This window comes from Notamacropus eugenii, chromosome 1, assembly GCF_028372415.1.
Source record: "Notamacropus eugenii isolate mMacEug1 chromosome 1, mMacEug1.pri_v2, whole genome shotgun sequence".
NCBI lineage: Eukaryota > Metazoa > Chordata > Mammalia > Diprotodontia > Macropodidae > Notamacropus > Notamacropus eugenii.
In genome coordinates this window covers 340,028,464-340,087,683 of record NC_092872.1, presented here as the reverse complement: position 1 = coordinate 340,087,683, position 59,220 = coordinate 340,028,464, and the positions used below count along the sequence as shown (strand labels likewise).

Here is a 59,220-nt window from a genome sequence, read left to right as displayed (position 1 = left end):
AAAGAGGCAAGCAAAAGACTTATTAGTGGAGGGATAAAGAGGGGAGGCGAGAGAAAAACATGAGGTCTACTCTCATCACATTCCACTAAAGGAAAGAATAAAATGCACACTCATTTTGATAGGAAAACCTATCTCACAATACAGGAGAGTGGGGGACAAGGGCACAAGCAGGGTGGGGGGGAGGATAGAGGGGAGGGCATGGGGAGGAGAATGCAATCCGAGGTCGACACTCATGGGGAGGGTAAGGATCATAAGAGAATAGAAGTAATGGGGGACAGGATAGGATGGAGGGAAATATAGCTAGTCCTATACAACACAACTAGTATGGAAATCATTTGCAAAACTACACAGATTTGGCCTATATTGAATTGCTTGTCTTCCAAGGGAAGGGGTGGAGAGGGAGGGAGCTAAAGAAGTTGGAACTCAAAGTGTTAGGATCAACTGTAATGTTCTTACCACTAGGAAATAAGAAATACAGGTTAAGGGGTAAAGAAAGCTATCTGGCCCTACAGGACAAAAGAGAAGACGGAGACAAGGGCAGAGAGGGAGGATAGAAGAGAGAGCAGATTGGTCACAGGGGCAATGAGAATGCTTGGGTTTGGGGGGGGAGGGGACAAAAGGGGAGAAAATTTGTAACCCAAAATTTTGTGAAAATAAATGTTAAAAGTTAAATAAAAAAAAAAAAAAGAAACAAAGTGGAAAAGTATGCCTTAATCCGCCCTCCAGAGTTTATCAGTTCTGTCTCTGGCTCCTGCAGGGTAGCCAAGCCTTTCACGATTCATGCTGATACAATAATGATACAATGTTGCAGTTACTGCGTACCACGTCCTGCTGGTTCAGGGCAGTCAGCATAAAAGAACTAGTCAAGGCTTGACTGCCGGCTGCGCACGTGCCTCGGAATACACTTTCCCTAAAGATTTCTCCCTTCGCAGAGCCCCTCATTGAAACCACTCCCAGCTTCACCTCAACCCCTTACTCCCGGCCAGAGGTAACAAGCTCCGCCTCTACTTCCACTTCTCGACTAATCCCGTCCCTCCCTCGGTCAACTGTCATCCAGCGTCAGCTTTATGCGCGTGCGTAGACGGAGGTCAGTGAATGTGAGCGAGGAGCCGGAGAAACCGGTGGGGCGGAGAAAGCGGGGAGGCTGCGTCCCGTGCGCGTGCGCTGCGTGCGCGGGTGCGACTGCATGGGGTGCGCGCACGCCGCCGCCCGACGGTACCTGGGTCCGGTCGCTCGGTGCCTCCTCTCCCGCTCGCCGCCTTCACGCTCCTCCGTGCGTCTGCTCCTGAGGACCCGGGGCTGGGCTGCTCGTCGAGTCGCGGCCGCCGCCTGCGGGCTGGTTTCCTTCGCCTGGGGAGGACGCGGGGAGTGTCAGAGGCCGCGTGAAAGGGGGTCTTTCTCTCTCGCATCCCGCCAGCCGCATGGGAGCCACCTGGAAGGTCTGAGGGGCTGGGAGACAAGTTGCCGTGGTAGGTTTGTAGACGTGGGGCCTGTCAAAGTCGGGTGCGGATTTCCTGGCCGGGGTGGGGGGTGGGGGCGGCGGAGAAGTGGTGGTGGGGGCGGCGTGTCCCGAGTCCGGCGGGGCCGTGGGGCGCCCGGCGCGCGGCGGGGTCTGGGGACGGAGCTCCCTGCTTGCAAGATGGAGATTAAGCCGCCTGGGAGGACCGGGGAGGTGCTGCAGCCTCGCCCGGGGGCCTGGGGTGAGGGGCGCCGTGCCTCCTCGGAGCCCGCAGCCGCGGCTGCCCGGAGAAGCCGCTCAGGTTGGGGAACAGTCGACTGGCTCGACATTTATCTGCTTTTTTTTTCTTTTTAAAGCTCAAATCCGTCATTGTTTTCTTCCTTCCCTTTAAAAATCACAAGATTTTGGCAAACCTTAACAGCTTTGGAAACTATTGGCCATTCGGGTAGGGTCTTGATTACAGTTTGCAAGCTGTTTAAAGAAGTCGATAAATACACTTAATAAGTAGGCTTCTAGACCAGCAGACAGGCAGTGGAAACAGTGCCTTTTTAAAAGTGTATTTCCATTCAGCTTTGGCGACTGCCTTGCCCTAGTTCCTTAATGTTAATATATGCTCTTGCTGGGGGCTTTTTAGGCCTAAGAGCTCATTTTTTAAAGTTGGGTGTCAAGAAGGAAAGATCCCTTCCTTCAGAGGCTGAGAGCTTATGGGCACCAAGAGGCAAATGTCCAGAAGACAAAGAAGACCGTAATTTATTTTCTGCCCCTCTAGCATAACTTTCCAGTGGTTTACTCCAGGGTTCAGAAGTGGTTTTTGTTTAGTGCTGGGCTGGAGCCTTTGGCAGAGATGAGGCAGACCTGAAAGACTTGTACATTTTTATTGGCCTTTGTTGGTGGTTAGTTTGGTGATGGAAAAGTTCGTTTTAAAAGTTGTGAGATCCGAAATTTCTGGGGTGTAGGATCCGAATCTCTGAAAGGAAGAAAGTTGGCTTCTCTAAGTGGTTCTAGAAGGTTTCGTGAGTGTTCTATGAAATTCATGAAGAGTTTGCAATTTTTATATTGTCAATAATGACATTTAATCTGCTGGACTGCTTAGGAAAGTGAAAGAAAACATTTGTTTTATAGAGGATATCTCACAATGAGAATTTCAGAAACACAATCGTTGTGTTTTCTTAAAAGACTAATGTAGTTGGAGTTAACATGTATAGAAGAGAATATTCAAGATGAATACTTTTATTGCACCATTAAAAAAAAAAATCTGTTCTTTCTCTCAAACTAGCCTGCACCGTTCATTTCATAACTTCTTCGCCCTTTAGTCACTTCTCCCCTCCTCCCACCCATTTTCAGTTTTTATTGACCTTGGCTTTAGTTTCTAGCTTTATGGCTGTCAGACTGCATCCTTCTAAAATCAAAGTTATTGTATACATTAAAGGAAATCTATACTAGAGTGTATTGCCCCAAGCTAGTATCCTCCTCTTTTCCCTCTTCCTCCTCTTTTCGGTAACTTTTTTTTTTTTGTGGTCTCTACATTAGAATGGAAGTTCCTTTAGGGTAAGGCCTGGCTGGCTCTCTTGCTTATATTTGTAACCTCAGTGCTTAGACCAATATCTAGAGTCTAGATCATGAGAGCAAAACCTCAATGAACCAATGGAACACCACACAGGAAAGTAGGCACTAATATTGACTGAAATTGAAGTGTACTGTCCTCAAACTTAAGTGATGTATGTAATATATTTTTGTATCTATGTGACAGGTGTAATGACTTACATGATGAGTGCCCACGACTCCTATGTGACCTTGGATATTAGTCACTTAACTATTCTGTGCCTCAGGTAGAGTACTAACATTAATAAAGAGGAGTTGCTGATCTTCATTCTCATACACTTCTGGTAGAGGAAGTTCCCTACACCCATGAAATCATAGGCCAGACATAGACCCAGACACTGGGCCTGGAGTCAGGAAGGCCTGAGTTCAAATTTGTTCTCAGATACTTACTAATGTGACCCTGAGTAAATCACTTTTCTCACAGTTTTCATTTCCATAACTATAAATTGGGGATAATAGTAGCACCTACCTCCCAAGGTGATTGTGAGGATTAAATGAGATGATTGTAAAATGTCACAGTACCATGCCAGTGCATTGTAGGAGCTTAATAAATGCTGGTTCCTTTCCTCTTCCCCACCTCCTCTCTTAAGAGGCATAAACATTTGATATATGCTAGCTGTGTAGATAATAGTCTGATGATTGTTTCTCACCTAAGAGAAGTTGAAGTCAGTCAATTAGCTTTTATTAAGCACTTACTATATGCTGGCTACTGACCTAAGCTCTGAGACTACAAATGGAAAGTCTTTGTCCTCCTAGAGCTTACATTCTTGTTATTTTCTGTTTCTTACTGTCACCATAGTATCTTTTCTCCTCCCTCTCTCCCTGAAAACCCTCCCATGTGACAAATAGTATTTTTTTTGGAGAGAAAAGGAAATGAACACAGCTGATGGATACCTTGAAAAAGTCTGAGAACATGCAATGTCTGACACCTGTGGACCTCCCACCTCTGTGAAGGGGTGGTTGGGGGTGTCTTCTTATACCTCTTCATTTGAGTCCCACTTGATCTTTTAAATTTTGTTACTCACTTTTTTTTTTTTGGTGTCATTGTTCTTTCCCTTTACATTATTATAGTTACTGTGTATGTTGTCCTTTTGACTTGGCACTGTATCAGTTTTTTTCATGTTTCATGTTTCTTTGTATTCATCACACACATACACACACACACACACACACACACACACACACACACCCCATTTCATCACACACACACACTCACACACACACCATTTCATCACAATAATATTCATTTCCCACAATTTGTTTAGACCCAAAGCTTATATTCTCACAGGATGAAGACAATATATACAAAGAAGCTGAAAGGGAGGGGAAACAGTGACACAAAGGTACCCTGACAGGAGCCGACTTAGGGGTATAGCAGAGAAAGTTCTAGTCAGTAGTACAACCTGCATTACAGGTTGGAGAAGAATGAAAAATGGCTGGCCTGGATGCCCTCCCTAAATGGAGGTGTCAGGGGAGAAGCTGGGGGGTGGAGGGAGCTTCAGAAAGAAGAGCTGCAGAATGAAGTTGGAGGCATGAGGTTGAAGTTACATGCATAGTACTTTTTAAATGGTAATTGTCAGAGCAAACTGGGCGGTTCCAGGGATCATTTTATCAGTCAGTCAATATTTATTGAGTATCCAAAGCACTGTAATAATTGCCTGGGTCATACACAGTTAGCTCATAAGCTATTTTTTCAGCCTCAGTTTTCTCATCTGCAAAATGAGCTGAATAGATCTCAAAAGTCATTCCAGGAAAACACCCTTACAACACTTAGAAAAGTAGTTGTTTTTCCCCACTGTTATCCCAGGTAGAGGACATAGTTTTCTTTCTTATACAAATTAATATTAAAAAATAATGTTTATTTCTGGACAGAGAGCAGGCCTTGCAGTTAGGAAAAACTTGGTTCAAGTCATGCCTTAGAAAGTAGGTGTGTGATTGAGCGTTTCTTAACTTTGTACCTTGTTAATCTTCTTTTGTATTAGAGGAAACTAATACAGTTGAAGTTTCTTCCACTGGTGATGAAATTATAGGTTCTGATAGTCCCTCATTTCAAAAACTTAGAGAAAATTGATCATAAAAACAATGCCACGTAGACTTCAATAAATTTATGATTTCAACAACTTAGTGTATTTCTTCCATCCATAGTGTTTTATTATGTGATGGTGTGTGATTCTTTTCCATGTTCTTCTATAGATCTTCCATAAAGAATCCAGTCAACATGGAGGGAGAACTGACTTTTAGTCTTTCTACATCCAGGGCTATTTATCTGCAATCTTTTTCTCTCACCAAGTGAGCAGCTCACCTTTCTTATATAGTTCCTTGATACATATTAAGATACTTATACATGGGTATACATCTTTTTTGATTTTTAAAAAAATATTTTTATTGATTTCATTAAATATTTCCCAATTACATGTAAAAAAATTTAACATTCATTTTTAAAAATTTTAAGTTCCTGATTCTTTTTCTCCCTTCCTACTTTTCCCCCTTTTTGAGAAGGCAAGCAGTTTGGTGTTGATTATCCATATGAAGTCATGGAAAACATAATTTCCATATGGGATCTCCTAATATAAGAGTTTTTCAACCTGTGAAATAAACTATGTTTTATTTAAAAATTGAATTCTTGATATCATTGATGTGGATATCCCTTCCAACAATACCAATTGTAACTCATATGTGCTTGCCCTTTACATGCTACTCTTGTCTGTATCTGCTGTAAACTCTCCTTAGGGGATCTATTCAGCTTGTTGGAGGCCTTCACTTTGAATTAAAAGAAAATTAGGTGATGGAGATAGGGTCTGCAGAGGTTAATTTTTAATGCATTGTTGGTAATGGAAACAGGGAATGGAGGAACTATTAAGAAACTGATTTTCCTTTCTGTGATAGGGGATAGGAGTGACAGAACAGAATTTTTTAACAGGATGGTCTGTTTTAAATTGAGATTTTGGGTCTGTATTATATTTGTAACTCATCTTGATAGGTCCTCTTTATTACCATCTGTATAGCGGAAATTTGATATGGGATAGTAGACAACCTGGTTCTCTTTGTTCCCTTTGGGAATTAGTGGGGTTATTTATTTTTAATTTGTTTGGGATCTAGTCCTATTCAATTTCTCAAATCTATAGCATTTCTATTCTTTTCTTTTTAGAAAATAGACATAAACAAGTACTTCTTGCCAACAAATATTTTTCCTTATAATTAAGATTATATGGACAGGAGCAATTTTGTGCGTGAAAGATTCATCCTTTCAGTTCTTAATAAATGTCTAATACTTCAAAGATCAGTGGTTTCATTTAATAACCCAATTTTGTTAAATAATTAAATGATTGTTAATAACAATTTTGACTAATCAATTTGACTTTTTGCCTTTTGCAGTCTATTTGAAGTGAGTTGATTTAGGTTTTGACATACATTTATTCATTTGTTGTTATTATTGCTGTAATGTAACAGTAACTATCACGTGGACACTTAGGGAAAATCACATAGATAATAGTATTTATCATTGTGGTCAAAGATCCTGTAGAATCTTGAATCTTGAGGATCTATTCTTGCCTGCATTTTGAGTTTTTAATTTAAATCTGAATGAGAGCTCACAATACAACAAGTTGCTCTTATTCCTAAATCCTTATTTCCTGTTTATCTAAATGGTCTTACCAGTTAGGGCTCTTTTTTTTTTTTAAACACAGTTAAGTTTTTCAGAAGATGAAACATTGGGGGTGGGATGGAGAGGGAAGGTAGAAAAAGATACAGACCCTCATTTGTTAATAAGTCAGAATGCCTCTATGAGGAAAGAGAGTGTAATATTTATGGACGAGAACAAGTACTCTTATGCATTCGACCATTTTGTCAAGTTCAGCACCAGGAATACAGCCATAGTCTCAAAAAAGGCATATTATTAATATTACACCAGCCATGTGTGCTGCATGTCTCAGCTGTTTGTGTGAATGAATGAGCCTGTTTTATGGAATGGAAGCCTTATTCCTTCCTTTAAAATTACATCCTATTTGAATGTTTACTTTTAGAAGAGACTGAATTTCTTGGGTCAAGGGAATATGTTCTTTGTGTGATACTTTCCATCTATTCTAAAGTGCCATGCACATTTATGACTGTATAAATAATAAATCATAATGAAGAAGATGTGTCTGTTATGCAGGAACTGTGGTCTGCTAGGAAGAAACAAGAAAAGTACTTGGGAAAATTATAATAAAAGAGCAAAAGGAGATAATCCAGGAATGTCAGCATGATTCTGCTTTCAGTTTAACTGAGTTTTCATTATTGAAATCCTTCTGTTTCTAATAATTAAAAAGAAAAGGACAAATCTACAAGATTACTAGGGCTTTTTCTTATCTATATTCTTTTTAGTTTAGTTTAGTTAGTTTTATCCTTAACTAGAATTATTGTCATGATAGATCCTATATTATAATATTATCTTGTGTGGAGTATTGTATAACTCATCATGTTGTTGTTCATTTATTTTTGTGAATCTGTTGAAGTGTGTGTGTGTGTGTGTGTATGTGTATGTGTATGTTTACTAAAGTGTTCTGGATTTTGCTTGATGGCTTAAATGATAATTGTAACAGACAGTGTTCTCTTATTGAATACTGTTGCATAAATGTATGTTCATTGTATATTTATATCTATTTATATCCTTTTATTTTGGGTAGAAAATGATGCATCCTGTTGCCAGCGGTAATACTGCTTTCTGTGGGCCTGGCAAGGCTTCCTGCCTCAATGAAGACAATATGAGAGCTGCTGATCAGTTTGACTTATATTCCTCTCAGCAAAGCAAATACGGCCATACGGTCAGCCACAAACCAATTGCTTGCCAGAGGCAAGACCCGCTAAATGAAACACACTTGCAGGCCACAAGTGGCAGAAGCATAGAGACAAAAGATGAACTCAAGAAAAAGAAAAACCTCAATCGATCTGGTAAACGTGGCAGGCCCTCGGGGACCACCAAATCAGCGGGATACCGAACCAGCACAGGACGACCCCTTGGAACCACCAAAGCAGCTGGATTTAAGACAAGTCCAGGCAGACCTTTGGGTACAACTAAAGCTGCAGGATACAAAGTCAGCCCAGGGAGACCTCCAGGTAGCATTAAAGCTCTATCACGACTTGCAAATCTAGGTTATAGTTGCGGCAGTGCTGCTTTTCCTTATCCAATGGTACATAGCCGAGGAATTCATGGAGTTGGGGAAACGAGCAGCAAGGTCAAACAGCCCAATGAGTAAAAGAGGCAGAGAAGTGAGATCATGGTTTTAAATGAGGACTCAAAGGGTACCAAAGTCTCATGTTGGTTTGGTTATGACATACACAATTTATGACTTGGGATTTCCAAATTTGTTGGTTTTTATTTTGGGCTAGAAGTCTGCCATACGTTGACAGATGTAACCAAGTAAATGCTGAAAGGGCATGAAGATGTTTCAGTGTTTGTACATAGGATTAAGAGTACTCCTAACTGAATCATTTCTTTTTTTTTCCCTTAGACAGTGATGCCTGTGTCTCATATTTCACTCCTATTGTTGAACCATTTTAAATGGGTAGTTATGCACTAAGGAGTTGAAATAAACAGGAAACTTATGCCTTTTGGCTCATGAAATAAGCCTGCGACATAATAAAGATCCCTTCTAGAGGAATTTTTCATTGATAAAGCAAAATAAGCTAACAATTTAATACCATATAAGAAAACAAATTTGAGTTTTTTAACATTTGTTTTTATGAAAGTTGGAAGCATACAGATTTGTCTGCTCTTGCAGTTACATAGGCCTTAGATGTTTGTAGATATTCAGAAATTTGGAAACCTTTTTTTTAAAAGAATGCTTAGTTCAACAATTTCTTATTTATTGAACTGTAGCATTAGCTAATTTAACTGATGTTCCAAAACATTTCTTTAGTATTTGCCTTTCAGTGATGGCAGGGCATTCAGCAGAACTCTTATTGGAATCTGCTGTGTGTTGTTAAATTGCCTATGAGCATGTATACCAAACATTACAAATAATATTTAAAAAAAAGCTATTTTATAAATAACTTCATAGTAAGTTTTTAACATGATATAATTCATTCTAAGAATAGAATATTTAATGAAATGTAAAAAGAAGTATTCTTAAAAGTCTGCATATAACTACAGCCTCTGCATTTTGCCTTTTGTGTGCATAGATGGCAATTGCTAATGGGTTTTAAAGAATTAGTATGTTTACACATTGAATTTGTTTTCTATAGTGTTGCAAAATTTTTTAGGATAATTTTTTCTATATTTTTTGAGAATAGTTTATCCCAGTACAGTAGCATTTATACTATAATTAAGTTATCTTTACCAAAGGACATGTGTTTTAATGATTCATAATAGCAAGCTAGAATAAACAGTATTGAGCAAACTCAAGTATTAAGAAATATATAGGAATTGCATCTATGCATGAAAGGTGGAAAAGTATGTTGGCTGTTTAAACTAGAAATACCTTTCCTGGCTCCATTGAGACCACTTCATCATCCAGAAGAAATGTTTCATTTTCAACTGTTTGTTTTAAAAACAAAGCTACATATGGAAAAGTTTTATCTATCTGTGTGTGTGTGTGTGTGTGTGTGTGTGTATGTGTATGTGTATGTGTGTGTATACATATACACATGGACATGTATATATATTTGTGTATATATATATATAATATATATATATGGAGAAGAAAGAGGGGAAAAGTAATCTTCTATTCCCCAATTTTGACTTCTGTGACCTTTATATATTTACTTTATTCTGAATAGCTCTAGGATGAGTTAAACATATCAAACTTTGAGTTTGAATGAAAATTTCCACAAAAATTTAGTTTATAGTTAGAATGAACATGTAATTTCAAATGCCTGTGAGACTTTTTGGTGGTTGTAGGTTTTCAGTTCCAGAAAGCTTTTGAAAGTTTTAAAGTAAACTTTAAAAGTGAATAAATTGTGATATTTGGGCTTGCTATTATTTAATACAGAATCTGATTGCAGTTATGATGACATAAGAAATGGATATCATATTTCATACCTTTCTTATTAGGAAAAAAGCAGCAAGCCTTCAGGTGTTCCAGTGATGCCTAACACATAATGAGCTGGACTTTATGCTGTGCTTTACAGTAAGAGGTGTTGAATTATATGTGGGGACTATGTGTGCACTGGCAACTAAGACATTGAACCTCAACAATCTTAGCGTTGCACAGACCATGTAGAACAATTTTGGATGGCTACTTATATTGATTTGTAACCTAATGGCAGCTAAATTGCTACTAAACCAGACTTTCTTCAGGTCGAGGCTTTTGAATCTGGATCCTGTGTTCTATATCTTAACAAATTTAAATATAAAACTCTTAATTATTTACTCAGAACAGTGTAACTTCTGACACACAACTGCTTTTATTGTCATTAACACTCACAATGTAATTGTTATTTAACTGTTTCACTTGATAATGCCTAGCAGTGTTTTGAAATTTTTGAACTACTTTGGAAAACATCTATTTAATTGAATGATCTAATTGTGGTTATGACACATTCCACTGACAAGGATTTGGTTGCATGTTGCTTTTATACTTTAGAGTAAAATCCACTTCTTCCTTTCCTGTCAATTTCTTTTTATGCTTGATTTTGTTTCTCCCTTTATGCATCTCCTCAGTGGTGCTGTGCTGTGTGTCAGAAGGCATTACAGATGTATTATTGTTACGCTAGTATAATGGACTTTGTATTCCAATATATTGAAACAATGAAATCAGCTAAAGAAGATATATTCATTATGGTGTTAATAATATTGGGGAAAAAAAGGGGGGCAATGACAACAGTTATGGATAATACCAATTAGAACCCTACTTTTGCAGTTCATGTGAAAGGCTGCCTAGAGAATGGGATTTGTGCATTGCTGAACAGCTCTTGATTCCAGTTTCTTTTGAACAGTATATTGGTGCCATGCTGAAGAGAAAGAAGTCTAAGAGAATGAAGTCTTAAAATATGTTTTGCTTCTATATAGTCTACCAAGTTACATTGTGGGGTTTTTTTTTTTTGTTAACACTGTCTTTTGTCACGTTAAACACTGAAACAGCATGTTAAAAACTGCCTATACTTTGAAATGGTCAGTGAGAAAAAAAATGGCCTTTCCCCTCCATAATATGATCTTTTTTTGAAACGTGAATTGCTCATTTTATACTATGTAACTCTGCTTTTCATAAAATAAGATTCACTGTTCTGTATTAACACTGTTGGTCGGAATATGATCTAAAATACAAATAAGTTTGTTTTAATGTTTTTTTCTTTTTCAATATATTTTTACGCCTTATTTATGAATAAATGAATGCTTTAGTATCTTAAATAAGGATCTAAGACATATGTTAATTACCCTGGATTTGCCAACAAAATGAATTTTGCTGAACTAATCTTTAGGATCAGATGATATTACTATCTCAAGTCTTGCACTGGATATTTAAACAATACTGGCACCACATTTTGGCAGAAAAAAATTAATAGGACATTGCCAGAAGGCTGAAATTTAATATTTTGGGTTCTATTTTAAAATCAAGTTTCAGATTGACTATGAAAAAGACCCTTCTTTACATTATCCTTTTAAAGCTAAACATTTATCAAAGTAATTTAACTATCCACTCCAAATTAATGAGTATTTGTATTTCTGTGGATAAATAGCGATCATATGCACAATCTTTCTAAAACAGGATCTGAGAATCTTTGAGTTTCTTTAAAACAAAAACAGACCCTGAATCCAGTTGATTAGTCATCAGTTCATTGTAAGGATAACTTTAAGATGTGACATAAAAAGAGAACTTTACTTTTACCTATTAAAAAGCTTTAAAGACAGACAATTCAGGTGCTTATAGTAGTAACTGCAACTCTGTACTTCATTACTAATAGATGTATAATAAAATTTTATCACACTTTTTCAGTAAAATTGAATAATTCAGAACAGTTATTCAAAAGATTTTTCATTTCTGGACAGGTTTTTTTCCCTCTATATTCTTATATTATCATAGTATGTATATTTTTAAATATAGCTTAACTACTATATGTTTATAAACTCGAGGATGTATCAGAATCTTTGTTTTTTTTCAAGTAGATATATATGGCTATGATCACAAATATTTCATTTTTGAAAATTAAATCATGTAGTAAAATAATTGAAATTTTGTTTTGTAATCAGACCACTTTGATTCTTTAATTTTTACAATTTACTTTTCCCACAGATAATTATGGATGAAATGATTACCAGTTAACTAATATCAGCACACTGTCCTCTGCTGTAAAAAGTCTGATAGATACTGTGTATGTTTTTATGTCCATGAACTTGAGCTACTCGTGTGCAATTATGTGTATAGGAATGGAGTAGTGTTCATGATTTGTATCTACATCATCATATGGATGTATATTTATTAATAAAGTCATTACTTTAAAACCAAATACATTTATACTTTTATTCCATTAAATGAGATTTTATATGTCAAAATTATTTAAGTAATTTTTAGGGTCCAAACTAAAATATTTTATCCTAGGCTTTTAATAAGAGGGGTATTTTGAGAGGAGGGTTAGTGGTGAAAAGGGTATGTATGGTACCGAGTGGAGATGATTGTCCTTGATTTGGATTTTGCTCAGAAGACCTTTGTTTAGTGTCTGTCTCTGATGCTTATGCTGTCAGTATGATCTTAGACAAGTCATTTAATCGCCCTCTGCCTCAGTTTCTTCATCTGTAAAGTGGTGGGTTAAACTAACTAGCCTCTAAGGTCCTTTTGAGCTCTTAAGTCTCTGATCCTCTAAACCTCCTGGAACTTCGTTTTCTGTTTTCTGCAAGGACTGATGTATGTTTATTTACATTTTGATAATTTTTAAAAGCTTGTAAATGTATGCCATTTCTTTCCATGATAGCAAGGTGATTTAGTTTTTTGAAAAGCTTATTTATTTTTAAGTTGTTTTTTACTCTTAAATAACCTAAAGTATGATTGTAAATGAGTAAACATTCAAGTGCCTGCTATGTAACAGGTACTCTGCTAAGTTTTATGAATACAAAAAAAGGCAAAAGAGTCGCAGACACATTCAAGGAGCTCACAATCTAATGGATGAGACAAATAAGCAAACAGATATGTATTAATGAGCTAAGGAAAAACTAGGAAATGATTAAAAGGGAGAAGGCACTAGAATTAAGAGGGTTGGGAAACCCAAGGCTTCCTAAGAAAGATGGGATTTTAATTGGGACTTGAAGGAAGCAAGAGAAACTGGTAAGTATGCCTATTTATGAGGAGGGAGATTATTCTAGGCATGGGAGACAGCCAGAGAAAACTGGAAAGTGGGATTTTGGAGGGTAGCTTATGAAGTGCTTTGAATGTCAAACAGGATCCTGGAAGTGATAGGGAGCCAGTGGAGTTTATTGAGTAGAGGGCTATCATGGATGGACTTTTCATTTTAGGAAAATCACTTTGGTGGTCCAGTGGGGTTTGGATTGAAAAGGGGAGAGACTTGAGGCAGGTGGAGCCACCAGCAGGCTGTTGCAGTAGTCCCGGGTGTGAGGTGTTGGGGGCTTGGACGAGAATAGTGGTAAATGTCAGAAGAGACAAGATTCCATATTTGAGAGTTGTTGCAAAGGTGAAATTGACAGACCTTGGCAACAGAATGAATATGGGGGGAGGGGGTGGGAGATGCTGAGGAGTTGAGGAGATCTCTTAAGTTGTGAGCCTGAGGGATTGTAAGGATGATGTTGTCCTCAAGCGTAATAGAGAAGACAGGAGAGGGGGAAAGTTTAGGGGGAAAGATAATGAGTTTAGTTTGGGATATAATGAGTACAAGATGTCTTCCGGACATGCAGTTTGAGATATCTGAAAGATAACTTGGAGATTCGAGATTGGAGGTCAGTAGAGAGAACATGGCAGTATAGGTAGGTATATTTGAGAATCATCAGCAAGAGAATGTGATTAATCTATGGGAGCTGATGAGATCAAGTGAAATAGTAATAGTACAGAGGGAGAAGAAAAGGCGAGTCAAGGACAGAATCCTGAAGGACACCTCTTGTTAGAGGAGCAAAGGAGACTGAGGAGGAAGGGGTTAGATAAGTGTGTGGAGAACCAGGAAAGAGTGGTGTTCTGAAAATTTGGAGGGAAGAGATTATCAAGTAAGTAACAGTGAGCAGCAGCATCAAAGGCTGTAGAAAAGTTCGAAGGAATGAGTATTGAGAAAATGGCATTGGATTTGGCAATTAAGAAATCACTGATAACTTTGGAGAGATTAATTTTAGTGGAATGATAAGGTCAGAAGCCAGATTGTAAGGAATTAGGAAGAAAGTGAAAAAAGAGAAAATAGAGTCACCTATTTATTGGGCTTTTTATACCTTTAGCTGTAAAGGGCAGAAGAAGTGAAGGACTATAGGTAGCTAGTATGGAAGGATCGAGTAAGTTTTTTGAGAATGGGAAATACATAAACAGGAAGGCAGTAGGAAAGTAGTTAATAGGGAGAAATTGAAGATATGTGAGAGAGTGAAGATGATAGACTCATTCTGAAGGCCTTATGATTGTCAAATTCACTTTTAAAATACACTTTTTAAAATATACTTTTCTTACAAGGGTACAGAGAAATTTCCACAAGGACAAATCTCAGTAGAAACAGGAAATACTATTTGGAGTTGCATCAAATAATCTGTGCAGATAATTGCAGTTATTACCAATCTTTGAATTATTTTAATTCTGTTCAAACTTATGAGGTATCTATTATGTATAAATCACTGTTAGGTAAATTTCAAAACTACTAAGAATTCATCTCTTCAAGTATAGGAATTTACTAAAAAATTGTCATATATCCTTTGAAAATCCTATTGAAATAGTTGAAATTCATTTATGTCTGTACATGGGCATGATTGATTGGGTATGCTGTTTTTGTTTGTACTACAGAAGTATGCATATCAGTACATCACTGCCAATAGTATTATTCATTCCTGTTGCATACTGTGTTAATACGTATTTTAAAGATAAATTTCTCTTGGCTTTTCATTTTAGGAACTATTTTTTTTTAAATATATACATATATATATTTTTATTTGTTAATGTTTAACAATCACTGCCATACAATTGAGATTTTATCCTTCCCACACCTACCCCCCACTACCCCCCTCCCTCCCCACGACTGCATACAATTCTGTATAGATTCTACATATACTTTCCTATTGAGTATATTTTCACTATAGTCATGCTATGTAGTCAGACTAAAATAAATGAAAGAAATCGTATAACAAATCAGAACATGATACACAAACACATACACATACACAAACATGATCTACATTTTGTGAGTGACTTCCATATTTCTTTCTCTTGAGTGTGGAAGGCATTTTGCCTTGAGAACCACCTTTGGGATTTTTTTTTTTATAAGAAGTTTTTGTGTTATTACAAAATTCCAAGTCTACCAGAAAAAACTCACACACTGTGGTCGTTGCTGTGCACAAAGTTCTCCTGGTTCTGCTCCTTTCACTCAGCATCAGGTCATATAAGTCCTTCCAGGCCTCTCATTTTAGGAACTATTACCCTGTTAATTTCAGTTAGGTTTCTCAGAAATCCAGTATGTGAGATAATACAGAAAATGAATACTTGGAACTGATAAGGATCTTAACTCTGTCCAAAAAACCAACAAATTGTGGCTTTCTAAGATGGAGAAGGTCATGTACCAGCACTAAGCAGTCCATAGGTGGGACTTACTAACAGGTTTTTCCTTGCATAACCCCACATGCTGCCATGATAAAAAAAAAAATTAAGAACTGTAAGTTACTAGGACTCAAATGACGTTTGATGTCTTTGGACAAGTGATTTACTCCAGGTTTTAAATTGGCACAAACATTTAGACCTGTGGTGATCCGTAATCACAGGAAAAAAAATCCATTTACATGTAGCGTAAATGACAATAATTCAGAATTGGATGCATTTCTTTGGGTCACGTATTCAAAAGATGGGAACAAAGTTCCTAGGTATTAGCATGCATAGCAGGTGAAGAGTACATTACCACCGGCTAGATTCTTTCTGATGGTTCTCAGAGTGCTGTCTAGTGTGGTGTTCACAGTTGTGACAAATGGCGCATATGGTGCTGTTTGCTAGAGAGAAAATTTTAAATGCTTTCATGAAAGATATATTCGGGAGATGGAGCTACCAGTGGTTTATCTCTAATTTGGATTCTCCCAGGATTGGTACACTTCCCAAGATTATTATTCATTGTCCATTTTGGTTTGTTTGTTCAATCTAGCAAAGTGAGTGAATTGGATTAAATAATTCCTAAACATTCTCCTAGATCTAAAATACTATGTGATATTTATATTATGAGTTAATTTTTCATTTTAAAAATATCCATGAGGTTCTAGGTTATAAATTAGTTGGTTTTTTTTTTTTTAATATCAATCAGTAGTTATGTATCAGGTCCCCGCCATCCTCCAGGCACTCACTCTACCTGGAGCTAGGGAAACAAAGGCAAAAATGAATGGCCCCTTCCTACAAGAGCCCACACTCCAGTGGGCGAAATGATTCATCCATCACAATAATCCTGTAAAGAAAATCAGCTGGAATTTTAAAGCCCATTTTCTAGTTGGGATAGCTAAATCATTTAAAGGTTAAATGACTTAACCTGTCAGATGCTGACCTGATTCCTTTGTAATTTAATAGTGGGTTTTTTAATCAATGGACTATTTTAGTAAAGGGCAGATTCCAAACCATTTTGTTCCTTTTTAAAAAGAAGCATCAGATGAAAAGTCTTCTATTAATATTATTTTGTTTTATGAAACATAAGAATAAAATCTTGCTTGGTGTGGGCAAGCTTTAAAATGATACCATCTATGGATCAAGAATATTTTATTGTCAGTTAACACTAGTAACAACAGGTTATTGGTTGCTACCATTATCTCCTCTTGTGTAAAATTATTTATATTGGATTAGTCAGCCCAGTTTATTACATTATTTCTTAATTTGGTATTTTGGTACATGTGGAAGCATTTGCATGTTGATATTTTCTTTGTTATGTTGCTTTCATCTCTTTGGGTGTAGTTGATTATATTCTGAAATAGCTAGGTGGACCAATGGATAGAGCATTGAACCTGGAGTCCGAAAGACCTGAGTTTAGACTTGGTCTCAGCCTAGCTATTTGACCCTGGACAAGTCACTTAACCTCTGCCTGTCTCAGTTTCCTCTGCAGTAAAAATGGGGATAATAATAGCATCTTACAGTGTTGTCAGGATCAAAAGAAATAATATTTATAAAGCATTTAGTACAGTGTCCTGGCACATAGTAGGGCCTTAATAAATGGAGGAGTAAAGTACATTCCAGGTAAGAGTGTGGACTGTGCAAAGATAGGTAAAACATTTTAAAAATATTTTTGTGTGCCAGTTACTGTATTAAGATCTAGGTTTGCAAATATAAGCAAACAAGATAGTATCTGTCTTCAAGGAGTTTACGTTCTAAAGGTAGAAGACCCCCACACCGTTAGCCTGAGGCTGAATTTGAATTTAGGACCCTGTTAACATTATCCTTGTACTATCTAGCTGTTTCAGAATACTTATCAACTGTACTCAAAAAAAATGGAAAATAACACAAAGAATGATGGAAATATTAATGAATAATGGAAATATTAATATACAAATGCTTCCACATCTTTCCATATACCAGATTAAGAAGAAATGGAAAGGTGGGGTATGACTGTGGGAACAAGGTTTATTTGGAGCTGGTTGGCGGGGAACTGAGGTGCAGACCTAGTTCCCAGCAAGATAAATTGAGCTCACTCTGAGCCCAGATTGGTTCTAGGGGCAGAGTCCAGGATTCTTGTGGAGTTGCTGGCCTGAGTAGTGGCAACATGGAAATGGAATTTTGAAGAAAAATTGTAGACTGGTTTGGCTATAACGTGTCATGTAAAAGGTGAGTAAAAGTAAAAAGCATTTGAAAAGCTTGATAACCAGATAATTAAGTGCTTTAAATGCAAATGCAAAGTTTAACAGGTAAGAAGGCTGGGAACTAGGGTAGGAGCTATTAGAAAGGAGAGAATGGGACCCTGAAACGTGGTGACAGAATTGAGAAAAGGCAGAATCAAAGAAAACTGAAATTGTGAACTAGGTGATTGGAAAGGATTATGTTGCCCTCAACTGAAATAGGTTTGGAGAATTGGGTTTAGGGTGTAAGATAACATATTCTATTGGGAAGATAGTGAGCTTGAGATGCTTAAAGGGTCTTCCAGTGAGAAATGTACAGTGGACCATGCAATTCAAGACAGATTAAAACTGAATTTGAGAGTAATTTGCATAAGCATTGAATAGGCAATTGAACTGTTGGAGCAGTTGAGACCATCAAGACAGAAGAGGACTGAGTTGTATATTACCTACTTTTTATACTGTTTAAAGGGATATTTATGTGTAAATGCTCAGATATCAGATCATAGACACCACTTCAGATTTTTGAAAGTCATTTAATTTACTTTAATTTGGATTAATAAGTCATCTGAGTATTTTAGTTTATATCAAGTTAAAAGCCTAACTACCTCTTCCTAAGTGCTTAGGTGGTTCTTAGCAGGAACATACAAGGAAAACTAATTAGTATGGGTGTTCTCCATGAATCCTGAAGTATCCAGTAAGAAGTCATTCATAAATTATGATGGTGTTGACTTTTAAGCCCAGCTGGGAGCTATGCACTATTTAATGGCTTTTGTGTTCCTTTAGTCATACAACAAAATGAGTAATAATAATTTAAAGGCATTGTTAGCCCTCATTGTGCAGATGGTGTACAATGCCAGGTGTAGTGCCTGATGATATAGCTCATTATAATTTATTCATAGTAGAGAATACCAGGACCACCAGTCTTCTTGCCATTCCTCACAGAGATTCAGAGCAAATGGGTCAGCTTGAAAGAACATATTCTACCTTTACTTGAGTTTGAGGGCTTTAGTGAACGAAAGAAATCCATAAGTTTTCTAGGGGATTACTTTTAGGGAAGAAAATATCTAGGTCTTCAATGATATTTTTTTAGGTTCTTAAAATTAATGAAATAGTGAAGGGATATTAAGAGAGATGCGGCTGGTACAGAGTATATAATCCCAATAATCCGATGTAAGTGTCCTAGGGGTAAGAAGTTGAGGCAGCAATTTAAGGTAGGTGTTGCAGGTGCACAAATATGGTTCTGCCAGTTTTCTAATTACACTCTGTCATAGCTTGTAAATAGACCAACCACCCAGAACCACTTGGCTTATTCACATTGTTGGCATAATGTTCTTTTTAGCTTTCTTTGACCCCTCTCATCCAGGACTATTATTTCTCCTTTCCACAAGAAACAATGTGGTGTGTTATGGAAAATGTCCTATGCTTATTCTGAAGACCCAGCTCTAATACTTGCTGAAGAAATCACTTAACCTCTCTGTGCTGAGGTTTCCTCATCTATAAAAATAGAAATAAAGATATTGGTACTATCTGCTTTGCAGATACTATTATCATTATTTCATTGAAAACAGAAGTAAGAGGAAAGCAGGAGATCTTTGGTAGTATCTAACAAAATATTTACTTTCAGTGGATCTGTTATCTCATAAATCCAGCATGCTGAAACCTTTCCCAGGGATCGGTATTCCATTGACACCAGTACAATCCTGAAGTTGTATCCAACACTCAACTGTCAGTCTTTGTTTTTACTCCATGACCAGTCCACCTCCTTTACTAGTCGTACATTTTCTGGGTATTATCTTTTATATCACTTCTTCTTGTACAAGTAATCACTGGTAATATAGCCTCTCCATTGCCCTTTGGAGATTTTGTTCCAGGATTAGCAGTCACATAGCATCCCTGGGAATATATCTTTTAAAAACTAGGTTTTTGTGTCATGAAACAGTTTGGAATTGTTTTAACTTCGGTGTAGTTTCCTAAATGCATTCTTGCACTCTTCAGTTACTCAGTTATGGGCCCAGCCACTTGTCCATCTCTAGAGGATGTCTGGGGGAGGCCTCCTGTCACCACCTTTATCTCAGGGAGGACTTCCCTAGCCTGTCTCCCTCAACCCAACTGCTCTCCAACTAATGATATATCACCTGAACTCTCATTCCTCAGTGGTTAGCATACTCTTAACCCCCTCATACTCTTCCCCATTCCCATTAATCCTGAACCCCTGGAAGCTGATCTACAAATCCTGTTCCTCATTACCACCTGCCTGTTTGCTTACTCCTCTTCAGTCTTTCCCTTAAATTTCACTCTCCAGATCTGCCTCCCTATTCCACTATGCCTTCTGGAATATCTGATTCATAATTAACAAGTTTGTTTTCATTTTAAACCTTTTTCTTTCTCCTATATTCTAGAACTGCTGACTTCCTTGTGCTATTGCTACATCCCTAGATGCCTAATCAGTACTTTCACTTTCACTTCCCCACATCCAGCAGATTTCCCTCTGTGTTTTCCTTACTCTCACTAACCTTCAGTTTTTCCCTGTCTACAGGCTGCTTCCCTGTAGCCTACAACCACAACTGTATCTCCCAGTTGTAAAGATATGACTGTATCTTTAAAAATTCTCATTGGGTACACCCCCCTCCACCAGACATCCTCTATCTCTACATGCATACATACACAATACATACATACATACATACACACATATCCTTCCTTTTGTGGATAAGCTCCTTGAGAAGACTGACTAGTTTGTGCCTCCACTTCCTTTCCTTTCTCTTAACTCTGATCTCATCATTTGATTGAAACTATTTTCTATAAAATTACCAATGATCTCTCGATTACCAAATTTTAATTCTTTTTCTCAGTTCTCAACCTTCCTGACCTCTTTGTAACTTGATCACCTTGATATTCTCTTCTCTAGGTTTTCATGACACTGTTTTTTCCTCATTCTCTTACCAACCTGACTTTTCTTTCTGTCTGTCTCCTTTGTGGGATCTTCACACTTACCCACTTACCATGGATGTTTTACCCAAGGATCTGTCATGGGCCCCCTTCTCTTCTCACTTTATACAGTTTCATTTGGCAATCTCATTAACTTCCATGGATTCAATTATCATCTCTGTGCAGATGATTCTTAAATTTATTTAGCCTTCTTGAACCTCTCTCCTGATGTTTTGAACTCGATATCCCATAGACATCTTAAACATTGTCTTAAACTGAACTCATCTTTCCCTCATGAAAGAGGGAAACTTCCCTGTTACTATTGGGGGCACCACCATTGAGGCCACTCAGTCTTGTCACTTAGGTATCATCTTCAACATCTCTTACCCTCCATATTCAGTCAGTTTGCCAAATCCTGTCATTTCTACCTTCATAACATCCCTCACGTACTCCTGCCACCTTAGTGCAGTCTCTCTTCACTTCACACTTAGACTATTACAAAAACTTTATAGGTGGTCCACCTGCCTTGTCTCTTCCTACTCCAGTCCATCCTCTATTTGGCTATTGAAGTGATCTTTCTAAATGGCAGGTCTGACCATGTTACTCCCCTATTCAATAAACTTCGGAGAATCTGTTTTCTCCAGGATAAAATATAAAATTTGCTATTTGACTTTTAGGGCCTTTCATAGCCTTGTCCCTTGCTTCTTTTTCAGTCTTCTTTTACCTTTACTTCACTCCAAATAAAATCGTGTAACACTGGCTTCCGTGTTCCATGCACACAAGACACACCATCTCCTGACTGCATTTTCACTGACTGTCCCTCTTGCCTGGCACTCCTTGTCTCTACCTTCTGGCATCATCTTAACTAAAATCCCACGTTTGGAAGAAAACTTTCCTATTCCACCTTAATCCTTCTTCATCCCCTCTCTTTGAGATTATCTTCTATATTTTGTTTGTACATAGTTGTTTGTAGGTTGTTTTCTGCCATTAGCTACTTGAGGGTAGTGACTGTTTTTGCCTTTATTTGTATTCTCAGTGCTTAGCATAGTGCCTGGCCCATAGTGCTTATAAATGCTTGTTTATTTGACTTAATTCACTGGTCACGATGGGGGTTAGTATATTCCTTGCTTCTCATTGCCACTGTGAGTCTTCTGTTATGACCATCACTCAGCAACCTCTCCTTTGAGTTCCTGCTATTCAAAATTATCACCGAATTCCCATGATCCTTTTTTTTCCACTTTGTTTTAGGTGTGCACAGAAGTGGTCTTTGTATTGATTGTGCAATAATACATAAGTTCATGTTTTGAACTCTGAAATCCCTTTATCTGATCATAATCTTTTATTGTTCCAGCTTTATACCTTACAACTCAACCTTTTTCTTGATTCTCACTATGATTTCTACTTCTCATTTCTTTTTCAAGTCATTGTTCCTGGACTGGCTATACTCTCCTTCCTTCCCTATCTCAACCCCTTGTTAAAGAGGGAGCTTCCCAAGTTCTCCCTCTTCTCTCCTCATCTTGTGTCATTCAGACTCCCCCTACATCTCCTCCTTTATTTCTATCTCATAGGAAGATGAGACATCTCTTGCCAATGCCAGTTTCTCTTCATGCATATGTGATCCCTTCCCTACCTGTCTTCTCTAATAGGTTGTTCCCACTATATGTTGTCTGTCTCTTTGTTTTTGTTGTCTTTAATCTCTCTCCCTACTAGCTCCTTTGCTGCCTGTGAACATGCTCAAGTCTCCTTCATCCTTAAAAGTACTTGTTTCAACCATATCTTGACCTATTATCTCTCCTCCCCTTCTTAGCTGAAGTCCTTGAGAAAGCTGTTTTTACCAGCTAGGTCCCTCCACACCTCTTGCTTCTACACCCTTTTCATTCTGGTTTCTGAATTCAGCGTTTAACTGATAGTACTTTCAAAAGTTATAAATAATCTCTTAATTGCCAAAGCCAATGTCCTTTTCTCACTTCCGATGCTCTTTGATCTCTTTGTAGCATTTTGGCACAGTTGATCACTTTTTTGGTTACTCTGTAGGTTTTCATGATACTACTCCCTCCTGTTTCTCTTATACCTGACTTCATCTAGGTTATACCTACCAGTGATGGGTTAGTGACTCTGGACTCTCTTTTCATTTTGTTAGCTTCCATTGATTCAGTTTTCTTCTCTGTGTGGAAGATTTCCATATCTCTCTCCTGACCCCCATCCTTATATCACTAACTGCTTTTTGTATGTCTTAAAGGGATGTCAGTTATCTCATACTCAACTTGTTCAAAACAACCTATTATGTTTTCTGCTAAATCCCTACCCTACCCCCCACAACATTGCTAGTACTGTTGAGGTCATTCCCATTCTCTCAGTCACCTGAACTTATAACCTCAATGTTGTCTTATAGTCTCACTTGTACTCATCTTTACAATATCTCTCATTTATTCATTTCTTTTCACTTATGTAGCCACCACTCTAGTATAGGCCCTCATCACTACTTACCTGGACCAGTGCAATAACCTAGTTGGTCACTGTTTCCCAAATCTCTCCTGACTCCAATTTATTCTCCATTTAGCTGCCAAAATGATTTTCCTAAAGCCCGGGTCTGACCGTATAAAACTCTTTCTCTGCCCTGTCCCCTCCCCAAACTCCATTGACTTCCTGTGATCTCCAGCTTATTCCTCTCAGTTTTTCTCTTTGTTCCAATTATATAGGCCTATGTACTGTTCCTCAAACTCCATCTCTTGAATGACCTTTTACTGACTGTCCCCCATGCCAAGTATACTCCCTTTCCTAGCTTCCCTGTCTTGTTCCAAGATTAATTTCAAATGTTAACCTTCTGCAGGTAGCCTTTCCCAGTCTTCTGTATGTTCCCCATCTAGTACCATTCTTTTGAAATTACCATCCATTTATATTGAACATGTATATATATATGCACACATTCATATAAATTTCAATACCTGTATGTATATCTATGCCTATATCTATATGGTAGCTAGGTGGTGCATTGGATAGTGTGCTGGGCCAGGAGTTAGGAAGACCTGAGTTCAAATGCAGGCATCAGACACTTACTAGCTGTGTGACCCTGGGCAAGTCATTTAATCCTGTTTGCCTCAGTTTCCTCATCTGTAAAATTGAGTTGGAGAAGGAAATGATTGCTGTATCTTTGCCAGGAAAACCCCAAATGGGGTCATGAAGAGTTGGATACAACTGAACAACGCATATAGTACATATATGTGTATATATATGTATATGTATGTATACACAGATATATAAAATATGTAGTTATTTGCATGTTGTCTCCCCATTAGGATGGGCACTCTTTGAGGTCAAGGACAGTTTTTTTGTCTCTCTATCCTCAGCACTTAACAGTGTGCTCGGCATATAAAAAACCCTTAATAAATGCTTCTTGATTGACTTGATAGAGAATGGGGATTCAGAAAGTAAAAAAAAGCTCCCCATTGAACGTACGTTCTGGGGGATTGGGTTATGGGTATGGAGAGAAGGATCTCTATATACAGATAATTATAATGGAAGCTAAAATGTAATGAGGGAAAAGGGAAAATTCAGAATACTTAAGGAAAAGTTTAAGAGGAAGAGAACAATTTTGGCAGGGATGGATTAAGGAAAACTTTTTGGAGGATGTGGTACCAGAGTTGAGCTTTAAACATAGAAGAATTCTGAAAGGCAGAGATGAAGAGCATATTCCAGGTATGGAGGATGACCTAAACAAATGTATATAGGTAAGAGATAGCATGTTGAGTTTATAAACAATAGTCCGGTTTGGCAGGAACATTGTACAAAAGGAAAGTAATGTGAAATAGAACTGGAAAGGTTAGTTGGAACTTGGTCATGGAAAACCTTAAATGCCAGGTTAAAGTTTTTTTGAACCCTGTAGGACATAGCCAGGTTGGTAGTGGGTTGGTAGGGAAACCCCTAAAGATTCAGATCAGGGGATTGACATTTTTTATGAAGATTATTTTGGTAGCCATGTGAAGGATAAATCAGAGAGGAGAGAGACTAAAGATAGGGGAAAGGATATTACAATGAGGATCTAAATTGAGGTTTTGGCACTATGAATGAAGAAAAGGGAACTGACCCCAATTGATAAATGGTTAAAGGATATGAATAGGCAATTTTCAAAGGAAGAAATTAAAGATATCTATAATCATATGAAAAAATGCTCTAAATCAGTTTTGATTAGAGATGCAAATCAAAACAACTCTGAGGTACCACATCACACCTATAAGACTGGCAAACGTGACAGAACAGGAAAATCATAAATGTTGGAGAGGATGTGGGAGAGTTGGAACACTAATTCATTGTTGGTAGAGCTGTGAGCTCATCCAACCATTCTGGAGAACAATTTGGAACTATGCCCAAAGGGTTACAAAAATGTGCATACCCTTTGACCCAGCAATATCGCTACTAGGACTGTATCCCCAAGAGATCATAAAAATGGGAAAGGGTCCCACATGTAAAAAAATATTTATAGCAGCACTCTTTGTAGTGGCCAAAAACTGGAAATCAAGGGGATGCCCATCAATTGGGGAATGGCTGAATAAGTTGTGGTATATGAATGTAATAGAATACTATTGTGCCATAAGAAATGATGAACAAGAAGACTTCAGAGAGGCCTGGAAGGACTTATATGATCTGATGCTGAGTGAAAGGAGCAGAACCAGGAGAACTTTGTGCATAGCAATGACCACAGTGTGTGAGAGTTTTTTCTGGTAGACTTGGAACTTCGTAATATTGTAAGAACTTAAAAAAAAAATTCCCAATGGTTTTCTAAGGCAAAATGCTTTCCACACTCAGAGAAAGAACTATGGAATTCATTTGCAGAATGTAGCAGATCATGTTTGTGTGTGTGTGTGTGTATTATGTTTTGATTTGTCATATGATTTCTTCTATTTATTTTAGTTCACCTACACAGCATGACTATATAGTGAAAAAATATTCAGTAGGAAAGCATATGTAGATCCTGTATAGAATTGTATGCTGTCTTGGGGAGGGAGGGAGTTGCTGAGGGTAGGCGAGGGGGTAAAAAATCTAAGTTTTTCGGTAGTGATTGCAGAACATTAAAATAAATAAATAAATAAATAAAAGTAAAAAATTCAAAATTCAAAAAATTAAAAAAAAAAGGGAACTGATATAAAAAATATTGGGATGGAATCAACAGGACTTGACAACTTGTTGGATATGGTAAGTAAAAAGAGGAAGAGAGCACATGGTAGGTATCTAACAAAGGTTTATTTAGTTCAAATGCATAATGGGGCAAGCTCAAGGACCCAAGGGTAGGGGTTTGGCTTAGCAGGGACATGGACCACTTTATTCTGGGACTAAAATGAAGGAGAAGGGTTAAGATGTAAGAGGGGTTTAAAGTTGTGGAGTACATGGGAGCTGAGAGAGTTTATAAGAGCTATCTATTCAGTACAGTAGAGGATTGGTCATCTTAGAGAAGGGGGTTGAAAGTTGTAATAACTACTGACTGATGAGGTAATGGAGTGGGTATATGATGTGATATGGTGAAACATTTCACTAGGTCTTAGCATAGTGACTGTCGTTATCTCCTTGTGTGACTTTGGATCTTCTCTGTATTTATTTCCTTGAGAGAGAAATATTGTTGACCAGATTCAGTACTCTGAATCTGAAAGACCTGGGTTCAAGTGCTCTGACATATACTATCTATGGGATATTGCATACTAACATGGGAAAGTTATTTGACTGTCTACACTCCAGGCAACACTAATGATCTATGTTTGTGGAGGGAGTTTCCACTCTGGAAATGCACAGGTTGATGAAATCATAGGTTTAGGTTTTAAAAAAAATTCTTCATTTGCCATTGGGTTAAGATCAGTCTTGTCTGCTTCATACTACTATTGTGAGCCTGAAATAAGAAAAGTATATAAGAATAAGGGCTGGGACTGGACTTCTGATTTTCTTACTATGGTGAACTTCTGTGCAAGGAAACTCCGTCTCAAGACAGGCCAGAACTTTGTATGCAACTAAGAGCAGGGGTGGTGAACCTGAGGTCTTGAGGTCACATGTGGCCCCCTAGGTCCTCATGTGTAACCCTTTGACTGACTCCAAACTTCACAGAACATATTTCCTTAGTAAAAGGATTTGTTCTGTAAAACCTTGGACTCATTCAAAATGCTACACTCAAGGACCTAGAAGGCCACATGTCCCCCACCCTGGACTAAGAGTTTTAAAGTGTTGTTTAGAGCACTAAGAGATTAAGTGACTTACCCAGAGTGACACAGCCACTATAACAGGTAAGATTTGAGCCAGGTCTTCCTAGGTATACAAATGCAAGGGGTTAGTATATAGGTAGGGGAAAAAGTACCAGGTTTTGTTTTTGTTTGTTTGTTTTTTTTTTAAGAGATTGTGTACTTGGGTTTATACCAATCAGGCTTTCATGAATCTTATACTGATATCCAGCTTGGACTGGACATGGAGAGAAGATAATATGGCCTGAGAAAGAAATACAGAAATTGGATCCTTAAAAGGTAACTTTTTAGTGTTCTTTTAATTTCTTGTTACTGATCTGAATTCTTATTATTTTGCGTAATTTTTTATTTTACTCTTTGTTCCAGAGTGCTTCTGTTCCAAAGCAGATATATTTGGATGATTGTGAATTATCATAATTTTCTGACTAATAGGTTTCCTTCTTGTTTCAGTTGAGTTCCCTAATGTGATGGTGCTATGAACGGAATATTTAATATTTATCTAATCATATTTTATGATTATTTCTCCTTAAGACTGATCTATTACAACAAACCACTAAGATGTGGCAGGGGAGAGGCATTACGGCATAGGGGATAGAGGTCTGATCTTGAAGCCAGGGTGATATGTATTCACAGCCTACCTCTGACACATACTGACTGTGACCCTGGTCAATTAAATCTCTCAGTGCTCTAGGCATCTCTCCAAGACTAATACATTGAATAAGATGTGCTAGCCTATGCTGGCAGGGGGAGCTTCCTCATGAGAGAATTCCTTATACCATTGAAATCACAGATACCCCTCCCCCCCAAAAAATGATAGAGAAGAGAGAGTAAGATGTTAGGAATAAGGTAGACTTATTTTGTGTTTAAATATAGAGCTTTCATAATTCCATTACTAACATACTATTTCACTGCCTTTCTCTGGTGTGGTTATGGAGATGATTCTGGGTTCTCAAAGGCTATGCTATAGGAGAAAAGCTCTAGCAGTTGCTACCAAGTGAGAAAGGCTTCAAGTATGGACTGTATATTTTATTTTAGGAGTAGTCTAGTTAAGTTTGGAAAAACCTATCACCAGTTTTGGATGCTAAGGTGATAATTTTTTTTTGCAACAATTACTAACAAAACTATCCATAACAGTATGGATAATAAGGCTTGCTCACATGCATGAAATACTTAAAGTAGTGAAAGTAAGCTTTCATCATTATACAAGTTTTTTTGTCTCTGTTAATTTATCATTTTTCCACTTGATAGTATTTTATTTTTTCCAATTACATGTAAAGATAATTTTCAGCATTAACTTTTATAAGATTTTAAGTTCCAGATTTTTTTCTTCCTCCCTTCCCCAAGATGGCAAGCAATGAGATGTAGACTGTATAGCAGAAGTGTTGACAAGATACTTCTTGTTCATTTAGATCAAGTGGTTCATGAACTCCTTGGGGATTTATGATGATGGGCCAAGGGGTTTGTGCTAAAAATTCTATATTGGCACCTTAACAAGTGAATAATTGTCCAGTTATACAACAAATATGTTTTTCCTCTCTGACAAGCACATGCATGTTTGAAGCATTATAGACTTGTTTCTGCAGCAGTTAGAAGCTGTTACAATCATGTACAGTGACCTTAGTGTTTGTGCAGCAAGTACATCAAATTCTGAGAGTTTCTGACAATCTTGCCGTTTCTCTATCTGTTATCAAATTGTTTCCAAACTCCCACAAGGTTTATCATTTGAGTGCAAACCGTCTGTCAGCAAATTGTTTGACCTATGTACTTACCTTCATTTGCATTCTGTACACTGAATCAGAGTAGTTTTCTCATTCCCCTCTGTTAACATATAAGTGTATCTCATCAGCAGTGTAATTCTGTATTCAAGATATTATTAGTGTTTGCATTATTGCAGTGCAAATGCCATTCTGTTTCAAAATGATGCCCATACTGGCATGAGCTTTATAAGCCATCTTGAAACCATCATGGACCATCATAAATGTTCTGTAGAAACAAGCCTTGAAGCTATTTAAACTTAATTCTCCACTTATGTTACCATTTTTATATCTGGCAGATTTTCACATGAATTGGTTGGCCACATTGGTCAAGTTGATCAGTAGTTTCTGTGAGAATGTAGCTGTTATGTGAAGTCACTTCAAAAGAGATTCCTTTTGAAGGTTAGTTTATATGTAGACATTTGTTAAAAATGGGGAATGTGATGGAATGCTACTATGCTGTAAGAAATGATGAGTAGATTGATTTTAGAAAAACATGGAAAGACTTGCATGAAATAAAGAAGAGTGAAATGACCAGAACCAAGGGAACATTGTATATAGTGACAGCAGCATTGTTTGAAGATTAACTGTGAATGACTAAGTTATTTTGAGTATCACAAATACTCAAATCAAGTACAAAGGACCAATGAAGGAAGCTGTTATCCACTTCAGAAAAAGAACTGATAATAGAATTGTGCATAGTATGGTTTTATATATCTATATATCTGTGCTAAATAGCATTCTCTAATGCAGGGTGAGGAGAGAGGGAGACAGTTTGGAACTTAAAATGGAACAAAACAATAAAATTTTAAAAATATATACAAATATATACTAATATGTAAATATATAATAGACACACAGCCTCAGTAAAATAAAAGATGCTAGTTTGTTGGATAGGCAGTGAGAAAGAGGCAATGTGCACAATTGAACTTTTAGCGCATTTATCGTTTAATATAGTGCTTGTCATTAGCCAGTATAAAAGTAAATATTTTATATTGTTAGCTATTTTCATTGATTAGTTAGGTGGCTAAAAATAAAAAATAAATTTCCATCTTCAGCAAGAGAACTTTTAAACTCTGCCATTTTCAGTTCCATTTTCATTTGTAGGGGTGAGCATAATTCATTTTATTTTTATTTTAAACCAAAATGCAGAAATAAACTTAAAATGGAAACAGATTTAAGGTTGTTTTTGGTGATGGGCCAAATATTGCAAACTTCTACTAAAATAAAAAAGCATAAAAATTAAGTTCATGATTGTTATATTATGTTAAACACATTTCAAATTGGAACTTATTTCATATTTAACTTACAGTCAACAAAACTTATAAAGTAAATTTAATGTGATATAATTTCAGTTAATAGTAAGCATATGAGGGCTTGATGGATTATTTCTTTTAATTCTTACAGAATGTTTTATGTAAAATATTTGTAATTATTTTGTAGGTAGGGTTTTATAATTTACATTTAGATTTTTTATAATTGTAGGTAGAATAACATTTTATATTTTATTATCATATACTGTAAATTTTAATGTGGAGTTCTTTTGAGTAAAAGTTATCAATTTTATTGTAAGCATTTAATAAATCAATCTAAAAGAATAGTATGAATATATTAAATTACCCTGGGGGTTAATAGTTTTTTTTTTTTGTTAAAACAGGTTCTCAGAACCAAAAATATTTGGAACTATTGAATTGAATGAAAACAAATTTTTCTTGAGTCAGACTAATGGAATCATTTCTCTAAATGCAAACCATTTTCAAATTGGATATTTTTTTGTCATTAAAGTTTAAAAAAAGAGCCCATTTCAAAATCATCATATCAAAACCTAAGAAAAGAGACAAATGAAAGAACAATTGTGTGTGTACCTGTGCATTCACTGTGTACATCCTATTAAAAGTTGCCTAGCACATGCCTGGTATGTAGTTATCAAATAGCTTGTTATTCTTTCTTTTTTCTAATATTATTTAATACTTTCAATTAAGAAAATCCTTGTTGACATAGCTTTATGTTAGATAATTATAATCATAGACTATATATATGTGACTTAGACCTGTTTTAGACCTGTGTATAATAATCCTCAATGCATATAGCATTTTAATAATTCATAGATTTAATTTTAGCCAATGTTAAAGCATGACTTTACCTGCTTATTTTTCAGGAATGTCTTTAGATGGGTGTAAATAATGAAAGAATTTGTGCTTAGATCTATGCAATGTCCTGTTGTTATCGTCCCCTGGCAAATGGTTCTGCCATCTGCTGGCCAAATGTATAAATATTGATTACAATTTCAGTGTTTTTAAAAAAGCATTTATTGAGTGCTTACAATCCTGGACCATCTCCAGTCCTGATCTCTATCTGACCACTGGACCCAGATGGCTCTGGAGGAGAAAGTGAGGCTGGTGACTTTGCACAGCCCTCCCTCACTTAAATCCAATTCACTTTCATGTCATGGCCTCACCTCCCTGATGTCAAGGTCTTCTTTGAGAAAGAAGGGCAAACAGTGACCTCTGTGAGTCAAAAAGGAGCTGCCCACTGGGTACCAAACTGGAAATGGCCAGTTGGGCAACGTGGTTTCTTTTCTTTCCTCTCTCCCTCCCTCTCTACCTCCCTGCCTTCCTCCGTCTCTGCCTCCCTCCCTTCCTCCGTCTCTGCCTCCCTCCCTCTCTTCTTTTCTCCCTTCCTCCCTTCCTCTTTCTTTCCCTGCCCTCTGTCCACATAGGATGTCACTCTCACCTATGAGTGCTCTGCTCATGTGGAATATAAATTTTTATCCCTGAAACTTTTCTCTTTTTTTTAAACTTTGCCTAAAAAGTAATTATTATTTTTATTCTTTTTAAAACCATCTTTCTCTTTCATTGATTGGCCACCAGTAGGTCCCAGGCCAAGCCCTATTTGGTCATGGAGCCCTGATTGGTTCAGAATGAATGTAAATAGCAATTGTTTATGTTTGGCCTAGAAACCTTGAGGGTCTTCACCTCCCAGATTGGATTGTTGTTTTTTTTTTTGACTAGGTAAACAGGCCCATTCTCTGCCTCATTCCTTACTAAACCTGAATCACTGAATGGTGTGCCCACATCAGAGAAGGTGCTCTGCTCTATGGTCAAAGCAAAATTGAGACAGTTCAAAGGAAATGCAGGATGTGCAAGTTTGGGGTATCCGCCCATAATGTTTAATCATCAAATGGGCCTTGCCTCAGTCAAACTGAGACCTGTTAAAGACCTTAGCTTGAAAAGGCCAAGGTCCCTCACTGAATCCTGGGCCATCTCTAGTTGTCGTGATCTGTTTCTCTATCCAGATGACTCTGGAGGAGAAAGTGAGGATGGTGACTTTGTATAGCCCTTCCTCACTTAAATCCAATTCACTTGCATGTCATGTCATGGCATGGCATCACCTCCCTGATGTCATGGTCCTTTTTGAAAATAAAGGACAAATAACAATCAGGCTCTTTAATTGACTGCAGGTCCCTACTTGTTTAAATTGACAGTTGACACAAATATAAGAGGGGACCAGTGGAGAAGATAAAGGGAAGTATGAGTAACCATAAGTTATAGAGAGCTGTTACTACCTCTCCCGAAGAATACAAATCAATGTCCATTCCTTCTTGTTCAGTCATATCCAACTCTGTGGCCCCATGGACCATATGATTAAAGCAGAGGTTAAGTGACTTGCCTAGGATCATATAACTAGTGTCTGAGGTCATATTTGAACTCAGGTCTTTCTGACTCCAGGCTCAGTGCTCTATCCACTGAGACATCTAACTGCCTTCCAATCCTTAAAACTTGACATTATAGGATAGTAAGATTTTTCAAGTATGGAAAAAAAGATACTTGAACTAAGATGTGTAGGGAAAATAGGAAAAGAGATGAATGTGTGCTGTAATTCATGAAGCAATGTAGCACTATGTAAGAAAATCCTAAATATAATGACAAATTTAAATTCTGGACTTTTGAATAAAAATCTTGATAACCTCTAGTTCAGATGTCCTCACTGTGCATTAAGGACCTAAGAACAGTACACTTTTATTTGAGCAGTAGCTGCACAACACCTGTGTGTGAATACACTGACTGATAGCACACTTTAGAATACAAGAAGTGGCACTGCCAATACCAAGGGATATGTTATGGTTACCCTATAGAAATCTACATAGAAATCTAAAGGTAGAACACAGTATTTGATTCTTTAGCTATTGTAACAGAATTTATTTAAATGCTTCTTCCATCTATTTATATTTTTGTTCCATGCCTCCTTTCGGGGGCAGATCTCATAAAATGTTTTTTTTATTTGCCCAGAATATGATGTATATTCTAAATCTTGGTCTTCTGTTGTTTAGCAAGCCAATCTATGTTCTTTCTATTAGTGGTTTTTTAGACTTTGACTTTATCATCTTTATTTCTTTCCAAGGTGAAGAATCGTTTGAGATTCTAGTAGTTTGATACTTAATTCCCTCTTTTATTTTAGTTTTTTTTCCCCCAGTTTCATGAAGAACTTTTGTAAACATGGTTTCCCTAGGACTCCTTCCCATTTTGAATCGGTGGCAGGGTTTATTTCTGGACTGATCTAGGGATACTTCCCTTTTGTCCTGGGTCTTCCCCAACCTTGGAATGCTCCTCTTTTCCTCATTTCTAGTTTCCTTCAGAGGGTAAGCTACCTGACTATAGGAACTTTGACTTTTGTCTTTGTGGCCCCTGTTCTTAGCACACAACATATGCTTACTGAATGTTTGTTGCTTGCTGAAGAAAACTCAGAGCTAAAGACTGAAGTGATTGGGCTTCTGCTGCAGCTTTCTGCCCCCAGTCCCCAAAGAGGTTTGGATGCAGCAGGGAAAGCCTGCTTTCTAGGGACCTTGGGGAATAGGGGGATTTGGTGAGCAGGAATGAATGCATGAATACAAATAAAGCACTTACTAAGCACTTATTCTGGGCAAAACTCTATTAGGAGCTGAGGGTGTATGTGTCTGTCCTTCCTTGCCAAAGAAGACCATGCCATCAGAGAAATGACGACATGACTTGCAGTTGACTTTGTTTTGAGTGAGGGAGGGCTGTGCAGGTCACCAGCCTCACTTCTCCTCCAGAGCCATCTCAATCCAGTGACCAGATATTCATCAGGATGACTGGAGATGACCCAGGATGAGGCAATTAGGGTTAAGTGACTTGCCCAAGGTCACAAAGCTAGTGAATGTCAAGTGTCTGAGGTGAAATTTGAACTTGGGTCCTCCTGATTCCTGCACTGGTGCTCTATCTACTGCACCACCTAGCTGCCCCAGGAGCTGGGGGTGCAAGTAAGGCAATTCCTGCTCCCAAGTTCATGGTCTAATGGGGAGATGGCATAGATGGTAGCTTGCGTTTCCAAGTCACAGGACGGGTGCTCACCTTTGTCAGGGCAAAGGGGGCAGCCATGCTGCTTTGGTAATGTCATTTCCATTGATAACATCACATGGAACCATTGGACAGTGTCAGACTGTGGGGAGAACTTTCCTTTGCCTGGGAACCATGGGCTAAGAAGCTCTGCTATTCCAAAGGCTGGGCCTGAGGGGAGGGAGGTAGTGGTGTGAGACAGCAAAAGTGAAGTTTCCACAGTAAGTCATTGAGCATGTTAGATAATAAGAAGGCAGGCAGACTGCAGGTGGACTCAGCTAATCAGGAGACAGACAGTGGCCTTCAGAAAATTACAAAGTTCTTGATAAAGGAACTAAATCTACAACTAGCTAGAAGAGCCAAGAAAAATGACCTAGAGCGACCCGGGCAAGGCTTTCCTTCCCTGCTTCCTTAATGAACCTCACGCATATAAGCAGACTCCATTTTCTGATCATGGGTCCCGTCTTAAAGCATGTTTGGGGGGTCACACCAACAGTGTGCCCATGTAACGGGCATGCAGAGAAGGTGGTGACCACCCATCCCCCGTGGGAGGACCTGTCTTGGATTAATGGTGTCTGGCTCATCTCCTTTCTGTACTCATGCTCCCTCCTCCTGAAGAGAGGGCGGGGGCGGCTTTGGCCAAAGTCTCCGCTTCCTGAGATTTTCCTTGATAGCCCATTAGTGTCAAGCCTTTCTAACAATGGTCCCGGCCCTCGGCGGCCTTGCCTGGCCCCCGGCTTGGAGGCCATCCCAGGCTCTGGGGTTCAGGGTCCCCAGGGTGATGGTCTCCCTCCCTGCTGCTAAACCAACGGAGCCAGTGATTTATTTATCCGTGGGCACCAGGGCTCTTCGTGGCACACCACAGGCCGCCCCCCTCGCGGCCAGGGCGGCCCTAGAAGGGCCCGCTGCGCTTGCGCTTCCGTCATAACTAGTGCTGGGCAGAGACGACTGGGCTTCGTCCGGCTCACAGGCCGAGAGCACGCTAAATAAATTCCTGTTGCCTTTCCTTTTCATCCTGGCTGGAACCTCCCCGCCCTCTCCACCACACCCAAGATGGCGGCTGGGGAGTCGCGGCCCGCTGGCTCCAAGATGGCCGCTTGCCCGGCCGGCCCCGTCCCTCGCTTGTCTGGGCGGGGGGGCGGAGGGCGAACTTGGCTTCGATCCCTATGACGCAGCTGCGCCTGCGCGCTGGCTGGCTGTGGTGGCCGCGCCTGCGCCTGGCCGCCGCCATGCGGCTCCTCCTGTGGTGGCCCCTGCTGCTGGGGGGTCTGGGGCCTGCGACCCGCGCCCTGGTTGGTAAGTCCTTACGGAGAGCTGGGCGGGGGGCTGGGGATGAGAGCTCAACAGCCCGCCCCGGGGTCTGCGCTCCTGCGCCGTCTAGGCTCCGGGCCGTGGCCCGTGGGCGGCGGGGGGAAAAGTCCGGGGCCGAGCTTGCTTGGGGCACTTCTCCGACCTCAGTTTCTCCACCTGTCCCTAGAGGGCTTTGAACCGAGGGCTCTAGGGCCTCCCCTGTCCGCCTGCGGGAGTGAGAGGAGGAGGGGCCGGTGTCGGAGGTGGGCACGGGCTTCCCGCCACTCTGCGAGTTCGGATCCAGCCTCGGATCCGGCCGACGTGTGCGGGCTTCGAAGCCCAGAAAGGCGGACAGCGTTTGTGGTTGCCGCTGTCCGAGGGGAAGTTCGTCTCCACGGCCGCTCTTGGGGCCGGGCAGCGTTTGAGAATAGGGTCGTAGAGTCTGGAGCTGGGAAGGGGCTGCCGTTCGTGTGACTAGTCCGGGTCCGGCTGTAAGTCCTGGGCTTGGATCTTTGCAGCGAGTCTTAATTCATCCACGTGGGCAGATTGTCCCCTCTCCACACCGCAGGGTGTGCGGAGTACTGGATTTGGAGTCCTAGGACCTACCTGTGCTCGGCTTCGGACCTTTGTACCGTGCCACCTTGGGCCAGCTCTGTTAAAGAGCGCGGAGGACGGAGCCGGACGGGCTGAGTCCAAACCCCAGCCCTGACTCCTAATACTTGAGTACCGGAGTCCGTTTCTTTTTCCGGGAAATCAAGGATTTGGATTAGATGGCCTCTGAGATCCTTTCCAGCTCTAGGTCTGTGATCCCCCAATCCATTTGAAGGCTTCACTTTCTTCATTGTTAAAATGAGGGGCTAATTGAGTTTGGATAGGTAACCCTTAAGGTTCCTCTCACCTGTAAGTCTGATCTTATCCCTTGAGGTACATGTTCACATTTTTTCCTCATCTTTAAAATGGTGAGGATTGGAATAAATGATCTCTGGTTTCTTCTAGCTCTAAATTCTATGATCTATGCCTCTTCTGAATACTACCTTATTACTTGGAGACTCTTGATACTTTCTTTATCTGTGCATGTAGCCAGTAAGCTTTGGAACGCTTTTTCCTACAGCAGAAACTCTTCACTTGTGCAGATACAGTTACTTTTCTGTAACTTCCTTCGCCTGTACAGATTGTTACTTTGTTTTAGAGAAATGTTTGAGACTGAGAGATGACAGGACTTGCTCGTGGTCACACAGGTAATATGGGACTGAGGCAGGACTTGATCCCAAGGTGTTCCTGACTCCACTATTAGGCCTTTCTCCACTCATGAAGTCCTCATGATGTCTCTTGGTGTAAAAACATTCAGCACTTGTAATAATCAAGCCAGAATCACTTTAACCAGGGCAGAATACACACTCCCAGTGCCTTAGTATCTTTGAATATCACTGGAAGGTGCCTGCCACTTGAATGCCAGAACTTGGGTAGTTATAGTTTATTTTCTACAAGTGCGAAAACAGTTTATGGTTCAGAACTATAGAATTGTGCTTATTTATGGTTAGTGGCTATCCAGTGGGAATTTAGGTAAACTAAAATACTCTCAGAGAAAATCTGCTCTAACTCCAGAAGGGGGACAAGCAGGTTTAAGCCCCTATCGAAATGGAATTTAAAATTTTATTTTTAGTCATCAGAGTCCTGGGAAATAGTACTAGGGATGGGACGTTATTTGTAGAAGCTGTGAAAGGTCAACATTTTTTTTATTGGTTTCCTTTTGCTTCCTCAAATGAAATTTTTGGGTGCTCCATCAATTTAAAGGCACTTAACATAATAAGATTGTATATATTTCTTTTGGGGTGGCCTTTTTGAATTCAGAGAAGCTCATCACCAGAAGGATGACCATAGCAGGACTGTTGAACCACAGCAAATCATGAAATCTAGACAGTGCCCTAAAGCATGGAGAGGGTTTTATCTGTGTTGGTAGAGTTTCCACACTGATGAAATTTTGGATCATTCATATATGAAAAAGGTAAAATTGGATTTAGGAAAAAGCAAGTGTTATAGCAGAAATTAGAGTTAACCTAATTTTAAGAATTTTTTTTTGTAGACAGGCAATAATAGGGAGGATAATTGAATGTGATGTATAATTGGGTTTAAATAGTCAATTTAAGCATAGAAAGTGGAAGGTTTAACTAGACAGCAGTTTTTGTGAAAGACTTTACTTAATGAGTCAACCATGTGGCACAGTAGCCAAAAAAACCCTTGAATGTTATCGTAATAGATTGCATCAAAAGAGGAATAGTGTACACAGAAAGAAGGGGGTGATAGTTTATGTTTTGACCTAGTCTGACTGCATCTGGAATATTTTGTTCCTATTTGAGCCCCAGATTTTAGGAAGGAAGCTGACATAACTGCAGCTTTGCCCATTAGAGAGTGATCTGGATGGAGGGAGGACTGGAGTTCATTCCCTTTGAGGATTAATTGAAATAACCATTGCTGTTTAGCTAGAGAAAAGACTTAAGACTGTTAACTATATTTGAGCATTTGAAGGACTTTCCTCTAGTAGAGGGACTAGAACCCAGAGGGAAGAACCAGAAACAGTTAGAATTTGCAAAGAGGCCAGTTGGATTTGGTTTAAGTATGATGTCTTAGCAATTAAAGCTGCCTACATAGGCTGCTTTGGAGGTAGTAGGTAGTCACTGAGATAGCTAGATGGCTCAGTACACAGACAACTGGGCCTGATTTCAGATTCTTCCTCAGACACTTTCTAGTTGGGTGACCCTGGGGCAAGTCACTTAACCTATTTGCCTCAGTGTCCTTATCTGTAAAATGAGTTGGAGAAGGAAATGGCAAATCACTCCAGTGTCATTGTCAAGAAAACTCCAAATGGGGTCTTGAAGATTGAGAGAGGACTGAAAAAAATGACTGATGAGCCATAACAATAGGAAAACCACTGAACAACAATAATTGAACAGCAATAATGAGAATATGCACTATCACTGGATGTTTTCAGATGGAAAGTGGTGTCAGACTCAAATAGAAATGGATCTATGTGGGCTGCACATGAACTAAGAAAACCACAAATGAGCATTTTCTGTCTTGTACTATCTTTTTGTTAACGTTTCCCAATTACGTTTTAATTCCTGCCCCCTCAAGTTTAACACCTCTATGGCAGAGGATTTCTTAGTCAGATGCTGGTTGAACTCAATGACATTTGAGGTCCTTTCCAACTCTCAACATTCTGCCATATTGTGAATTTCATAATAGGCCCGGTGTTTCTGTGGAATGGGAAAGAGAACATTGTCTTTGTCTCTGAGTAGATAGAATAATTGGAGAACATAAGTTTTTAAGTTATGGACAGGAGGAGCAGCTGTTGTCTTTGGACCTTGTTCCATATTTCTGCTGCCAGTTATCAACTACTAATTTATAAGATTTATTGCCTTAAATTCTACTGATTAAAGATCTAGGTTCTATCTTTTTTAAATGCAGCTATCTCTGGGAGGCTTCCAGTCAGACATAAAATTAGTAGTACTATTCTGTGACTCCAGTACCTAACTGATACCACTGAACCGAGAGGCTGGTTACATTAGAGAAAAGATGAGAATGCTTGAGTACTACTGTCTGGTCAGACAGGGCTCTGGGCAGGTTGAGGATAGCTACTAAGATATGGTAAAAAGGATAGGGACAAGGAAGGTGAGGCCTTTTAAAGAGGCCTCAATTCAGATTCCGTATTTTCACATATTTATTGTTCTAAAAGGCAGATCGCACAGTGGACCTGGGTTCAGATCCAGTCTCTGATGTGTGTCAGTGTGTAATCTTGGATAAGTCACTTAACATCCCTTAGTTTCAGTTTCCTTATCTGAAAAAATAAGTTCCTGATCTATGATCCTAGAGTGGAAAGCCTATTGTAGTAGTAGTCAAAGAGTTGGGTTCTGGGCACAACTTTTCTGCTTATTATATAACCCCAAGTGATCAACCTTTATGTAAAACATTTGGGCTAAAGATACCTTAGAGATGATTTGGTCCATTGTCTTCATTTTATAGATGAGAAGATTGAAGCCCAGAGGCTCGTCCAGCTTGTCTAATGTCACATAGCAAGTTAGTGTTAGAACTACAACACACATCTCCCATTTGTCCAGTGTTCTTTCTCTTAGACTAGACTTAACTTTTCACTTTCCTCATCTTTCTAATAGAGATAATATTTACTGCGCTGCCTCCTTCAAAAGGTTTGTGAGAGTATTTGGAAAGGTTTTTGTGAAATGTAATGCTTTAATTGGTCTTCATTTCATCTATTAAAAATGTAATTAAAACTGATAGTGAAGTATTAAGTAACAATATTTTTTCTAACTGGACAATGGACAGCCATGAAATGTCCTCTTAACAAGAAGCAGGAAATTCAAAATGACATACACATTTTAATTTTTTTCTATCCTTGAAGGGGTCAATGGTTATGATAACTTAATGGAGGCAGTACCTCTTTCCTTATTTAAGACAGTAAGATTTCATTTTCTATTAAAAATATGTTGAAGAATGTTCTAAACAATAAGAGTAATGGTAATAACTAACATTTATATACAGTGTTTTATGTTTTGCAGAATGCTTTATACACATTATCTCATTTGGTCCTTAAAATAACCCTTTGAGGCAGGTGCTGTTATTATTTCCATTGCATAGATGAGAAAATAAAGTGAGATAGGTTAAATGACTAGTAAGTGTCTGAGGCAGGATTTGAACTTAGGTCTCCATGACTCCAAGTTTAGTGCTCCGTCCACTATGACAAATATTAACATATGGAACTCATTTACTTTGAATTACATTTTCGTTACAGATATACCTTTTTTGTTGTTACAGAGGAAGGTGAAGACCCATTGTCTGAACAACAGGGACACACTGAAACTGAACTACCTCTCAGTCCAGATGCTGTTCATTTAAGTAATGAAGAACTTGAACTTGGGCAGACAGACCAGTATAACACTGGTAAAATAACTTATGCAACCCTGGAAAATGAAGTGAATGGTGATCATTTAATGTCTGTGATTCCAGGAGAAGTGAAAGACAGACACATTTCCGACCTCAACGCTGACAGTTGTGATGCTGGGGTCGAAGGCTCTAAATGCAATATCCGAGAGAGTCTTTTTTCTCTTATTACATCTGGGGCAAATGTTCCTGATAAAGGAGAAGAATATAATGTGGTTCTTGAAGCTGTGCCCACAAGTCTACCACCTAAAGAGGATTCTAATAGTACAGAGAGTGTAAAGACCCCCAAGGTGAATTGTGAGGAGAGAAATGTTACTGGTTTAGAAAGTTTCACTTTGCAAATTCTAAATGTTTCACAGGTAAGTAGCATATCATTTAAAATTTTTTTTAAATTAATTTTATTTATTTTTGGTGTTCTCCAATCACTACCATATAATTTAGATTTTCTCCCCCTACTTCCCCATTACCTCCCCCCTCCCTCTCCTCGATGGCATACAGTTTTATATAGGTTCTACACATACATTCCTATTAAATTCATTTTCACTATAGTCATGCTGTGTGGAAGAATTAAAATGAATGGGAGAAATCATGTAACAAAGCAAAATGTAATACAAAAGAAAATGATCTGCCCCATTCTGCGATTGAATTCCATAGTTCTTTCTCTGGATGTGGAAGGCGTTTTGCCTCAAAAGACCATTGGGAATTTTTTTAAGTACTTAGCATATCATTTCTAACTTCTGGTTTGCTCCTCCTCCCCCCCTACTCTTTTTACTTGACTTGTACTCATGAAGAATATGCTTTATTCTTTATTTCTAAGTGTAGTGAGTGTTTGATAATTGCACCTGTATATGTATAAAGAAGGAAGGATTAAAGCTTCTTGAATTGAAGCATCTTAATTGAACCTGAATTATGTTGGTGGGAAGCAGTTAAATGAAGAGAACACACACACAAAGTCCCCTATTCTCTTGAATCTGTCACTTTAAGGCAGAACAAGGGGAGATAGTATTGTATTAAGTATAGAGGTCAAATCTAACACTTTTATTTTAAAAAAGAAAAAGCTGAGGCCTAGAGAGGTTAGTTAACTTGCCCAAGATGACACAGCTAAATGGCAAAGCTAGGATTTGCCTCAGTATCCTTGGACACATCTCCCTTTCACTGTATCATGAGCCATCTGTTCAAAATTATGGATAGTTTGTCAGTGTCAGAATTATAATGGGAATAAGTATGCTGCTCTCTTCCAAGCTGACTACTACTCAGAATTTTTTGAAATATTCAATATTACAAAAGAGCCATAATTATAACCCCTTTACATTATTAGTAAATGGTTTTCATGAATTACTATGTTGAAGTATTAATTATCTGTTAGCCAGCCATCTAGTGATGAGCCTTTCTGTATCAGCTGTACAGATATATAGTTCATCATTGATCCAATATTTAAAGCATTTTTAGCTTGGTGTAGGATCTGCCAAAGAATGAGCACATATCACAAGAAGGCATAAGAGAATGTCTTTAGTGAAGACCTGAATTCTTTACATTTTTATAAGACATTGTTCTGTGCAACTTAGTCCCTGGGGGAATAACATCTAAATATATTATAACTATACAAAACTGCAAGGAATTTTTTACTTTTCACAGGGTGTCAGAACCAATATTTAGTTTATAGTTGTGAGAGACCACAAAGAGTTAAGTTTCCAGAGTTACTCGTTACTGAAGTTACTAAAATAAGTGAGATAAGGAGGCCTGCAGACTGCAGAAGGTAGTAGCCTTCAGAAAACCACAAAGTTCTTGGTAAAGGGGACCAAGCCTGAAACTTAAACCAGTTGGGGTCAGTGCCTGGGAGAAAGCTTTTCTTCACTGAGTTTGCTTAATAAACCTGGTGGATATTAACTTCTCCACCTGGGGGGAGAGATAGCACAAAATTAGGCACAATTCATATGTTAGAAAGGGAGGGAACATATCAAGGAGATATGTAAGAAACGTGTAGACTGTGACCTAGAGGAGAATCCGTTCTCTGATGGGAGGATCTGTCCTGAACTAACAGTATAAAAATGCCCTTGCTTCTGTATCCAGCACTCCATCCTTTCCAAAAGAGGGGTGGAGTCCGCTTCTGGCCAGAACCTTAGGACCGTATCCTTTGGACTCTTCTTTAATAAATTTACTTGATACTTAACTTCCTGTGTCAAAGCAAGTTTCTAACAATAGTGGTGGGTAAGATTATCTAAGATAATTGTTTAGAACATATGAAAGTTATTGGTGAGGCTAAATATATGAAAGGTTATAATTTTACAGAGAAAGTCAGCTGGTAGTTTGCATAAGAATTTTGTTATTTTGATGTTTTTAAAAAAGTTAAGAGCTGCATGTATTGAAGTAAACTCAAATTCTGAAGGCTGTGGCTTCTATTTTCCACTATGAGGGTCAGTAGTGATACCATACTCTACCCGCTTTATGACAAGGAGAAGTTCAGTTTTATTTGCTGTCATGTATACTGACCAAGAAAGAATAGTGGATACTGATGGGATATGAGAAATTTATTGTGTCTTATATGAGTGATTACCAGGCTCCTGGACTGGACTAAATGTTCTTCAAGAGAATCATTAGTAAGATGATCACCATCTCCATCCACAATAACTCAGATCAAATGCTAAGATAGTATCTTGATTTTGAGAATTGATAAGGTAAATGTTAATTATGGTGGTTAGGATGATGTAATCTAAAAGTAGATGCATATATGGCCATGTCTTCTGGAAATAGATATTGTTGGGTTTATGCAAAATTCCATAATAACTGCATTGGTAAAGGAGAGTGGCAGGAAGACTTAAAAGAAGGTTTTTGTATCATTTGCTCTCTCTCTGCAACACACCCTTTTTACCAAATCCTTAATACATATGTTTTCTCTTGTCACAGGACCTGATGGAATTTTTAAACCCAAACAGTAGCGATTGTACATTAGTCTTATTTTATACCCCTTGGTGTCGCTTTTCTGCCAGTCTGGCTCCACATTTTAATTCTTTACCACGAGCATTTCCATCTCTCCATTTTTTGGCATTGGATGCTTCTCAGCACAGCAGGTACTTTTTTATGACATACTTTTTATAGTTGATGAATTAAATTGATTGTGAAAGACTGCTTTAGTGACAGAGAACTAACTGGCTTTGGAGTTAGGAAGACATGTGTTTAAGTCCTGTCTCTGATACAGACTTGCTCTGTGACTCTGGACAAACCTTTTCACCTCTCAGTGCCTTAGGCAACTTCCAGACTGTCCAACAGTAGTAGAGGAAGTTATAGATAGGCGATCTCATACTTTACCCTTGCACCCTTCCTTCCCCCCCAAAAATTGGTTATAATGATTACATATAGGATATTAAATGGCTAAGGATAGAGAAAGAAGAAATGGGTATAAGTTCCAGCATAAGTATAGTGGGGAATCAGTTTATATTTTTTGGTTTGGACTTGTGAATTAATTGGTGTAAGGAAACTTCTGATTGAAGAATGCTGCCCACCAAAGTAGATCAGTAAATTAGAGCCTTAGAGAGTTGCCTGGAGCAAATGAAATAAAATATTTTCCCAGAGTTGTAGTAGCATCAGAGGTGGGATTTGAACCTTGGTCAAATTGACTCTGAGTTAGGCTGTTTCTCATCTTGATACTGAAGATTGTTATGTATTCAAAGTGTTTATTAAAAGAGGTTCGTCTTTTTCTGAGGCCTTGCAAAGCTGTAATTGCTCATTTGTATATTATCCTCCTATGTTGTTCCTTTAAAGCCTGAATTTGAGAAATAATTAAAAATGTAACATCTCATATTTGAAAAATTTAAGCTAAAAATATATTTGTTAATATTTTGATGCTATAGGTAGAGAGATGTCTAATAAAATATTTGTTTACTCAGCAGGATTTTACATAGATTATCTTTAATTCTGCTCTTTTTCCCCAGTGACATTTCAGCTTTATTTTATATTGTGATTTTTCAAAAAATAAAATATTTAAACTGCTCTTAATATTCATTGAATTTTTGATTGAACAAAATATATGACTAATAAACTTGTTCAAATATTAATGTCTCTTCCCTAAATTAATGATTTTTTGTTTGTTTGTTTTACAACAAAGCTGTTATTTCATTAGTATAGGGAACCTCCTGATGAGGAAACTTCTTCTGCCAAAGAAATCGGCACCTGTTCTGTAACTCATTGCCTGCATACCTTCAGAAGTTAATGACTTTTCTAGGGTTATGTAGCCAGGAGAGAGCAGAGATGAGTCTTAAATGAAGGTCTTCCTGATTTACAGGCTGGTTTTATATCCACTATGGCATACTGCCTTTCACAGGGATGATAAGCTCACATTTATATAGCTCTTTAGGTTTTGCAAAATACTTTGAAATCCAAGTCTTTAAGGTCTGTAATGATAAAGCATTTTGAAGGTAAAGTAAAACCTTACGAATTTGTACTGTACTAGTTCTGATTGTGTTATTATTCAGCTTGGGCTGATTATCTTATACTGTGACTGAAGAAGGGGTTTTTTAAATAATAGAATAAACAAAAATGTAGTTTGGATATTTGACTTTAAAAGGTGAAACTTTTTAAAAATCTGTTTACATTAGTTGTTTATGTTTGCAAATAAATGTTTAACAACATATTTAACAAACATTAAATGCTTACTGTTTATCAGTGCACTGTGCTAGAATGGGGGGATATAAAATTTAGATAAGACATATACCTTGCCTTTGTGGATTTCTTTTTCTAATAGGTGGATAAGAAAAATAGATGCAACTATAATGCACAGCAATACAAGAGAAATACATGAGAGAGATAGAAAACAAAGTGCTTAATGATTAGGATCAGGAAACATGTCAGAAAATTTGATTCTGAAACTTTTTTAGATCATAGATTTAAGAGTTGGAAGAGACCTTACTTTATCTAGTTCACAGGTGTCAAACTCCATGTGGCCACCAAAACTCTCAAGTGAGAACTGAATTAGATTAAAATATAATTGGAAAATGTTTAACAAAAAATAAAAATACGATAAAACATAGATAATGTTAATTTGTGGTTTTCTGAATATATGGCCTGTAGAAATCTGTTTCTAATTGAATTTGATACCACTGATCTAGTCTAATCTCCCCATTTTACAGATGAGGAAATGAAAATAGGACATTATGGTACTTGGGAAAATTAAACGTTTAAACTCTAAAACATTGCTTTGTGAAGATTTTGGTGTTCCATACTATTTAGTACATTGCTAATTGCTTATAGTTATTGAATTCTTAAATAACAAGTTTTCTACAGTTAAGATGATATAGTGGTGAGTTTGGTGATGAGTATATGTGGGCATAGCTGATGCTTTAAAAAGCCTATAAATTTATAAATTGAATGGAATAAATTTCTTTTGATTGAGGAAACTAATTCTGCTTCTTTTTTTGGAGGTGAAGGTAGGTCTAGATCTGTGATTTCATTTTGGTAGGGTACTCCAGATGAGGATGATCCCTCCAACCAACAAAAGATTAACAATTATTTTGTAATTTGCTCATACTCAAGTCAACAAGCATTTATTACATGACTGCTGTGTTCCAGGTACTATGTTAAAACTAGGCACACAGAGAAAGGGAAAAATAGTTTCTGCCTTCAAGGAGCTAACAGTCTAATTGTCACACAACTAATATGTGTCAAACATAGGACTTGAACCCAGGTCTTCCTCATGCCAACCAAGAATGACCCTCTGTCCACTACTCCAGAGGGGCAGACATGTGGTCCATGGACTACACGTTGCCCACAACACTCCTGAGCGTGTCTTCAGGTTAAAATTTAATTGGGAAATACTTAACAAAATAAATGAAAATACAGTAAAAAGCAGATTATGTTAATATGTGGTTTTCTAAGTTAGTATGAAACTATACCGATCCTTATGTAGGCTTTAGTATTGATGTTTCTATTTGAGTTTGATGCTGCTGCACTAAGCCTTTTCCTGAACTCCCTTTTTGTTTTCATCACATACTTGAGATTGTATTCATAAAGCATGTTACTTATTCATGTTTGTAATATACTCCTTTTTTAAAATAGTCTGTCTACTAGATTTGGCACTGTGGCTGTTCCCAACATCTTGTTGTTTCAAGGAGCTAAACCAATGGCAAGATTTAATCATACAGATCGGACATTGGAAACTCTAAAAGCCTTCATTTTTAATCAAACAGGTAGGTAAGAACAATGTACTCTAGATAAATATCTTTAATGGTTTTTTCCTCTTTTGCTCAACCATTTTTCCTTTTTTAAAAAAAGTTTGTAGCTTTGTTAAATTATTTCTCTTAAATGTTTAGTTTTCAAAACCCTTAAAAATTTTTTTTTTCAAATCCCTTGTTTTTTCGATACCTATAATGTCCTTTTACAGGCAGGCTTCTGGGAATATGGATCTAATATAGAGCCCCCATATCCTAGAGCAGTGTTCATTTACTAAACTTCAATACCTGTGCATAATCATAATCATCCTTTAAAGAGGGTGTTCCAAAAGTTTCAGTTCTGTTTTATGCTTTTAAAGCTCAAAAGATGCAGATGGAACCAAAGTAGTAGAATAGTAGGAAGCAGTACAACTGAACTCTCCTCTATTAAACTTTTCCAAACAAATCTAGAAAATGTACCAGACTGAATCCTGATGGGGGAAAAGCCAGAAAAAGTCACAGAGAATGAAGCCTGTCTTGGCATAGGGAGATAGAGAGAGGTTTGTAGATACTGGGACAGGTTGGATCAGGAGCACTTTAGCACCCAGGGTGTGCACCAGGGCAGGAGGAGGTCTTAGAAAAATAGAGAAAGTCAAAAAGTATGCTTTTCTCTGTATTCAGACTCGGAGCAGTTCTTTCTTTGGGGATGGATAGATTTTTCATCATGAGTCCTTCAGAATTGTCTTGAATCATTGTATTGCTGAGAATAGTTACATTATTCACAGTTAATCATTATATGATATTGCTGCTATACTACTTCCCTTCTTGAAGAAAGTACTCATGATATATAGGTGTTAGGCTACTAGATCATTTACAAAGCCTTTAGCTACTTTCATATTTTTTTGAATCATACACTCCTTCATGGTGTTTTTTTTTTTGCCATCCACTCCAGTACTTACCTTGGTATTGAAGTCACTAATATTAAAGTATATGTTGATTCAGTTTGGGGAATTTTATTGAGATATTTGTTAAATTATTCTACCTTTTCATGCTGTATGCCAGGGGCTATTGTATTTTTTGTTTTTTTAAATTTACATTGCCAAGTACCATTCCTGGTTCATAGTGAACACTTCAAAAATTCTTGTCAAAGGCGTTATCTTTACGGTGGCCTTTTAGGTCAGAAACCAGATTTTAAATTTTTTTTTATTGATGCCTTTTGGTATTATATCACAGTAATTTCTATTATATCCCTTCCCTGCCTCGAACATCCCCTTGAAATAAAGGTTAAAAAAGAAAAGAGAAAAAAATAGTTAAAGAAAACTGACCAGCATGTTTACCCTTTGATACATATATGTGGTATTCTATAGTTATGGTTCTGTACTTCAATGAAGAGAGAGGAGTGTAAATGGTTTTTTTTTTGTCCTTTTTTCCCTCCATTTTCATTTTAATTCTGAACCTAACAAGCACCAAATAAAATAAACATTTTCATACATGTTATGGAATAGAGGAAGATTGTACTTGAAATTACAGATCTCTGTTATGTAGAGTTTTGCTTTTCTTTTAAATTATAAAATAGATTTAGCTTGTAACTCTCAAAGCTGTACCACATGTCTGATTCCTTCTGGTCTTCTTTAAAATCTCATTTTTTACCGGGGGAGGGCAGAAGATATGATTTATACCTTTCCCATCGACATTTAGAGGAAAAAAACAAAACCCCTGTAATAAATATTCACAGTTCAGCAAAATGAATTCCCATATTGTCCATATCCAAAAATGAGTGGCTTATTATGAATCTTAGATCCATCACCTGTTAAAAGGTGGATGGCAGAGATAATCATCAGTTCTCTGGAATCATGGTTGGTCATCACCTTGATCACAGTTCTCAAACCTTTCGGAGATGTTTGTATTTACAATTGTTGTTATGTAAATAAATTATTTTCCTGGTTCTGCTCACTTCAGTTGTATTAGTACATATAGTTCTTCCCAGGTTTCTCTGAAACTCCAGTAATTTCTTAAGGCATGGTAATATTCCATTATATTCATATACCATAATTTGTTCAGTCATTCCTGAGTTGATGGGTACCCTTTTGGTTTCAATTTCTTGCCACTACAAAAAGAACTACTTTCTATACAAAGGTCCTTTTCCTCTTTCTTTGATCTTTTTGGGGTGTAGGCCTAAATAGTGATATTTCTGGGTCAGAGTATATGCGGGTTAGTGACTTTGGAGGTAGAGTTGCAAATCGCTTTCCAGAATTGCTAGACCAAATCACAGCTTTACCAACAGTGTTCATTAATGTCCTTTGTTTCCCCTGCATGTTTGTTATGTCTGTCAATCTGATGGGTGAGATGGAACCTTAGAATTGTTTTGATTTGCATTTCTCTATGATTTGCAGCATCTTTTCATATATTTGTTGATAGTTTGGGTTTCATCCTTTGAAAACTTCTGTTCATATTCTTTCACCATTTATTTTTTGTGGAATAGCTTGTGTGGAAACATGATTATAAGGATGTGGGAACTGAGAGGGTGAGGAGGAAATGGTCAGCAGCAAGTGAGAGAAGCCTGAGAAAAGAAACAGTGTTCCCTTAGAGAGTATTGTCACTGTTCTGTGGTGGCCTGAAGATGGAAAGGGAACTGATCCAGAGTGAAGAGAAGTTTACTGATAGGATCATAGCTTTAGAATGAAGAGGAATTGTAAATCTTTCATAACTGGTAGATAAGATTTGAAATTTTCCTTGAAAAAAATTAAAACATTTTTTATCATCAGGAATGTCATAAACCTCCTAATAAGCTTCGGTATGATTATGTTTGGCATTTTATCATATGTTTTATACGTATTATACCAGCGCCTCATTTTTATACCTGACCTTCAAAGTTTTGGCGTACAAATTTCAACAATTCTGACCTTAGGAAAAATGTCTTGATTCCCTGCCCCCTGCCAAATGAAAATTTTAATTCCTCAATTTCCCACAAAGCCTCTAATTCTCAAAAAATTTTCTTATTCAGTTATTAAATATTTCTGCTGCTCCTTTCTTCGGTATGTCCTTCCCCCAAAGGGTGAAAGAAAGAAAATAAAACTCTTGTAATAAATAAGCACTGTCAAGTAAAACCAGTTCCCATATTGACCATGTCCAAAAAAATGTATATCTCATTCTGCACATTAGTTCAACACCTCTCTGGACTTTTTCATTATTGAGCCTCTGAAATCATGGTCATGATTTGCATTGACTTCCCTCAATTCTTTCTAAAAAGAGTACTACATATGTTAAATTCTTGGAACTTTGTGTGTCTAACTGAAGAATGAAATTCTGAGTTTTGCCTCTTTGGAATTACAATGTTTGCAGGCTTTTTTGATATTTTACAGACTATTAGGCTACTACTGGAGCCTGACTTTTGGGCTTAAATGGAAAAAACAAAACAAAACCCATACATGTTCAGAAGTTTGAAAACACTTAAAACACAAATGTGAGATTAGATAATCTTTCAGAGTAGGCAAGCTAGTCTAGCTGAAGCAGCAGGCTACCTTGAGGAGAGACCTTGTGCCGACAAGTCAGACTCTGGCTACCGTCTGCACTACCGCCTCTCTTTAGACTCCAGTGGAGATAGTGCAAGACCCAAGAACTTTGGAACATCATTCTTGCTTCCAGTGCAGCTCTGATAACAATCACTGAGGGGAGAAGTCTTTGTGAAGAAGGGGCCCTCTTTCTTTGCCACCACCACCACCACCAGTTTCTGACCATTTTCTCAAGAGGCCAGGAATGGCAGCACCCCCAAGACCATGAGTCTAGATTTTTTAGCCTAGCCCCCAAAGGCAGGGAAGCAACCTTAGTGAAGGTATGTCTTGGTGAATGCTTTTCTAGGTGCTGCAGCCCCTTCCTCTTCAGCAGCCACAGCTTTTGAAGACTTCGGAAACAGTTTTTTCAGTCCTTCTCACTGTCACATGGTTCAGCATTAGAAACATTATCAGTAGAAATGACATTAATGAACATGCATTGCCATGTGCTTTTGCTGCTACAAAGTATCTTTTGGATTTGTAACTGAGCTCTATATGTGTTGTTTCCTTCATTAGAATATGAGCTGCTTGTGAGCAGGTACTCTGTTGCTTTTTTTCTTTATATCCCCAGCACATTGTTTTGCATATAGTAAGTGCTTAATAAATGCTTTTTCATTGATTCATTCATGGGTACCTTAGAGGTCAACTAATTTGACCTTCCCCCAATATAGAAATTCCCTCCACAATGTCTTTGATATTCTTAGTTATCCTTAGGAGTACAAATGAAAAGTGTGCAAGCTCTAGAAATTTTATTCTGTACTAACATAGTGATATTACTGAAATGGAATAAAAGTAAATTCTCCTGGCAAATTTGCTTTTCAAAAAAAGTCTTGTATATTTTCTGAGAAAGCAAAAAAAAATTTTATTTTTAGCTGTGAGAAGTTGAATAGATCTATGCATTGATTGATTCATTAATTATGTGGTAGAGAGAAAGGGCAAGTTACTCTAATGGAAATTTGAAGAACCACAGAAACAGGAAAGGGAATTCAGTGTGAATTCTGTTTTTTTTAAAGCTAGCCTTCTATTTTATATATCCTACTGAATCCTTGGTAAAATTCAGTTGTGGGCATTTTTTTATCATCAAATACTGACTCATTGATTTTGTTTTCAGGGATAGAAGCGAAGAGTGATGTGGTAGTGACTGAAGATGACCAAATAGGCCCCCTTCCCAGCACTTTGGTGAAAAGTGTGGATTGGTTGCTTGTATTTTCCTTATTCTTTCTAGTTAGTTTTATTATGTATGCTACTATTCGAACTGAAAGTATTCGATGGCTAATTCCAGGACAAGAACATGAGCATCCAGAGTAATAGTAGACTGAAAGATGAAATTGGGAAGATTAATTTCAGTCTTTGCTTTCAGAAACTTATGCTGAAATTCCATTGTTTTCCATGTATTATATTTTAACTTAGGTTAAAATAATTTTGCATTTGAGCTATTGAATGTGCAAAAAAAAATCATACACTAGTGTTGTATACTAGAGTTTCAATAAACATGAAAAAATTTCAGTAAAATTGTTTTTGTTTTTTAGTGCTTGGACTTATAATTTCAAAGAACTCTGCTTTAAATTTGAAAAACTATTGTGTATACAGTAGAAAGTGAGCATAGTAACCTAGTGTTTGACAAACCCAAAGATCCTAACTATTGGGGCAAGAATGTAGTTATTTGACAAAAAATGTCAGGAAAACTGGAAAATAGTCTGGCAGAAACTAGATATAGAGTAGATCATCATTTCCCACTGTATACCAAAATGAGCTCGAAATGGTACATGATTGGGATAGATGTTATAAGCAAAATAGTGGAGTGTGAAAGAAATTACTTTTTGAATTTATGGATAGGGGAAGCATTCATGATCAAAGAAGAGCAGTTCAAGAGGCTCATAAGGAGGTAAAATGGCTGGTTTTGATTGTATAAAATTAAATAGATTTTGCATAGACAAAACAAGTGCAGCTAAAATTAGAAGAAAAGCAGGAAACTGGGGAAATAAATTTTTGCATCAAGTTTTCTGGTAAAGATCTCATTCCTAAATTATATAGGAAACTGAGCCAAATTTGCATGAATAACAGCCATTCCCTAGTTGATAAATTATCAAAAGGATATGAATAGAGAGTTTTCAGAGGGAAGAAATTCAATCTATCAATTGCCATATTAAAAAATGCTCTAAATCACTAATAGAGAAATGCAAATTAAAGCAATTTTGAGGTTTTCTCACACCTATGTAATTGGCTAAGATGACAGAAATGGAAAATGACAAATGGAGGATATGTGGGAGAAGAGGTACGCTAATGCACTGTTGGTGGAGCTGTGAACTAGTATAACTATTTTGGAAAGCAATTTGAAGCTCTTTCCCAAAGGCTCATAAATGCCAAGTAGTTCAAAGAAAGAGGAAAAAGACCTATATGTACAAATATATTTTATGGTAGCTTCCTTTGTGGCAACAAAGAATTGGAAATTCAGGGGATACCCTTCAATTGGAGAATGGCTGAACAAATTATGGTATATGAATGTGATGTATTATTGTGCTGTAAAAAAGCAGAAGAAGGTAAGGAGTTCAAAAATCCTTGAAATTTTTTAAAACTGTTTAAACTGGTTCAAAGTGAAGTGAGAAGAGAGGCAGGAGAACAATTTATATAATAACAGAAATATTGTAAAAATGATAAACTTTGAAAGACTGAGTAACCCAATGACCAACCACAGTTACAGAGGACATGTGATGAAATGTGCTGTCTGCCTTCAGATATAGAAGTGATGAACTCAGAGTATGGACTAAAGCAAATTTTCTTCTTTTTTTTGTACATGGCTAATGTTGAAATTTGTTTTACATGACTATACGTACTTGTAACAGGTTATATTTTTCTTGCCATCTCAATGGGTAGTGGAAGGGAAGGAAGGAAAAAAGGAGAAAATTGAATAAAAAAGCGTTTGAAATAATAAGCTAATGGAAAGATTTCCAGACAGCATTGTCTTTCAGCAGCAAACTTCTGTGGCATAGTTTTAGAAAATTTATCATTCTAAGAACTTAGGTTTTCTGTTTATTGAATTTCTCTTTCAAAACAATTTCCAAGTCCATGACTGAACAGCTGTTCTTTTATGGTAAGATTTTTCAGAAATGAAAACCTATTTGTTACTTCGCAAGTAGCAGTGCATTGTTTCATGTCTTTCCTTCTGAAACAATAAAGAATAAAATCAATTAGATTGTGACTGTGTGCTTTTCTTTTGTGATCATTACTCAAGATCAATTCTTAGTATTTATTTGCAAACAAATAAATAATTTCTCTGAGTAAGGCAAAAGTAAACAAATCTGATCTGTACAGCCAGATCATGTTTATTACTGGTTTCCAAGCATGATGAAGTAAATTAAATCAGCATAATTACTTGTTTGTGCTAATACTAATGCTAGTATTTTTTTAGTTTCATGATTTAGCTTTGGTAAATGAGATCCATGATTTCATAGGAGTGGGTACTCTGTCCAACAATCGGAGTTTTATTCTTTTTGCTGCTTTTATCTTGTGTGACTCATCCTTGCTTCTTCATAAAAATCCTTCGGAGGAGAAATGCCTAATATTCTGAGGTCTTGCTTTGTTCTTTTAATATCTTTGAGGCATCAACTATTCAGGTCATTCATCTGTTGCCTTTCTCCAGGTAATCAAACTAACTTTATTTTTTGTTTAGCAACCTAATCAATTTGGTTAAAAATGAATAATACATTTGCTAAAGATGATGAGCCAGTAACTTAGAATCATAGATTTAGAACTGGACAGGATGGGACCTTAGGGGCCATTTAGTCCTACTTCCTCATTTTACAGATGAGCAAACTGAGGACTAGAGAGGCTAACTAACTTTTCTAAAGTCAAAATGTAAGATTTGAACCTAGGCCCATTGACCAGACTCAGCATACTTTCTACTGCCTTCCATGTTGCCTCTTTTAACTCATCCCTGCATATCTTATTTGTGTTGCTTACAATTAACCAAAATTTGTAAAGCAATTATAGAAATAAAAAAATACTAAACTGGGGTTAGGAAAAAAGGCAAAACCAATCCTTGCCCTCAAGTAACTCATGTTATTTTAGGGGACACTGTAAGTAACTAGATTCATACAAATTTATACGCAAGTAGATGGGATGCAGCCTCAGGGAGGAAAGCATAATGGTAATTGGCAATTCCCCAGGTTTACTTGCCGCAGTCAGCTAGTATGACTAGTTATATGAAAGCTATTTAAGGCTTTGAGGTATAATAAATACTCGAGGTCAGCAACATTGACCATAGCCTACATAAAATTATTTCCTATGGTTTTCTTTTGAGTGCGTGGTAAAACCAGTGATTTGGATTAGTTCTGGAGTATGTCATTGTAGTGAAAAATCTTAATTACAGGATAATTTTGAGAGAAGCATCTTTATTTCTTTCAAGTATACGTAGAAATTGCAATTAACTGCTAACCCTTTCAGATTAGATGGTCTGCCTCATACATCACCTAAAAATTTGTTGTATAGTCTATTAGAACAGATAGCTTGGCCAGGCATTGCAGATGGAGAGTGAAGTAGGCCCAGAGTTAAGTGATAGGGTAGATTACATTTGGGAAAATGCATAATGCTTCTAGTGATTTACAAGCTACTCCTTGACATACAATACCCATCTTTTAAACACCAATATTCTGGTTATATGTCTTTGAATTATGGAGCACCACAATTACTGTCAAAATTAATGAGTGAACCAAACGAAAATGGAGAGATGTGGTAAGTTTAAATAGGAGTGATGGCTCATGTAATAAGTGGTGTAATAGAAAATAAAAAATGAAACATTACAAAGTAAAAGATATTGTAGATTTGTATAACCAGATATGGAAATAGGCTGGTCATGTAGTAAGACAAAAGATAACAGATAATAGCCAGTATTGCTCTAATGTCCATGAGATGTTAAAAGAACCAGTGGAAAGTGTCCCAGGTTTGTGGGGCAATAATTACAAGCGCTGGAGGGTGATCAGGTCCCCCTGTCCATTCCCCAACACTCAGCATCAAATGCTTTCTAAGTGAATGGTTATGTAGTAAGTTCCATTTGAAGATGAAAATTTTTTTTTTTTTTTGCAGAAGATGGAATTTTTTTTTATTTTTTATTTTTTTTATTTTTTATTTTTTAATGTTTAACAATCACTGCCATACAATTGAGATTTTATCCCCCCCACCTACCCCCCACTACCCCCTTCCCTCTCCACGACTGCATACAATTCTGTATAGATTCTACATATACTTTCCTATTGAGTATATTTTCACTATAGTCATGCTATGTAGTCAGACTAAAATAAATGAAAGAAATCGTATAACAAATCAGAACATGATACACAAACACATACACATACACAAACATGATCTGCTACATTTTGTGAGTGACTTCCATATTTCTTTCTCTGAGTGTGGAAGGCATTTTGCCTTGAGAACCACCTTTGGGATTTTTTTTTTTTATAAGAAGTTTTTGCGTTATTACAAAATTCCAAGTCTACCAGAAAAAACTCTCACACACTGTGGTCGTTGCTGTGCACAAAGTTCTCCTGGTTCTGCTTCTTTCACTCAGCATCAGGTCATATAAGTCCTTCCAGGCCTCTCTGAAGTCTTCTTGTTCATTATTTCTTATGGCACAATAGTACTCCATTACATTCATATACCATAATTTATTCAGCCATTCCCCAATTGATGGACATCCCCTTGACTTCCAGTTTTTGGCAACTACATAGAATGCTGCTATAAATATTTTTGTACATGTGGGACCCTTTCCCATTTTTATGATCTCTTGGGGATATAGTCCTAGTAGCGATATTGCTGGGTCAAAGGGTATGCACATTTTTGTAGCCCTTTGGGCATAGTTCCAAATTGCTCTCCAGAATGGTTGGATGCGCTCGCAGCTCCACCAACAATGAATTAGTGTTCCAACTCTCCCACATCCTCTCCAGCATTTATCATTTTCTTGTTCTGTCATGTTTGCCAATCTTATAGGTGTGATGTGGTACCTCAGAGTTGTTTTGATTTGCATCTCTCTAATCAATAGTGATTTAGAGCATTTTTTCATATGATTATAGATAGCTTTAATTTCTTCCTCTGAAAATTGCCTGTTCATATCCTTTGACCATTTATCAATTGGGGAATGACTTGTATGATTATACATTTGGGTCAGTTCTCTATATATTCTAGAAATGAGGCCTTTATCCCTGAGCTTAGCTGTAAAAATTCTTTCCCAATTTACTACATCCTCCGGATTTTGGTTGCATTGGGTTTGGTTGTGCAAAAACTTCTCAGTTTAATGTAATCAAAGTTATCCATTTTGCATTTCATAATGCTTTCTATCTCTCCTTTAGTAAAGAATTCTTCCCTTCTCCATAGATCTGATAAATACACTATTCCTTGCTTCTCCAGTTTATTCATGGTATCAATCTTTATACCTAAATCACGTACCCATTTGGACTTTATTCTTGTGTACGGTGTCAGGTATGGGTCTATGCCTAATTTCCGCCACACTTTTATCCAGTTTTCCCAGCAATTTTTGTCAAACAATGAGTTCTTATTCCAGAAGCTGGGGTCCTTGGGTTTATCAAACAGAAGGTTGCTATATTCCTTGCCTACTGCATCTTGAGTGCCAAGTCTATTCCACTTGTCTAGAAGATGAAAATTGAATGCACAACTCATTCCAGTGGAATATATTGAAGTGAATATATTGAATTGTAGCTTGTTAAATTTCTTCTGAAAAGCAAGCGAAGAGAGTCTGAATACACCCTGGGTAGGTGCTGCTTGAGTTAGTTCAAGTGGCATTTATTAAACATGTATTATGTGCTAGGTGCTGGGGATACCAAACAAGGGGCAAAAACCAGTCCCTGCTCTCAAGGAGTTATCATAATAGGGGAGACAACGTGCAAACAACTATCGCCAAACTATATATAAAGGACGAATTGAGATAGTGCCAGAGGGAAGGCATTAAGATTAAGTAGAAGTAGGAAACAAAGGTTCCTTACAGAAGGTGGGACTTTAGCTGAGACTTAAAGTAAGCTAGGAGGCAGAGATGAGGAGGGAAAAATTCCAGGCATGAGGGGCAGCCAGTGAAAATACATGAAGTTAGGTGGAGCCAAGGTGGCAGAGAAGTAGGAAGAAATGGTGAGTTCCCCGCCCCCACCCCCAACTCCTTGAAGCATCTAGAAAATATCATACTGTATACTAATGGGGAAATCCAAGAAAGTCACTGAGTTATTTTCCCACACCAGTTTGGCACAGGGACGCAGAAAGGTTTGTCTGGGAGTGCATTATGCAGAGGATTCCATAACAGAAAGGCTGTACACCCTAGCTAAGAAGGGCTCCAGATCTACCACAGAGGGGCTAAATCCTATGCTGAGTGTGGGAATAGGTGCCAAATGGTAGCTCTGTTACTACCCAGTGCAAAGCAGGGCTGATCAGAGGTGATGGAAGGGATCTTTGTCTAGGGATGGCTTTCCCTGGATGAGGAATAGCATACCCAGTGTATTAAGAAAAAAGCAAGTTTAGAAGCAAGTAGCAGCTTTGTGACTTGCACCCCAAGTGCAGTCTCAGTTTTAGCCCAGCCTAAAGACTGAAGTTAAATAATCAGGGTAGGAATCCTCGAGCATCTGTAGTCCTGAACCATTAGAGCTTTCCATATGACTGATAGAGACTGAGTCTAGCAATAGTTGACTGTTGGTCAGATACAAACTTACTTGTATACTTCAGGCTAGGGGATCAGTGATTAGACTTTGCTTTAGATTCCACCACTGAAAGCTTTCAGGTCCCCATCCTGAGTTGTCCCTTAGAGCTTGGATAACACAACATTCCATGTCCCCAAGAACAGCAGGACCAGCCTTGACAGTCCCTCCAGAAGTACAGCAATAAAGTTCAAAGCCAGAAAGTAGACTGGAAGAATGAGCCAAAAAAAGAAAAAAAAAAGGATTCCAATATAAAAAGCTATTATGGTAACAGGGATACTTAAAACACAAACCTAAAAGAGAACGACTTCAAAATATATACACATAAAGCTTCAAAAAAAAAAATACAGCTTGGGAATAAATTTAATTAGAATTTCTGGAAGAGATGCAAGAGTTTAAAATGATTTTAATAAATGAAGTACTAAAAGAAATTGTAAAAAGAAATGAGAGCTATGGAAGAAAGAATTGAAAAGGAAATTAATAGCTTGGCACAAGTGGTACAAAGTATCGTCCAAACAACAAATTCTCTGAAAATTAGGATGGACCAAATAGAAGCGAATGACTAGATGAGACGATAAGAAATATTAAAGTCAAAAGACTGAAAAAAACCAGAAGATACTGTGAGGTAGCGGTATTAAACTTTTGGTCTTTAGAATGCAGAATTCCACAGTGCAGTCTGAACCAGGTTAAAATGTCATTGGGAAATGCTTAAGAAAATAAAAATACATTGTAATATAAATAATGTTAATTTGTGAATTTCTAAATCAGTACTTGGCTGAGAGGGACCCATTTCTATTTCAATTGGACACTATTGATTTAAGGTATCTGATAGCAGAAACAACTGACTTGGAAAAAAGATCAAGGGGAAAAAATAAGAATCATTGGACTACTTAAAAGTCTTGACCCCAAAATGAACCAAGACATATTTCAAGAAATCTTAAAACTACTTAGAAAAAAAGAAAAAGCTTAGAACCAGTGGGTAAAGTAGAAATAGAATCCATCAGTCATTTCTCGAAAGAAAGCTCAAAATGAAAACTCTCAGTAACATTATAATCAAAATCTAGAGCTTCTTGAAGAAAAAGTACTGCAAGCAGTCAGAATTCAAGTATAAAGGAACCACAGTCAGGATCACACACAATTTAGCAGCTGCTTCTATAAGGAATGGAGAGCTTGGAATATGATATTCTAGAAAGCAAGAGATACAGGTTTACAACCAAGAATAACATACTTAGCATAACTAAATATAATGCTACAGGGGAAAAAGTGTGTCTTTAATGAAATAGAAGACTTCTAAGCATTCCTGATGAAAAATAGGCCAGAGCTGTGTAGAAACTTTGAAGTGTAAACACCAAAGTTAAGAGAAACATAAAAAAGTAATTTGTTC

General features: G+C 37.6%; 1 protein-coding gene across 4 annotated transcripts; it reads left to right on the top strand.

The window, feature by feature from the left end:
• The first annotated feature begins 1,095 nt into the window (after nucleotides 1–1,095).
• On the top strand, nucleotides 1,096–53,336 carry LOC140518104 (UPF0461 protein C5orf24 homolog). Of its 4 annotated transcripts, XM_072629908.1 has the most exons (6): nucleotides 1,096–1,469; nucleotides 7,726–8,155; nucleotides 40,332–40,816; nucleotides 43,362–43,525; nucleotides 46,506–46,636; nucleotides 51,260–53,336. In XM_072629908.1, exons 2-6 carry the CDS (start codon nucleotides 7,729–7,731, stop codon nucleotides 51,454–51,456), a joined length of 1,404 nt encoding a protein of 467 aa, XP_072486009.1. In that variant the 5' UTR covers nucleotides 1,096–1,469; nucleotides 7,726–7,728; the 3' UTR covers nucleotides 51,457–53,336. The 4 variants fall into 4 exon arrangements, with proteins under 4 accessions (XP_072486009.1, XP_072486012.1, XP_072486011.1 ...); XM_072629909.1 differs by lacking the exons at nucleotides 1,096–1,469; nucleotides 7,726–8,155 and adding an exon at nucleotides 35,366–35,510; XM_072629911.1 differs by lacking the exons at nucleotides 40,332–40,816; nucleotides 43,362–43,525; nucleotides 46,506–46,636; nucleotides 51,260–53,336 and adding exons at nucleotides 10,092–10,167; nucleotides 10,900–12,484.
• The last annotated feature ends 5,884 nt before the right edge of the window (nucleotides 53,337–59,220 follow it).

Bases quoted from the DNA above. Each gene is read 5' to 3' on its own strand.
- LOC140518104 (XM_072629908.1), top strand. From the start codon at position 7,729: ATGATGCATCCTGTTGCCAGCGGTAATACTGCTTTCTGTGGGCCTGGC. The intron at 8,156-40,331 runs GTAGCATTAAAG...TTGTTGTTACAG, and splicing joins CAGCCCAGGGAGACCTCCAG to AGGAAGGTGAAGACCCATTG. The intron at 40,817-43,361 runs GTAAGTAGCATA...CTCTTGTCACAG, and splicing joins AAATTCTAAATGTTTCACAG to GACCTGATGGAATTTTTAAA.